This window comes from Pteronotus mesoamericanus, unplaced genomic scaffold (assembly GCF_021234165.1).
Source record: "Pteronotus mesoamericanus isolate MK-2021 breed Mesoamerican mustached bat unplaced genomic scaffold, CSHL_Meso_final contig_730, whole genome shotgun sequence".
Lineage (NCBI taxonomy): Eukaryota > Metazoa > Chordata > Mammalia > Chiroptera > Mormoopidae > Pteronotus > Pteronotus mesoamericanus.
In genome coordinates, this window is record NW_026555246.1 from 504,214 (window position 1) to 564,258 (window position 60,045).

General features: G+C 51.5%; 1 protein-coding gene across 2 annotated transcripts; it reads left to right on the forward strand.

Moving 5' to 3' along the window:
* Window positions 1-3,171: 3,171 nt before the first annotated feature.
* On the forward strand, window positions 3,172-40,401 carry ELAVL1 (ELAV like RNA binding protein 1). Of its 2 annotated transcripts, none has more exons than XM_054583333.1 (6): window positions 3,172-3,349; window positions 15,826-16,013; window positions 26,454-26,557; window positions 28,150-28,303; window positions 33,444-33,669; window positions 36,484-40,401. In XM_054583333.1, exons 2-6 carry the CDS (start codon window positions 15,842-15,844, stop codon window positions 36,806-36,808), a joined length of 981 nt encoding a protein of 326 aa, XP_054439308.1. In that variant the 5' UTR covers window positions 3,172-3,349; window positions 15,826-15,841; the 3' UTR covers window positions 36,809-40,401. The 2 variants fall into 2 exon arrangements, with proteins under 2 accessions (XP_054439308.1, XP_054439310.1); XM_054583335.1 differs by lacking the exon at window positions 3,172-3,349 and adding an exon at window positions 6,002-6,120.
* Window positions 40,402-60,045: the final 19,644 nt, after the last annotated feature.

A 60,045-nucleotide genomic window follows, 5' to 3' on the forward strand; every position in this document is an offset into this window, starting at 1 on the left:
GCTGCCTCGGTGCTGAAGCCCAGAGGGAGTAAATCTGCGTAAATCCTAAATTCGTTGCAGGCCCTTTAAGACAGGGGTCCCCAGTCCCCGGGCCATGGCATGGTACTGGTCAGTGCCTGTTGGAACCAGCCTCACAGCAGGTGGTAAGCTTGAATGTAATGTGCTTGAGTCATTCCAAAACAATTCCCCCCAACCCCACTTTGTGGGAAAATTGTCTTCCACAAAACTGGCCCCTGGTTCCAAAAAGGTTGGGGACTGCTGCTTTTAAGAGGAAACTCCTGAGAATCCTGCAGTTTCTTCCACTGTCCCAACCCTCATTGTTTTACAACCAGAAGTCATGGGGACTTATCTTCCTGGCACTGGAACCCTGGGCTGGGTGGTCTGGTGGGGGCTGCGATCCCTTCCTCCTGCGGTATCCCTCCCAATTTTTAAAAAAAGATTTTATTTATTTTTAGAGAACAGGGAAGGAGAGAGAAGTGAGGGAGAGAAACATCAATGTGTGGTTGCCTCTCATGTGTCCTCTATGGGGAACCTGGCCCGCAACCCAAGCATGTGCCCTGACCAGGAATCGAACCAGCAACTCTGGTTCGCAGGCCAGCATTCAATCCACTGAGCCACACCAGCCAGGGCTCCCTCCCAATTTTTATCCACCATATGTGGTTGTGGGACCTTCCGTTCTACATCTCCGCTCCTCATACCTGTCTAGATGAATGTGGCTTCTTTAATTTCTTGGTTGTCGGACTTCCATACAGCTCGATTTTCTGATGATTCTGGGTGGTATTTATGGTCTTGTAATTTTTGCTGTGGTTGTGCAAGGAAGTGAGCCATGTTTACCTATCCCTCCATCTTGACTAAAAGTCTCTCTCCTTCTCTTTCTCCCTCCCTTTCCCTCGCTCTAAAAATGAATAATTAAAATCTTAAAAAAATAACTCACCAAGGTCATCAAAAACATAGCAAGTCAGAATCTGCCACAGCCAAGAAGAGCCTAAAGAGACAGGACAAATAAGAGAATAGACCTTAAAAGTTCTCATTACAAGAACAAAAAAATTTGTAACTAGGTGTGGTGATTGATGTTAATGAAACTTGTTGTGGTGATTATTTTGCAATATATACATGTATCAAATCATTATGTTGCACACCTAAAACTAATACAATGTTATATGTCAATTATATTTTTTTAAGAAGAGAAAAACAGGGAGCGGGGGTGGAAAACCAAATGTAATACGGTATCTTGGATGGGAATTCTGGAAGAGAAAAAGGATATTAGGGAAATTAAATTAAGTATGAACTTTGGTTAATAATAACATATCAATCTGGTTCATTAATTAAAACAAATGTATCATACTAATAAAAGATGTAATAATAATAGGGGAAACTGGTGTGGGGAAATGATAACTCTGTACCTTCTTTGCAATATTTCTGTAAATCTAAAACTGCTCTAAAAAATAGTCTACTTTAAAAAAAGATTTTATTTATTTATTTTTAGAAAGGGGGAAGGGAAACATCAATTTGTGGTTGCCTCTCACATGCCCCCACTGGGGACTCAGCCTGCAACCCAGGCCTGTGCCCTGGATGGAAATCGAACCTGCAACCGTTTGGTTGGCAGGCCAGCACTCAATCCACTGAACCTCACCAGCCAGGAATCTAAAAAAGTCTATTAATGACAACAATAAAGTATAGATCAATAAATGAAGGACTTCATTCTTCATGGTGACAATGATTATTGCTGCCTTCTCACAGTGATATTTCAAAAATTACACAGGGGAACCTACATAAAGCATTAAGCACATAGTACATGCTCAATTCAGAGCACTTGCCCCCATTCTCCTAAATTTATATCGTCTGTTATGGAAGCCCCGGGCCCTATTGTGACTATTTAAATTTCAATTAAGTAAAATTAAATATATTAAAAATTCAGTTCTTTAGTGGCAACAGTCACATGTCAAGTGCCCAAAAGCTACATGGAGCTAGTAGCTACTAAATTAGTGCTGATAAAACACATGCCCATCATCACAGAAAGTTCTCCTGAACCCACACTGCACTAAATAATGCCTGGCGTAATCCTTCAGTCTTCTCAGCTCCTTCCAGTCCTTCTGCAAATGCCATCTTCTCATTGCTGACCACTGTCTTTCAATTTACTACTCCCACATTCCCCGTGCCCTTTCCTCAGTTAACTTTTCTTTTTACCACTTTTCACCACCTGATGTGGAATCCCCTTGATTTCTTTTCTGCCTCCCCGTCTAGCACTGCACGATCCAATGCAGTAGCCAGTCCAACTTCAGACGGGCTATGTTCAAAGATGGGTGAAGCAAAAAAAAAAAAAAAAAAAAGAATAATAATAATGTGAAGGCTCTAATAACTTTTTATATTGATTACACGTTAAAATAACGTTTTGGACATAAATTGTGTTAAATAGAACACAGTATGAAAATTAACATCATCTGTTTCTTTTTTCCTTTAACATGCCTACTAGAAATTTTAAATTATGCATGTGGTCAACATTTGTGGCTTGCTTACACTTATTTTTACTGGAGAGCAGTGATCTAGAATGTGAGCCCAATAAGGGCAGGTATTTTTGTCTGTTCACTGCCCATGCAGTGACAGGCAGATAGTAGATGCTTCACAACATTTTAATGGATGAATGTTAGGCTGTGCTTCTAGGAACCCCAGAGCTCTAACAGTCAAGACTGTTGGAACGCTGACCACGTCCCATACCCCGCCTCCGCACCACATCAGGTAAGGTTACTGAGGCCCAAACGATGTGACATCGGCCCCGGTCAAACCGCCCGTGGTGCAGAAAAGTTGGGGCCGGGATTCGAACATGGGTTCTTATCCCATAGCCCAGACGCGCTGACCCGTTCCTACCTTGTAGGGCGGTGACAGAGGCAGCAGGATAGGCATGAGCGGGAACATAGCATGCACTTGACAACGTGCATGGCTCTTCCATCACCGAGGTCAGTCGGCTTCCGTCAGTCAGACCCAATTTGGACCCTTCCGCGGCCATCGCCGGCCGCCCGGGTCTCGCCGGCCATAGAGCCCTTCGCAGGCAGCGCCGGGCGGAAGTCCCGCCTCCCCACACGCCCGAGGCGCCGCGACGGCCACATCGGCCAATGGGAAGCGTATCGTGGCAAACGCTGACCAATGAGTGCACGCGCCGGGGGGGGCGTGTCCGGGCCGCGGGCCGGAGCGGGTCGTGCGCGCCGAGGAGGAGCTGCCGCCGCCGCCACCGCCTCCGTCGCTGTAGCTGTTGCCGCCGCCACCGCTACCGAGGCCGAGCGGAGCCGTTAGCACCGCACCGCCGCCGCTCGCCCGCCTCGGAGCAGCCCCGGGCCCGTCCGCCCGCGTCCAGGTGAGGTGGAGGCCTTCGGTAGTGCTGAACTGGGTAGGCCGCGGGCAGGCCAGAGCTCGCCTGCCCGGGCCGCGGACGGCCGCGGGCCTGCACCGGCCGAGGCCCAGGCCGCACTGGCCTGGAGGAGATGCGCGCGGCCGCGGCGGGCGGGCGGGAGCTGACTGGTAAGGGCGCCGGCGACAGGCCCCGGGTCGGATTCCTCGGCCGCCGCGAGGAGCGAGCGAGGGGGACACGGCGTGGGCACGCGCCTGATGACCGGGCTCCACGATCGGAGCCTGGGTAGCCTTGGAAGCCGGGAATCCGGGGGCGGGAGACCAAAGCTAGAGACGAGGTAGTGGGGTGAGCGCCTTAAGCTCAGAGGTCACGGCCCAGGGCCTCGGTCCCCTGGAAATTCTGCAGATTCTTTTGTGGTCGTTGTCAGAAGATCGCGGCTGATGTGAGGTCCTTTTAAGAAGTGTGCAAACCTTTCAGTACGTATCGGAGTTCTAGAAAAACATAATTTTTGAACGCCATCTCTAACAAAGCTGTTTTGGGGGCGGGGGACATTTGGATTTGTAAAATTGTGTGTGTGTGTGTGTGTGTGTGTGTGTGTGTTCAAAAGACAAACTGCAGGCAGTTGAACAATGGGGGATGGACACTCTTCCTTCCCTTTCTGGAGTCCTTTGCTGCTAGGCTTGTTAAAATGGGTTTAAAACCTACTGGATACCCAGCAGGTGCGGAAGAACTTTGCTTGCTCTGTCGCTAGAGGAATAGAGCCCCCTTACCCAAAGTGGTCATGTGGGATCCAGATGGCCAGTGCTCCAGAAGCGGGAAGATGGGGAGGATGATTACTCTGGAGAAGAGTTTCTCAGCCTTGGCACTACTGATATTTCGGGTCCGATCGCTTTTGGTTTCGGCTGCCCTGCACATCGTCCGAGTGTTGAATAGCATTCCTGGCCTCTACCCACTAGATGCCAGCAGTATCCCTGCCTCCCCCACCCCTTGTGAAGATCAGAAATGTCTTCACATTGACAAAAGTCTTTCTGTCTCTGTCTCTCTCACTGACACACACACACTCACACACACACACACACGCTCATGTGTGAGAACCACCACTGGACTAAATAATCTTCCACTAAAGATTCCTCCAGCCCCTACTCTGACTCCTTAAGATATAAGGCTCCCAAGACCTTGAACAAACTCAACTGTGGGGGCCTTAGCTTTCTTATCTTATAAAATAGGATTGACGAGAATATTGCTGTGGAGATTTAAGAGTATGGGAAGCCCCTAGCATTGTGCATGACCTGTGAGTGGCAGTCACTGAATAAATAATGTTATGAAGTGTTGGCAGTATTTAGTAAGGATTTATTTTATGATTGACACTTCACAGACACTTATCTCCAGTCCTTGAGGTAGGTGCTGTTATAGTGATAGATCATTTGATACGACTGGCCTCATATCATAAGGTGGCCGAGGCAGGATGTGAACTCAGGCCCTCTGGCTCAGAGTCCTTATTGCTCTTAACCACCGAGTTTTACTGATTTTATAATCACAGGGGTCCAGGGGACCCTCAGGAATTCCATTCAGTTGTCATTGAGCATCTCTGTGTGCAGAGCCCTGTGCTGGGATCTGTTATAAAACTCTGCAGCTTCAAGACCCACCAAGAGACCAAAATATATGAACATCTGAAAATGTGGACATAAATAATGTTTACATTAAAACACTGGTTTTGATGGGGCAGAATTTCAGTTTGGATGTGTCTGAAGTCCTGGGGCAGCAAGAGGAGAAATATGAAAATAGCATCTTCCCGATGCCTACTTTGTTGCTTTCTCTCGCTCCTGCCTCCCATTTTTATCCTTTCTGCACACTCCAACAAGAGTTGTCAGAAACACAAATCCGATCGTGTCACTTCTGATTAAAAGTCTTTGGGCAGCACAAAACAATTTTTAAAATCTCTTCAGGTGGCTTAAAAGCTAAAGTTTGAGATTCTAGATCTTGCACATTCTTTTTTTCTTTTCTTTCCCCATTGCCTTTTAGAGAGAGAGGAAGAGAGAGAGGGAAACAGCAATGCAAGTGAGAAGCATTGATTGGTTGCTTCCCATACTTGCCCAGACCAGATACTGTTTGCACCCAGACCAGGGACCAAAGCTGCAACCCAGGCATGTGCCCCCGCCGGCAGCCTTTCTCTTATGGGATGACGCTCCAACCAGCTGAGCCACACCGGCCAGGGCCCTGCACCTTCCAAACCCTTTCTGATTTTACCTGCGCAAACTCCCACCCTCTTTCTACCTGTTGCCCCCACTAACTGGAATGCTGTTCTCCTCCACCTGGAAATTTGTTTCTCTTGCTCTGTGGCCCCTACCAGAGCTCATTCACCATTTGAAGCCTGACTGTCACACCAGAATAAACTGTTCCTCATTCGTGTCCTCCCCATCCATTCAATTTGTTGAATCAAATTAAATGCTGAACGGTGAGAAAAGTGCAGTTGCTCTCTTCGCCCATAGGTGGCAGTGGTGATGCAGCCTGGCAGACCTGAGGCTTTGGGTCAGAGACAGAGGTTGGGGGGACAGCCTAGGAAGGGAATTCAGTCTTGCTTCCTTCCTTTAAGCAACTGTCCCTGTTTCACTGCTGTGTCCTAGGTCCTGAGCGAGGCTCTGAGTAAGCAGCGGTGGTTACATCGTGTGCGTAAATTGTTTTGACCCACTCTGTTGAGTACATTGATGGTTAAGTGGCTAATGTGAAAGCACTGAAAATCAGGACACTAACAAATCACGGAGTGCTTCCTGAAGGAGGTGAGCATGGGTGCTGGGGAAGAGTTATTCGGGTAAAGACCCAGGGGAAGGTCTTTGCAGGATGCAGGAACAGCACTGGCAAAGGTATAGAGGTGGAAACATTTAGGTTTGTTCGTGGAACCACATGGGGTCTGGTACTTGAGGGGCAAGAAAGGTGAAGTGAGTAGTGGCTAAAGAACTCATGCAGCTGGTGCGCAGAGGGCTTGGCTGTCGTCCAGCAGGCCACGCCGGGGGGACAATTAAGGCAGTTTCAGTCCGCAAAGTAAAGCGGCCAGATCTATACACAGGAGGAAGAGTTGGAGGGGATAATGCTGAGGGATTAGCAAACCAGTTATGAGGTGATTCCTTTCCTTTAAATAAGAAAAATCAGGAATATGGCCCTGGGCTGTGGTGACAGGGAACTAAAGGGGGTGGGTTTGACATGCAGTTAGGAGCTAAAAGATACAGGACTCAGGGGGTATTTAGGCATGGGACATGAGCAAGAGACACACGATTCTGGGTCTCTGCCTGAGTGGCCAGTAGGCGGACATTGGTTGGTCACTAGGGAAAACAGAAGGTGAGAGAAGGAGCAGTTTAGAATGTGGACATAAGCTGGAAAGCAGATCACTCAAGTAGAGTGTGCATGTGCATATACAGACAGTGAGCGGGGAGGTGGCAGAAAGCGGTGCCTGCATCTCTATGTGTTGGGGGAACTCACTTACATAATCCTCATCCATCCCCACTCAACCTAGAGCCTCCATGTATATAGGCCAAGTCCATGATCACACTTTCATAGTCTGAAAATACAAAACGTAACTGCTTATCCATTGTCACAGGGAATGGGGAGAAGTGGAAGAAATTGTCCCCTCAAGGAACTTACAACCTGAGTTGGGGAGGAAAGACATAGGTGTGTGAGATTCAACAACTTCACATCGTGGCAGCACTGAGAGTGTGGAAAGAAATGGTTGGTCATTTTTTGGTTTTGGTGAAAGCACCAGTGTCCAAACTGGTCATCGCGATCAGAGAGGTGTTGGCAGGAGTTTCCAGGTGCAGCCAGTGGCCCAAGTGAAAAGAGAGGAGGGCACAAGGAGGACCAGAAGCCTGAGTGGACCAGTTCGGGCAGGTAGAGGGCCTGAAGGTGGATTTGGAGATAAATCTAGAAAAGCATGCCAGGGTCTGGTGATAGAGGGTTTCTAGGCACAGTCAGGAGGTGATCTTGGAAAATTGTTTTCCTAGGGAACACACAAGGGTGGATGGACTGGTCAAGAGGCTTTTGCAGTACTGAGGTAGCCGGGTAATGGCCTGAACTTGAGGGTCAAGACAGAGACTGCCTCTTTATCTTCTATGACCAGCGCCTTACTCTGTGCCTGGCACATGGTCGGCGCTCCATCTATGCTGGATGGAGGAAGGTTTAGAAGGGACCTCAGAGGTGAGTGGATCTAGCCTCCCATCAGAGACATTTATGCCAGAGGAAAGGGTCACAGGAGAGAGAACAGTCCAGAACAACCCAATGCAAAACTGATGTCACCATGAACAGAAACAGGGAAACGGAAGGAAGAGGAATGATTTGGAGGGAAAAGGCCAAGTTGGGCTTGGAGAGGCTGAGCTTTCTTAGGTACAAGAGATGGAAAGAAGTGGCTTAGAGGTCATGTGTATGTGCCACCAAATGAAGTAATTCAGGGGAGGAGGAGGTTTGAAGAGGGGGACGAGGACTGGAAGAGAGGAGACAAGGGTGCTTGCAGCTGCAGACAGGGAGGTAGGTCAGGGGCGCACACATTCACCTCAGTTTTGTTACTAAATTAGGAATGAGGGGACGGGACTTGAACAACTGTGAACAGCTTTAAGAGGCCAGCTGACTTGTGCAAGGTTGTATGTGTGACTGAGCAGGGAACTCTGAATGGGATCTTTCACTTCCACGGGGTGCTGTGATGGTGAGCCCTGGCTGGTAGAACCACACTGGCTTCCCTGGAACCCAGGCCCATTAGAAATGGCATCAAAGGTTGGATTGTTTCTAGGGTCCCAAAGGCAGAGGGTTGAAGTATTCCTTAGTGGACCTGGAGGCAGGTAGTGAAGTGGGTACTTACCCAGAACTGTCCTGGGTGCTGCAAAGCAGCTGGTAACATCTTCATTTTGCAGGTAAGGAAACTGAGTTTTGGGAAAGGAAATGATGGACCCACAGTAGTTCCGCTGATTAGTATTATGGTTAATATCGGAGCTCAGATCTGCCAGGCTCCAAAGCCCATGGGATTTTCCTGCTTTGCTATGTTGCTTTGTAGTTCGGTTGAAAAGCCCTGGAGTGGGCTTGACCAGCCAAAAAGAAGCCGGAACTCTAAGCAGGGCTCTGGAGCTGATCAGGTCTTTTTGGGCTCATGGGGCACTTTGGGCCAGAAGTTGAACTTGGAGCTAAATCTAGACAATCATGCTGGGCTGGTGATAAAGGGTTTCTAGGCACAATCAAGAGGCGACCTTAGAAGATTGCTTTTCTAGGGAAGAGACAAGGATGGAAGGTGTAGTCAAGAGGCTTTTGCAGCACTGAAGTGGCCTGGTAGTGGCCTAAACTTGAGGGTTGGAGCTGCACTTGATCTGTTTCTGCCCCAGGTGTCTCAGCCTGGCAGAGGTGGAATTGCTGTGACTTAGCTGGAGCCACCCCAGGCAGACGGCTTTCCTTTCTGTGGGCTATGGGAAGGGGTGAGTAAGAAAGCATGTACTGTGTCCACTTGCGCCCTTGCCTCTCATAGCAGTTATAATTGGGTCAGTTAATATATTCGGGGTTTTTTCTGGCACCAGAGTATTTCCTGGGGGACTTTATATTCCTAAGGCTTTTACCCTGAAGAACTCAGAATTTTACATCTAGAATGACTGATCGAGGCCCACCACATGATATATGAAGTGTCAAGGTTGAGCCTAGAGATACATTTGATTGTTCTAGTTTTGTTCTTGTTCAAGTAGTTTAAAAAAGTCTGCTCTGTGACTATAAAACGAGACAGATTCTTCGGGGTACCCAATGGAAACCAGTCTTGCAGTTTTACGTATGCACCGCCTTTGTATATTTTTATGTTATTTCTATACATATCTCCCTTATATATGCAGTACTGTACGATACTACTCTTGTGAACAACATTACTGACTTCACACGGACATCCTGGATTGTTTAATATGGTACGATGGGGCTGAAAACCCTCAGATCATCCAAACAGGACTTCTCCATGATGCATCCAGTTACTAGAAATATTTTTTAGTTACCTTTTTTTAAAGGTTTTTTTATTTACTTCTAGAGGGGGGAAGGGTGGGGAGAAAGAGGGAGAGAAGCATCAGGGTGTGGTTGCCTCTCACATGCCCCCTACTGGGAACCTGGGGCAATGCAGGCCTGTGCCCCTCACTCAGAGTTGAACTAGCAACCTTTGGGTTCGTAGGCCAATGCTCAGTCCACTGAGCCACACCAGCCAGGGCGACATGTGATTCTTGAATGAGTTTGAGACCCAGCGTCTGTCCTCCCGCTGCTGCTGTGTGTATCTTCCTGAGGGACGCAGAGTTTGCTAGCTACTCTGGGTTTGCTCGGCAATCCTTAGGTGACAGTGATGTAGCCCTGGACCTCAAGGCTCTCACCATGGACGTGGGAGAAAACTAGAGTCCGAGTGATTCATACAGTGATAAAGGTTTACACCAGTGGTGTATGGGCACTGGGAACAAGAGCAACCTTTTGTCCTGGGGGCCTTTTTAAAGATAAATGAGGAGGTGATGGAGAGGCAGACGACGCTGCAAAGGGAGCAGCTGTGCCAGAGGCCTGGGCGCAGGAAGGCCTGCGGCATGCTGGGGGGCGGGGCTAGGGAGGGGCAGAGGGCTGGAGGGCAGGCTGGCCCCAAGGTGAGGGCCCTTGTGTTTCATCCCTGCTGCGTAGTGACAGCTTGAGGCCTGGCCCTGCCACGTATTAACAGTGTGGTACCTGACCACAAATAAAGCATTGTAACCTCTGAGCCTTGGTTGATGGTGACACCATGGAGAGGGGAGCTGGCTGGACGTGGCCGAATGTGTTGACTTGTTGGGGTCTCCGGGACATGCACATGGAGAGACACACCGAGGGAGAGGAGACAGGGCCAGGCAGGCTGAGGCAGCGGAAGGTGGCCATGACTGGGAAGTCACTGATTGTCAGGAGGGAATGAAGGCCCGGTTGTGGTTGGAGATTGTGGGGACAGGAGCTGGTTTGGAACAGGTCAGGGGAAGAGACACAGAGAACAGGGTGGAGTGGCCGCAAAGTGCCATGAAACTGTGCCCTTGGAGAGTTGGTTTCTCCCTTGTCACCAGTTGACCAAGAGCTGGGCCCAGAGGCGGCTGTTCAGCGCCAGTGGGCATCAGGGGGAGCCAGCATTCTGGGAAGCAGAGCTGCCAAGCAGAAGGTGCACTTTTTAAACCTTTGAAAATTTATTTTTTAATTCACTCTCTTTGGTGTAGAGTTTTTTGATTTTTGACAAATGTAGAGTCAAGTGACTACCACCATGATCAAGATATCAGAAAGTTCCATCATCCAAGAAACAAAAATACAGTTGACTCTTGAACAGTGAAGGGGTCAGAGGTGCCGAGCACTCACAGTCAAATCTCATGCAACTAAAGTGGGTCCTCCACATACATGGATTCCCAGCCATGGATTGGAAATACTTCCGTATTTTGCCGCATGTAATGTGCACTTTTTTGCCCAAATGTTTGAGGGAAAATTAGGATGCACGTATACATGGGTAGTACTAATTCCCTGTCTATATAAATGTTTTGAATTCCTTTATCTATGCTTATGCGTTAAAAAGTGTTACTCTAGAAAGCAATAATGATATCCATATGCAAAATAATACCTTGGAATATCATAATCGGTTTTGTTGAACTTTTTAAATTGAATTAAAAAATTAATCTGAAAGATTTTTTCCCCTGAAAGTTTGGGACAAAGACATGGGTGTGCATGATACACAGCAGAATACAGTGTTTCCTCAGAGCTCCTCCTGCTTCCCGCCCCTGGCAGCCACTGTCCTGGCCCTCTGGTGTTGCCTTTTCCAGAATGGAATCATGCAAGGTCTAGTTTCTTCCAGCAAAATGCTTTTGAGATGCATACAAGTTGTGTGAATCAGTAGTACCTCCTTATTGCTGAGTAGTATTCCATTGTGTGGTGTGCCGTAGCTTACCCACTAACAGCTTGAAGGACATTTGGGTTCCAGCTTTTGGCTGTTATGAATAAAGTTGCTGTAAACATTTGCGTATAGGTTTTTATGTGAACATGGCTTTCATTTCTCTTGTATGAAGACTAGGAGTAGGGTTGGGTCATATGGTAAGTGTATGTTTAACTATAAGAAACTGCCAGTCTGTTTTCCAAAGTGACTGTAACATTTTTGCATTTCCACTGGCAATATATGAACGTTCTGGTGTCTCCACATCCTCCCCAGAGCTTGATATTGTCTGTTTTGTTGCTGGTTGTTTGCTTGCTTGCTTGCTTTCTTGTGCGCCCGTGTCTTATCATAGTGGTATCTTGATTCTCATTCTAGATGGGGAGTGGTCTCTTCTATCTCGGTGTGGTTTTGATGTGCATTTCCCTAATAAGTAAAAATGTTGAGCATCTTTTCATGCGTTTATTTGCCATCCATATATCTTCTTTGGTGCAGTGTCTGGTCACACCTTTTGCCATTTTAAAAATTGGGTTGCTTTCTTATTGTTAAGTTTGGAAAGATTTAAAAAAAAAATTATGTTCTGGCCCTGGCTGGTGTGGCTCAGTGGATTGCGTGCCAACCTGCGAACCAAAGGGTTGCTCGTTTGATTCCCAGTCAGGGCACATGCCTGGGTTGCAGGCCAGGTCCCCAGTAGGGGGCGTGCGAGAGGCAACCACACATTGATGTTTCCCTCTCTTTCTCCCTCCCTTCCTCGCTCTCTAAAAATAAATAAATAAAAACTTTAAAAAATTATATTCTGGATTCAAGTACTTTTGTAGATACGTGATTTGCAAATATTTTCTTCCAGCCTGTGGATTGTAATTTTCCTAGCATTGTCTTTCTACAGAGCAAGTTTTAAATTTTGGTGGTATCCAGTTTATCAATTTCTTTTAAATGGATTGAGTTTTTGATGTCGTATCTAAGAAATCTTTGCCTTACCCAAGGTCACAAAGATTTTCCCCTAGAAATTTTCTATCTTTACATATGAGAATAGAGATCGACACATTTTTTTTTCCCTATAAAGAGCCAGATGGTAAATATTTTCAGCTTTGTGAGCCATGTGGTCCACAATTACTTGACTCTGTAGCTGTGGGGCTTTTGTAGCTATAGGAGCCACAGACAGTACATAAACAAATGAGAGTAGTGTGTGCCAATAAAACTTTATTTATAAAAACAGGAAGTGAGTCACATTTGGCCCCCAGGCCATGGTAGTCCAGCCACTGCTTAAGAAAGGTAACTACCAGGCATAGGAGACACACCACCCTTCTCTGGATAGTAATAATGGAATAATTACTGTGCATCCATGAAGGCAGAGTGAGGGAGAAGGCAGAAGAGCAGGTTTCTAACTGAACAAGGGTGAAAGAGAGTGAGGGATAAAGAAAAACAGAGGAAGGAAGAAAAATGTTAGAATCACATTCGGAGCAAAGTGCATTTTAATTTCTCAGAGTTTACCCTTGCACTTTGATTCAGGCTTCAGCAGATGTTTTTGTTTGCTTTTGAGCTAATGATCTCAAAGTCTCCTAACTATAGACAGTGTAACAGGTTTGTGGAGTTTTTCATGATTGAACCTGTTAATGCCGGTGGTCCTATGCTTTCTACTGAAAATTGGTATTTATCTCGCCATTCCCCATTAATGCATATTTAACTTACAGTCAGTGTTTTACTTTTACCAGCCACGGGGGTCATATGTTTCCCTCCACATGTGTCTTTATTCCTGTAGAACAGATTCCCAGAGTTCTGAGTCCAAAGGTAGCATTCACATAAAAAATCTTGGTAGGCACTACCAAGTTATCCTTTAAAAAGATGGTACCATTGCACGCTTGTGTCAACGGTGTCTAAGAGTACTTCCCCCTTATCTTTATGCTGGATGCATTCCACCTGCCAGGCAGAAAGTAGCATCTCTTTTCATTCACATTTCCTTCGTTATTCATGAACTTGAGCTTCTTTCCATGGTTTCCTAGCCGTTTGAATTGCTGGAATCTAGTCATTGCAGCTCATTCTTTTGCCCACTTCTCTGTTAGTGATACATCCTTTTTTTTCTTACTAATTTGTAGATGCTCTGAATGGAGTTTTCTCAGCCTCGGCAGTACTGACATTTTGGGGTTGGATAGTTCCTGGTGGTAGGGGCCGTCCTCTGCCTTGTGGAATGTTTAAAAGCATCCCTGGGCTCTACCCACCATATCCCAGTGGCAGGCACATGCACACCCCCTCACCCCCAACACTGACCCTCCCCCTCCAGTCGTGATGACCAGAAATGTCTCCAGGCATTCGTTGCCCAGTGTCCCCTGGGGACGAAATCACCCAGGGCGAGAACCACCAATCTGAGCACTGTGACAGAGCGGTTTGGCCCTTGAACAGCACGGGGATTAGGAGTGCTGACCTCCTGTGCAGGCGGAAAGCCGCCTGTGAAAATACAGTGGGCCTATGAGCCGTACGGGTTTGAGCCGCAGGGGCCCGCTACGGCATGCCAAAGCCTGCGGGCTTTCAGTCCTGCGCTGGGGGGACTGTATTTCCTCCCGGTCTGCAGCTTGTCTGCCTCCGATGCCTTTTGCCATACAGAAGTCTTTAACCTTATGAAGTCTAACGTCCCAATTTTTTTGATGCAACCTACTTTATCAAGAGCAGGGAACAGAACATTTTCAAATAAGTAAAAGAAATGTTGGGACATTGGACTAACACTGCACGTTGTATATGGCCTAAAGCAAGTTTGAGACAGGAAACCATACCCAATTCCTCTCTCAGTGTTGATTCAGAGGGTAGGGGGAAAACCCCTGAGCAGATGCATTTGCGTTTTTATGTAACTGCTGGCAGGGCTATTTTTAAAGAAGGCTGAATGCTCCTGAAAGCATAGAAAGCCATGCTGGACAGTAGGGATCTGGAGAAGGGGATGGGCTGCCTCCGAGGCTACCAGGCTAGTGGGCAGCAAGGTCTCTTCTCAGTGCTGAGTTGTTTTAGGCCAGGAGTTGGGGGTGGGTGTTGAGTGCATGTATATTTGAGGCAGGAACGTGGGACAGCTGAGCTTAGGCAGCTCGTAGCAGTGCTTGTGAGCGAGCCCAGTGCGCACGCCCTGTGCTCTCAGAGGGGTCTTGGTGCCCTCAGCTGCACAGAGGGCGACTCTGCTCCAAAGCTATCCCTGGGATCTGATGTTTGTCACTGAGAGTAGAGACTTCTGCAGGCGACTGAAAGCTTCCAAAACCTGCAAGCTCTCAACGTCAGCTTTCTCTAACCGCTAGAGCAATCCTAACCTCCTTCCCGGCTTGATTGGGATTTTGGAAGAAAGGGATGCAGAGGGCCGTTGCCTGCCTGCTGCAGGACAGGTGAGGTGTGCAGGTTGGATATGCAGACTGTTCCGTACCCAGCCTCACCAATCGGTAGTGTATGTGGAGAGGAGGAAAGGCAATCAGAAATCTTTGGACTGCTCTGGAGAGACAGCCCAAATGCTTTTCATGGGAGCTTGAGTGACGGTGTAGAAATTCTTTGTATATTTCTTTGAAGCCCTCTTAGTAAATGGAAGTGGTTGAACTTGGAGTTGTTTTAATAAACTCTATTTTTTTTTTTTAAGATTTTATTTTATTTTAGAGAGGGGAAGGGGAGAGAAAGAGAGGGAGAGAAACATCGATGGGAGAGAAACATCAGTCGGTTGCCTCTCACATGTGCCCCAACTGGGTACCGGGCCCACAACACAAACATGTGCCTTGACCGAGAATTGAACCTGCAACCTTTTGCTTTGCGGGATGACACCCAACCAACTCAGCCGCGCTGGCCAGGGTGATAGAATTTATTTTTTTAGAGCAGTTCTAGGTAGGTTTACAGAAAGATTGCAAAGAAAGTACAGAATGGGTATCCATATACCTCTCTTCCAACACAAAGTTTCCCCTATTATTAACGTCTCACACAAATGTGGTATTTTGTTACAATTGATGAACCAATACTGATACATATTAACTGAAAGCCATAGTGGCTTTAGGGTTCATGCTTGGTATCGTCCATTCCATGGGTTTGGACAGATGTAGGAAGACATGTATCCACCGTTATAGTATTACACGCAGTAGCTTCACTGCCCCCAAAATCCTCTGTGCTTCGCCTGTGCGTTCTTTCCTCCCCCTCCTCAACTCCCAGCAACCACTCGTCCTTTTATTATTTCCACAGTTTTGTCTTTTCCACGGCATCATGTAGTTGGGATCATATAGTATAGAGCCTTTCAAGCTGGGGTGTTTTTTTGTTTGTTTGTTTTCATTTAGCAATATGCATTTAAGGTTTCTCCATGTCTCTGTGGCTTCATAGCTCATTTCTTTTTATCCCTGAATAACACTCCCTTGCGTGGGTGGTGGTTTCTCAAACTGGCCTCCCAAAGGACACCGTGGCTGCTCTTAGTTTGGGGCAGTCGTACACAAAGCTGCTGCGAACACCCGTGCGCAGGTTTCTGTGTGGACTTAAGCTGAAGTAGTGCTAAGGAGAAAACTAGGTGCTGATGCCTCATTTGCTTGGTCCCCCGCGCGGCAACATGAACAGTAGGAATTTACTTGGTTTCCCTCTCCTGCAGATTTTTAAACAATACAATGTCTAATGGTTATGAAGACCACATGGCCGAAGACTGCAGGGATGACATCGGGAGAACGAACTTAATCGTCAACTACCTCCCTCAGAACATGACCCAGGATGAGCTGCGAAGTCTCTTCAGCAGTATCGGTGAGGTGGAATCTGCAAAACTCATTCGGGATAAAGTCGCAGGTAAAGAAGCCAAGGCGTTTTCGTAAAGGGGGTGCTTGTAGCTGCTAAGCACTGTCTTCCTGACCTGGGACTCTACTGCGTAAAAGAGCCACAGCCTTGCAGTGAGGCTTGTGAGGTTTCATTTTTATCTCAAACTCTACTTCGCCACTGCCATAGTGCAAGGTTAGACGTAGGTTCCCGAAAGAGGAAAAAGTCGACCTCGGACAGAGAGCATGTCCAAAATAAGATGGTGGGAGGGAAGGAGAACGAGGAGACACCAGAAACCGCGTCTGCTCCGAGAGCCGGAAGGGACCGAGGGAGGATGGACTGGCCTGGAGTGGGCCCGCCTGTGGGCGGGCCAGGAGGGCCCATCCTGCCTTCCCGGGCTCCCGCACCTGGTCGGGCCTGCAGCCAGAGGGCTGAGTTCCCTCATGGGTGGCCTCTTATTTGGTTCCGGCCACCTGCACTGTTTGCTGTCCTTCCGTCAACTTTTAACTTCTGAAACACACTGACCTTGAACCCTCTGTGGAGGTGGGAGCAGGGCAGCCACTCAGCAGGCTGGCACCGAGCCTGTGTGGGGTGGGTAGGCAGACTCAAAGCCCCTCTTTCCACTGCCTCACAGTGTGACCGCTAAGCCTCAGTGTCCCCATCCATAGTGTGGGGGTGGTGGCGCCTACCTTCTGCAGGCCCAGTACCTGGTAAGGCCCTCATTCTGAGAGCCCAGTTTCAAGGACTCTTGAGAAGAACATGGAAAAAGCAGGTATTGTGATTCTTTTCTCCCCGGGGAGGAATATTGTTTGAGGGAGCCCTACCCCTCCCTCTCCTCTACCTCCTCTCCTTCCCCTCCTCCTCACTGTCTTCCCCGTCCTCCTCTTCCCTCTCCTCCCTCTCCTCATTGTCCCCCTCTTCCTCTCTTCTTCCTCCTTCACCCTCCTCCCCTCTCCTCCCACCTCCTTTCCCCCTTCCCCTCTTCCTCTTTTCTGCTCTGGGAGCTGAGGAATGGACAGTCCTCCCAGGAGGGGCCTGGCTGCCACCTGGGTTGTGGGACTATGCGTCCCTACACTGAAACTAATTTAAAAGTAAAACAGTATTTTTATTATGGAAATATAATACTATCTTATTCAAATTTACATGTAGAGTAAGATAATGAACTCCCTCTACTCCTTGTTAACTCCCAGCATTTGCCAGAAGTGGGACAAGGCCCACCCCTGGGACAACTGCTGGAGAGGCTGGCTGACGCCATGTAGGGGATTGTTTCACCAGAGGGGACTTGGAACTCAAGAGTCTTTTAAGGACCCTTCCAGTTCTGAGACTCTGATTTAATCAATGTCTTCTAAATAGGAACTTTAAATAATACACAAAATTCTATAGTGTTAGACGTGTTCTAGAAGCCACTATCTCTCTCCTGTTCCAGGAAACCATCCTGAATGAGTCTTTGTTCGCAGGGGTTTTGAAATTCTCCTGTGCTGCTAGCAAGTCTTGCCTTTCTCCATTTACCTTCTGGGGGAGGGGTTCTCAGCCCCGTTGGTGTTCCTCTGTGTGGCAGCCTGATTTTGCAAGCATTCTCACGGTTCCTGATTTCTTTGTCTCTTCATTTGCTGCGATTTTCAAAGGAACGTGCACTACGGTAATAGGAACACCTAGATTTGGTGGGATCTGGTGGGATCGGCTGAAGAAGCAGAGAACTGGTTTTGAGAGAGCAGTAAAATTGTAGTTTGAAAATTTTCAGTTCAGAGATAAACTTTTTCTTACTTTTGGGCAAGATCAGTGTAGTACTAGGAGTCTTGGAGTAAGTGGGCCTGGGCTTGCATTTCAGCTCAGCACCTTGCTAGCAGCTCTTAAACGGGGTGAGTGTAACTTTATGAAAAACCTCTTGCATTCTCACTCCTCCCCTGCCACCAGTGTGAGACTCCCTCACTGGCTGGTCCTGGGGCAGCGGCCTTCCACCTCACTGCCCGTTCTTTGATTGCACTGCTCTGGGGGAACCCGGCCCATGGAGGCCTTCCTTCAGCTGCTTTATCCTGGCCAGGCTCAGGCTGCCCGCACCAGAGGGAGACTGGGGCCCTGTCCAGCCAAGTCCCCAGCTGAGCTCAGCTTGCCACGAGGGCTGTCCCCATCCTCCGGAGCAACCTTGTCATCGTGGTTCCCCTTGTGACTCCTTCACCTCACCTGACGACTGCCTTCTGCTCCGCAGCCATCTCCATCTCTGTCCTGGACCCTGGCCCTTCTCTGCCCCCAGGAACCTCAGGCTGTTCACGTGCCCACTCCTCTGGACCTTTGCGAGATTGTCCCATCCACATTCAACGTGCTCCAGTCTTGGCTCTCTTTTAAAAAATCTTTTTTTTTTTAAGGGGTTTATTTATTTATTTACTTAGAGGGGAAGGGAAGGAGAAAGAGGGAGAGAAGCATCAATGTGTGGTTGCCTCTCTCACACGCCCCCAGCTGGGGTCCTGGCCTGCATCTCAGGCATGTGCCCTGACCGGGAATCGAACCAGCGACCTTTTTGTATGTAAGACGATGCCCAACCCACTGAGCCATACCAGTCAGGGCTCTTTTGAAAAATCTTGCTGAGATTCTCCAAATTCCTGTAACTCAGGTTTTCTCCATTTCAGCGCTGTTGATATTTGGGACTGGATAATTCCTGTGGGGGGCCATCCTGTGCCTTGTAGGGTGTTGAGCAGCATCACTGATCCTCACCCACTAGATGCCAGTGGCACTTTCTGAGTTGTGACAGACAAAAACTGTGCCCAGACATTACCAGGTATTCCCTAGGGGGCAGAATCACTCACGGTTGAAAACTACTGCTCGAGCTGTTGTCCTCCTCCTCCTGGTCACAGCGCCAGCAAATTGACTGTCTCCTCTTTCTTGGAAGCCCCTTCCCTTGGCTTCTGTGAGCCGCTCACCTGGATCTCGCCTGCCCCGGAGGCCTCGCTGTGCCGCTCTCGCAGCCCCTTCCCAGCCGTGCACGTCAGCGGTCCTCGGGGTTACTCCCAGGCCTCTTCCCCTGAAGCCTAGGCTGTGATGAGCGGGTGTGCTCCAAAGCTGAGCCTCCCCTTTGGTTTGCCACCTGCCTTTCAGCCACAAAGCTTTTCCGAGTGTCAGACCCCTCAACCCCTCAAATTCACTGTTTTCCAAACTGACCTTGACTTTCATACAAGCCAACTGCTTGTTTCCCAGTGTCCCCATCTTAACAGATGGCGCCGCTGTCCACTCAGTGGCTCTGGTCAGTAATCTAAGCGTCACCTTTTACATGTATCCCTGGTATTTGTCCTTCTGGATGTTTCTGTCTCTTTTTCTCCATGTCCCCTGCTTTCATCCTAGGCCAGACCACATTGTCCTCTGCCTGCATTACTGCTCTTGCCTCTTGATTGGCCACCTGAGTTCGCTCCAGGCCACCCCCACTGCAGAGGAGCAGTCTCCTCAGCAGTCCACATGTTGCTCTCACTCACCTGCTTTAACACCTCTCGGTTTAGGGCCCCATGTCCGTTAGGATGCCTTCCCTTGCTCAACCCAGTCAGCTTCAGATGCTTCTCCTCTAGGTTCCCATAGCAACTGGGCAGACCTGCAGCATGGGTTTGCACACTGCACTGAAGTTGGGACTTCCTTGTCCTTTAGGTTCATATAATTCTCGGGATCAGGAGCCTTATTCATCTCTGTATCCCTGGAGGTAGCCATAGTCTGTTGAAGGAATGAACAGTGAAAGGGTCTAGGGATTGGGGGAGAATGCGTATCAGCATGGGCATTCATTCACCCAGCAAATATTTGTTCAGTGCCAACCTCGGGCCAAGCCCTGGTGACAGGAGGGATGAGGGACAGGGTGATGGCTGGGCTGCTGAAAATGTTTCATGTGGTGGCCTCAAGATTCAGAATATTTCTGGTCAGCCAGGCCTCCGCCCCCGCACTGGGGACATGCATTCGTTGCCTCTTCCATCCACAGTCACTATGTAGCCCGGCCCTGCTCTCTGTCCTGATGTTTGGTCCCTCTGCAGATGCCATATCGCCCACAGGGATCAGGAGTTGGCCTTCACCCTCCTGGACTGTCTGTCCTGCTGGCCACTCAGTCCTCAGTGGCCAGCTTAGCTTTTTGCTTGCTCCTTCCTCATTGCTGTGCATCCCTGGTCAGAATAAAGCCATTACCCCTGCCTGCGGTCAGCTCTGAAGTTTCTTGGGGCCTGTCCCCCGCCCCAGCCACTGCTCCCCACCCGCGCACCCTCCCCTTGGGCTGGCCTGAGCTGCTTGTCCTTCCCAGGCATGCCCTGCGGCCGCTCTTGTGTGAGCATTTCATGGAGGCTGTTCCCTCGGCAGGAATGTCCTTCCACACCCAGACAGCCTGATCATTCTTTTTCTTAATGCAAATCACCTTTGTTCCTTATAGAAAACATTTTATGTGAGACAAGAAGGAAGAAAAGTTTAAATTACCCATAATCCCACCCTTGTGGTTCATGCCCTTCCCAACTGACTTCTGTACATACTCCTGGCTGTAAGCAGTTGTACTCTTTTACAAAAATGGGCTTGCGCCGTCCAGGCTGTGTGAAACACTCTTCTTCCTGTACCTGTGAGCATTTTTCTCTGTCATTGAACATAGCTATTTCCTCATCATAATGGTCATATGGTGTTCTGCTGTATGAAGGCTTGGAGTTTACAACAGTTTACTGTAACTCTTTCTCTAAGCCTCACTGAGATAAATATCTGGCACAAATCTTTGTTCACTGGTTATTTCCATAGAAAGACTTCCTAGAAGTGAACCAACAGATGAGAGAATGTGTATAGTCATCTCGTATCCGTGGTTTTGCTTTCTGTGGTTTTAGTTAGTTACCCCTGGGCAACCACTGTTCAAGGATATTTAATGGAAAATTCTGGAAACAATTCATCAGTTTCAAATTGTGCATTGTTCTGAGTAGCATGGTGAAGTCTCACCGACCTGCTGTCCTGCCTGAGACCTGTGACTCGTCCCCATGATCTGCATGCTCCCCGCCCACCAGTCTCCCAGCGGCGTCTCGTTGTCAGGGCGACTGCTGTGGTCGCAGTGCTTGTGCTCCAGGGGTCCCGATGTCACTGCGCGGTGGCCCTGAGGCGCAAGGGCAGCGGGGCCAGCCGCTCGGCCAAGCCCCAGAGGCGCCCTGGGTGAACGCTGTGTGTGTAAGAGAGACATAGCACGTGTAGGGGTCCGTGCTGCATTGGGGTTCTGGCACCCGCCGGGGGTCTTGGAGTGTACACCCCAAGGGGAAGAGGGGACCGCGGTGCTTTCCAGAAGCCCCGTGGCCCATACTGCCAACCTGCCCTCTGGGGGGTGCCCAGTTCACACTCCCTTCCCCCACCAGCCCGTCCCGCCCCTGGGCAGGCTGGGTTTCTCATCTTTGCCAGCCTAACTGAGAAATGGCATCTGATCCTAGTGGTAATTTGCATTTTTTAGGAAAAACTGCATTTTCACATATTTACTGGCTTCCTTTATAAAATACCCTTCTGATCCTTTACCCATTTTCTTTCTTTTGTGGGTATTTGTTTCTCATTTATTGCCTGATTAGTTCACACATTCCCCCCCTCCCCCCAAGACCCAGCCTCTCTCCCTCAGTCAAGCCTCCCCTTGTGCCCCTCGGACCTCTAGAGAAGGAGCCTGACTGCGCCCACCCGCCCGTGCGGCAGGGCGGGCGCCTGCCTCGGCCGTGCACCCTGGGCCAGCCCGAGGAGCACTAAGGGGTTAGAACAGTCCATCTGGCTACTCTGGTCTGCAGATGGGAGCTGAAGGGCTGTGGAATCACCTGTCGGTTTTAACTCCTGCCCTAAGAGAGGAAGTCTGTTTGGGTGTGGAGAAGCGTCGCCCGACAGGGTGGGTGCGCAGACAGGGTGGGTGCCCAGCGCAGGGACCCACAAGGAGGCGGGGCAGGCTCGCTTTTCTCCAGGCAGCGGCTCTCAGAGTGCCGGATCCGGACCAGCGGTAGCGCCCAGCAGCCATACCCTGGGAATTGGCTGTCCGGTGTGTTTGAACAACTGACATTTAACTCTTCTGAAGGGAGGGCAGTTCTGGGGCCAGGGCTGATCAGAGAATCAGAACTGAGGAGCCCTGGGCCTGTGGCCAGAATGGCAATGGTGGCGCTTTCCCTACTTTTCCAATGTGAGAAAAGTGAGAGCTGGGGGTAGGGCCAGCCTCTAGGACGTCCCTTGACCTTAGACTCAGGGCTTGCTTATGCTCTGTCCCTGTCCCTTGTCCCTCTTCTGTTTCTTTCCCTCCTCTTACCCCCCACCCCAGTATCTCCCCTGCAGAATGCTGGCCCTGCCCCAGCTGGGCCAGGGAGCACCCACGCTCCCCAGCCAGACCGCAGGCTTCTGTCATTTGGGGCCGGTCTTCCATCGCCCTAAACGGGGAATGGGCAGCCCCTGACCTGCCTTCATGGCACTGAGTCTAGCCGGCTCACTGCCTCTAGAGGGCACGAGAACCATCTGTAAGGAGCGCAGGGGTGTCGACTGCCCTGCCTGCCTGGCTCCGCGCCCCCAGGCGCTGGAGGATTCTGGGGAACTGCATCATTACCTGCATGGCTGTGGACCCTATTAGAGAAAGAGTAACTCGGGGGCACCTGGGACTCCTCTGGATAACCGTGGGGACCTCTGCTCTCTGGGGCCCCCCACCTGCACTTTCAGCGTCAGCTGCCCCCTGGGCATGTTGGGATCCGAGGGAGCTTTCAGAACCACAGAAGCCGCCCGCGCTCCTGCTCCACTCCACCCCTGCTTCAGTTTCACTGGTCTGGGGTGTTGCCTGGGTGGTGGTCACTTTTAGAAGCTTCCCTGGTGATTATAATGGGCAGCCAAAGACGAAAGTACTTGGATTATGGTGAAGGAAAGGGTGGAAGTGGGTGCTCAGCACCATATTAAGTGCTCTGGTCTACGGCCTCATCAAGTGGGTGAAAACCAGGGGCCCCCCTTTGTTCCTCCCCCACCTTTCTTCCTGCTGCACTCAGCTGCCCACCACAAGGGGAGAACAGATTGGGAGGACAGAGCCAGCCCTGGGGATGGGAGTACGCAGACGTCTGTCCCCAGCCGGCCCCAGAAGGCTCAGCCCCGTCTGGGAGAGCTGGCAGGGGAGCTGCTGTCTGGCATGCTAGGCCCCCAGAGCTCCCTCCTGCATCAGCCCGCCTGCAGGTCTTCTCCCTCCTGCCGCTGCCCTTCCCTGGAGCTCACTGCCCTTGTCTCGGACCCGCTCAGGCTCAGACTTCCCACGGGGCTCCGCCTGCTTTGACCCACTCTGCTCTCTACCCAGCGGCCACCTCTGGCCCTTTCCCCTGTTTCCTGGGACACACCCACCGTCATCACCTCAGAGACTTGGCACTTGCTCTTGGGCCTGGAATGCTTGCCACCCCGAGGTGTTGCTTTAGATACCACCTCCTCCAAGGGTGCTCCTGGCCACCCTGTCTACTGAGGACCCATCCTGCCGGCCTCTCACCACAAGAGTCTCCCCGTAGCACCTGTGTGGTCGTTTTGTTCCTTCCTGCCTTGCTGGTTTGTTGTCTGCCTTGCCCGCTGGGTTGTGAGTTTCACTAAGGTAAAAACTCTTCTGTGATCGTCTTCAAACCGCCCAGCCAGGCTGGCCTGGGATATGACACCCACTAGATGGACAGTTAGTACGGGTGGACTCGTTGAGAACTGGAGTCGGGGGCAGGACCGGGGAAGGTAGGCAGCGGCCGTCTGAGGGTGTGTGACTTCCCAGGTAACATTGGCACATGCGGGCACACAGGTAGTCAGGTCACCCAGGACGACTCTGATGGAGAAAAGGACCAAAGGCAGAACCTCGGGGACCATCTCAATGAAACGGGAAGGGAACGGATTTAAAGGACAGCTGGAGAGAAAGAAAACCTGGCGTTGTTGTCAGACCCTGGGGGAGGTGAGAGCTCAGGAAGCGATGTCCTGAAACTTTCAGTGGGGCAGCACCCAAGTGTCATGGGTGGCCTTGCTGAAGGTGCTGGCAGTCAGCATTGACCACTCTGGGGAGCCACGCTAGGCCACTGGGCACTGGGGTGGGGCTGGGCCCGTGTTTCTATGCCAAGAGGAGCCACCCGCAGCTAAAGACACAGGAACAGAGTCTGGGTGAGTCTTCATCAGGGCCTGGTTTCCCCAGCAGTGCTTAGGCCACCTGAGGCAGCAGTAAGGAAGAAGGCAGGCGCTCCAGGGTGGGGTTGACCTTGTGGGTGGAGCAGAAAGACAAGGAGACCCACGGGCAGGTGGTGCTGATCAGAGAGACAGATGAGCCTGTCCCAGGCTGGTCCAGAGAGGACGGGCTTCTCGGCTTGGCCGCAGTGACAGATGGTCAGAATGGGGTTGAAGAGCAGCTGTTTGGGGGTAAAAATCCCAGTCAGGCTGAAGCTTGGCTGGGAGCTCATACCGCAGGCCTTCTCCGCATTCTCAGCTCTCACACTTGTGGTCTGGACTGTTTGCAAGGACCCTAAGTCCCTGACCTGGAGCCAACAGAAGTTTTCTGAGCTGCCAGTATGACTCTCCTGCTGGATAGGCCAGAGCCCCACAGACCTGCTCTCCAGGGCCCTTGCTGTCCAGGCTCAGGAGCTGAGTCTTTGAGACCCATGAGGTTTAGAAAAATATGGGTCTGGAGGGTCAGGTTTTGTTCTTGTTTCTTTAAACAAAAGAAAGTGGCCATACAAATAATTTAAATAGCTACCCTTCGCTGAAGGAGGGAGCATGGAATTCCACAGAGCACTCCCTGAGCGTGAGCCGCGCAGTGACTCCCTCCCGAAGCTTACCTAGGAGGGCAGGGGCGGCCGTGCGATGGAGAGGAGACCTGCCGGACCGCCTGCCTCGGCCAGGGGACCAAGGCCAACGGCATCTTCAGTCGCGCGGAAAGCCTGCACCCTGATGTGAGGTCATGGGACGGGCACTGCGCTCTGGCTCCCCTCAAACCCATCGCCCCACCTCAGTAAGAGGAACAACGCCTGCCGGACCCAGGAGCGGGGGCTCCGCAGCCTCCCTGAGCCGCCCTCCCGAGAGCCCTCCCGGGCGTCACAGGCAGAAGGGTCTGAGAGACAGTCCAGCCCAGGGGGAGCCTGAGGAGACGCGATGGCCAAATGTTAGCGGGATCCGGGGTGGCATCCGGGACAGAAAAGCTAAGGCAATGGAAACCAGGTGTGGGCTGCAGTCAGTAACAGCGTGCCTCTGCTGGTTCATCACTTGTGACAAGCATTCCGTCCATTCTAGTATGACTTGTCACTCATGGGAAACTGAGCATGGGATATATGGGAACTCTCATTATTATATCTGTAATTTTTCTTTAAATCTAAAAAAATAAATTTTTATTTTAAGTGGCAAAACTGAGTGAGGCTGTCTGCTGGGTTCCCCCAGCACCGTGGGCGGAGCCGGCACAGCTGCCATGAGGAGCTCAGCCTCGCTGTGGCTTGGCCTGGCTGTAGTTTTTACTTGCTCATTGTAACCTTCTGCCAATGGGGGGAAGTGAGCAAAGCTCGGCGGCAGGGCGTGGGTCTTGGTCTTCCACACAGCTCTGTTTCTGCCCAGGGCAGTGCCCTGTTTGTGGTCAGTGCCCCTTGCGTGGCGTGTGCTTGGGTCCGTTGTGGTCGTGTTGGTGGCTCTCTGCGCCTCCTCCTGGCTCCTCCCCTGCAGAGAAAGTGCAGGGCTCCTTCCCCCTCTGACCCTCAGCCTTTGCTCCTCTCTGACCTACTATGCTCAGTCCCCTGTGGGTATCCAGTGGGTCGCTCCCAGTTCTGAAAGTTTCACAAAGAAGGGGTGGGGACATGATGCTTGTAACCTGGGATTTGTTTGGTGAGAACTCGGGTTTTTGCAGCCCGTGACTTCCCCAGACTTCAGCTGATGATGCATCACAGTGGGGCCGCTGCCGAGGGGAGCCTGCCGGCGTGGCGGGGCTGTGGAGGCGGTGCCGGGGCTGCCGCCCCTCTTGGTGCCGTCCTCTCCTTGGGCCCCCCACCCGGCGCAGGATGGGGAAGGTGAGAGGAGCTGATGCAGGGTGGCCGGGCCCCGCAGGCTCCCCCGCACTGGGGAGGGAGGTGGTGGGAAATGCTGCTCTGCTCTTCCACTGGTGACCGCCCTCCTCCCCTGCGCAGACCCAGGCGCCCTCAGAGCCCCACTGAATGGCCGTCTCCAGTGGGCGTCATTGTTGTTGCTTTGGTGATTGGTTCCCCAGGATGCAGTCAGTAGCACAATGTTTCTTTTTAAATAACTTTTTATTACAAAAGTAACGTTTATTTTTTGCCAAAAATGTACAAGTTTGTCCCAGAAGTGTAACAAATAAACCATTAATACAGACTGTAGCCACTGATCTGTAGCTCCACTCCCTGCAGGCCCTGGCTCTGGCTGCCCGTGTGTTTTCTCGCGTCTTGCTCGTCTCTGACGGTGCTCCCCTGAGCCCGGCCGGAGGCAGGAGGGCATGGCCCTGCTCGTGCTCCCGCTCGCGCCCCCGTTGGTTTACCATTGCGTCCGTGTTCCCCGCAGGACACAGCCTGGGCTACGGCTTCGTGAACTACGTGACCGCAAAGGACGCGGAGAGAGCAGTGAACACGCTGAACGGCCTGCGGCTCCAGTCCAAAACCATTAAGGTAAAGCGCAGCCCGCCCCGCCTCACTTCTCCCTGCCCTGGGCTGGTGCCCGGGCCGAGCCCTTCTCGCCTCACCCTCACTGTCAAGGGCCCCAGCCGCACCTCCGCAGCCTGGTGCTTCCGGGGCACCTGGGGAGCCTCCTGTCTCGGGGTTGAGGCCTTGCCTGTCAGGTGTGTGTTGAGCGGAGACTGTCCCAGGCCTCATGCTGTGGCTTATGGCTTCCTCAGCCCCGCCAGTACAGGGAGGGTCCCCTTGAAGGACATATACACAGGGGCAGCCCCCTTGCCCCGCCTGTCCCACGTCCGGCTGCGACGCCCCCACCCTCGTGCAGCCCCAGGCCCTGGCCCTGCCGCTCCGGCTCACTGCAGTGGCTCCGCTGCCTCGCCCCTCTCGCCCCTCGCGGCCCCTGTAGGCAGCGGTCACTTAGCACACGCTTACTGAGCACACGCTTACTGAGCACCCGCTGCGTTCCAGACACTGAACAAAGCAGACAGATTCCGTGCCCTCGCAGGGCCATGTGCGTTTTCTCGGCGCACCCCTGCCCTGCCTGGCAGGCCTGCGCATTGTGGCAGGCACCTGTGGTTGTGCCCTCGTTCTGCCCAGTGACACCAAGAGGCCATGTTTGCCCCTACGTTAGGGTCTCAGGCCACTCATCACATTGGTTTTGTGACCGTCAGAGAGAAAGTTCCGCACAGTCCCCACCTTCTGGAGCACACGGTTCCATTTCCTCCCCTTCCATCTCCCAGCCTCCTCACTTGGTTCTGACCCCACTGGATGTGACCGAGTCCCACTTCCCCAGATTGTCCTTTTATGGGCAGAAGGGCTTCTTCCCAGCTGCCCTTCCCCAGCAGGAGTGGGACCTTGGACCTATCCCTCCTGGCGTGCAGGGTCTACACTGCTTTTGCTTTTTCTTCAAAGGCCTTTTCTTTGAAGAAAGCACCAAAATCATTTTCTTCCCATCAGCCCCTGCAGCCACCCCTCGTCACCTCTAGTGCACACACATACCATCTCATCTAAGCCACTACAGAAGTTCCTTTTAGGCTCTTTTCAGGTTTGCAAAACACAAAGGCCTGGAGTCATTTAATATTGAAGAGTTCAGTGTGGCACTCAGGGCTCCCCTAACACCCATGGGCCCCACCTGGGCTCCCGCGGCGAGCTTGCCTGTTGGCAAATGGGTGTCCCGCTGCCAGCAGCACCCAGCTCTCTTGCCCACCACCCCGGGGCTCCTTACAGGCAGGTCTTGTTGCCAGCCCAGCCCATCATCCAGAGAAGCATAAGACCTCGGTAGGAGGACAGGTAGCAGAGTTGGGTCCCTGCCCTGCCGCCAACCAGCTGTGGGCCCTCAGTCACTTGCTTCGTAAGATAGGAACACTGTTCTTGTGGAGACACAAGGGCCAGGTGAGAAAACACTGCCGGCTCTCACCTCGTTGCCTGGCCCACGGGCACCTGCCAGCAAATGCTGCCACAGGTGACGCATGTTTGTGTGTTCTCCCACCATAGGTTGGCTTTTTCTCACCCCCAGATTTAATACCCTCCCTCAATGCCTTGGCCACATACCTGCCCTAACCCCAGAAAGCGGTTTTGTTTTCAAGGTGTCATATGCTCGCCCGAGCTCAGAGGTCATCAAAGATGCCAACTTGTACATCAGCGGGCTCCCCAGGAACATGACCCAGAAGGATGTGGAGGACATGTTCTCTCGGTTCGGGCGGATCATCAACTCCCGGGTCCTTGTGGACCAGACGACAGGTACAGCTGTGGCCGGGGATGCGCGGTGAGGTGTTCCTCCAGGCCTAGGGCCGAGTTTTCTAGGGAAGACCAATCATGTTTGAATTTAAATGTTGTTAGTTGTTCTACCAGCGAAGACAGAATTGAAGTGAGATGACATTGGCCTTTGTTTGATGAGAAAGAGGCCTGAAAGAGTCCCCGCATCAGGCTGGCATTTTATGGTGAAAACGCCAAGGCGTCCTGGCACCGAGACACACGTTCCCTCAGACACCCGATGGCCTGGCCTGGTCTGCGAAGGGGGTTCAGGGTTTGGGCCTCTTCTTACTGCAGGACGTGGTGTGCCATGTGCCAGTCTTACCTCCCGGTCCAGTTCTTTTTATTCCCCCGAAGCTACCAGGATGACCGTTTCTCACTTAGATGCCCCACCCAGAGCTCAAAGGTGGTGACTTCCTCTTGCCGATCATCCCGGCCCCTCTCAGGTCAGGAAGTCAGCCGCCTGGGCTCTGGGCTGTGCATGAAGCAGTCGGGCACAACCGAGCTGAGGCTCCGCACACCCCCTGGGGAGCAGCCCTGGGCGGGGGGCGGGGGGCCGGGTAGGCAGGAATCCAGTTCCGGGCCTCCGTGCGGGGAGCGGGGAGCAGGGAGCAGGACTCTGCTAACAAACCCGAAAGGAAGCTTCTTGTTCACAGAGCTCAGAGAAGCTGGTAGAATTGTCTGCATTTGATTTTTATCTTCCTCCAACACAGAGTACTCACCACCCCCTTGTCTGTGGTATTAAAATTAATGTTGGGCCCTGGCTGGGTGCCTCAGGTAGCTGGAGCATTGTCCTGTGCCCCAGAAGGTTGAGGGTTCCATCCCTAGTTGGGGCGTGCACGGGAGGCAACTGATCGATGTTTTTCTCTCACATGGATATTTCTCTCATCTCTTTCCCCTCTTCCCCCTGCCTCTCGCTCTAAAAAATTAATAAACACATCCTCAGGTGAGGCTTTAAAAATAATAATAATAATAATAATAATAATATTGGATAGTTAGGTTACAGGAAGTCATACCTCTGAGGTGAGCCCCCCTTTGCAGAGTAGACCCTGGAGAGGCAGTGGGTGGGGGCACACACAGTTTTCCACATTCCCGCCCCCCCGCCCCCCTCCCGTGCGCCCCCGCCCTCGGCCCCCCCCGGTGCTCTGTGCTTCGGGACAGGCAGCCTTGCCCCTGTTCTCCCTTTTCCAGCCCTGGCTGTGGGAGCTGAGATTGGTGCCTGTTGAGGCCTGGCCTTGAGAGGAGTGGACAGTTGGAGTCCCCCAGGGGCCTGAGGAGGAGTGGCTTGTGGTGTATGGTCCACAGGCTCAGGTCACTGGCGTTTCATGGGAGCCCTGGGCACCCCGGACGTGTGGCGGACGCCTGTGCGAGCAGCAGGGTGTGCTGGCGGGATAGGGGCCCTGCCCCGCCCTGGCTGCCTGCTTTCTTCTTCCCCTCCTCTCTAGTGTAGGGGGTGGGCTGGAGGCGGGACACAGTTCACTGGGGATGCCCGCCCCCGCCGGCCGGCCGGCCCCAGACGAGTTTCCTTTGGTTCCTAAAGCCCCCCTTGAGAGAGAGCAGTCCCATCGGCGGGTCGGTGCACGGGTTGGTCCCCAGCCCCACCTGTGTAGGAGTAGGAGCGGGCCGTCCAGTGCTGCTGAGAGTGGCCTTGCTCTCTGGGGCTGGGGCCCGGCCACCTCGAGGAGACGCCCCTGGCCACCAGTTTTTGTGTCACTTCTGTAGACAGCTCCCTCAGCCATTTGTGAGGCTTTTGCTTCCTTTCTCTCTGCAAGACTTCTCTCCTAGAGCGTTAGGAGCACCCCAGGGCTGCCCCCAGCTCAGCTGTGACCCCGGGGGTGTCCTGGACCCTCCCTCTCCCTCAGGCCTCCCTGCCAGCCTCTGCCTTCAGTAAAGGGACGGGAGTCCGCACCCCACACCTTTCTCCATCCTGGAACCCTCGAAAAGGACGGGAAGGGAGGGAAGAGAGGCTCCCTCCCCCATTCCTGCTTCCTGGCCTGGGGCTAGAATTAGAAAGGAGAAAGGTGAGCCCCCTAGAGCTGTAGGCTCCTCGTCTTCCCCCTGCTCTGGAGAGGCCGCCCCCTGGGGCCGCTCTGCCGGTGCCCCTGGAGCCCGGGGAGGCCTGGGCGAGAGCGGCCGGCAGCCCCGCCTTCACAGGCATGCTCTTCAGGGGCGAGGGCGGGGGGCACTCAGGGGCCTGCACAGCCTGAGCTGGCAGAACTTGGTTTTTTTAATTTCTTTGCTGCTTCATTCACTTTAACTGTGAACTTTATAGTTTACTCCTCTGGAGACTGTGCCATTTATTGGTCTCTGCTCTTAATTCTGAAAAGCACTAGTGGGCTCTGACCCACGAGGCTCAGTTGGTCGGGCGTCGTCCCGCAGAGCAGTTCCCAGTCCGGGCGCGTGCCCGGGCTTGTGGGTTCGGTCCCAGTCAGAGGCTCTTCAGAGCGGCAGCCTATAAATGTGTGTCTGACGTCAACGTTTCCCTCTCTTTCTCCCTCCTTTCCCCTCTGTCTCAAAATAAATAAATAAAGTTTTTAAAAAACCCACGAAAAGGGAAGAAGCCACAGAGCTATCTTGAAAAGTATACGTACATTCACCCAATATGTGAATTAATGCTCCCTTGTGTTAACTAACATTTTTTTGTTTTTATTTTTATTTTCTTTAAATAACATTTTCTTTCTCTCTCTTTGTTAAAAAAAATAATAGTTTTGTCCATTGCACTCCCTAAGTTTTCATTTGAAAGTCACTTTGCAAAACCGAACAGGAACACCCCACTTGCACACACACTCTCTCCGCCTGATCAGGAGTCTGTATAAATAGAATGAGCTGTCTCCCCACAGGAGCCAGCCAGCTCCAGCCTTCAGCATCGTTTGCCTACAGTGAGATTTTGTTCAGGTTTCCATCTGTCTAAGCTGTTTTTCATGCCCTTTAAGAACACATATAAACAGCATTTCTAGGTGTTTTTTTGAATTAAAATTGAAAACTAAGCTCAAGTTCTAGAATTTCCTGGGGCACGCATGTGAGTTGCCTGACTTGACCTCACTAATCCACTGGGTGGGTATGTCTGTGTTAAATTTCCGTTTAAAGAGCTATGGAGCCACTGCCGGGGCGGCCGGAGCTGCTGGGTGACCTTGGCGCGTGAAGTGCTGGGGGCGGGGACGCTTCCCCGTTACGGCGCTAGCGTGTGCTCTGGGCCTCCACACGGGACGTCCACCACAGGTTGCAGTTGTCAGCAAAGAAACTCGGCACAGGGCCCCTGACTGTCCACTGCCCGTTTCATGGGCGCCCACGGCGCCTCATCCAGGTCAGGCCCGAACGTGGGATTCCAGGCCCGGAGGGGTCCGCCGTGTCTTGCAGTGACACTTGTCATCTCAGCACCCCACCCGATCGCTGTCCCTGAGCCTCTCTGTGCCCCTGCATGGTCTCCAGACCAGTCGGGGAGACCCATGCCCCATGCGTAGTGCCCATTCTGGGGGCAGTTGGTGGGACCCCAGGAGGAATGGTAAGGACAGGTGCTGGAATGTGGGAGCAGAATGGGTTTTTTTTTGTTTTATTTATTTTCTTACTGATTCTAGAGAGAGGGGAAGGGAGGGAGAATGAGAGGAAAAGAAGCACTGGTGCGCGAGCGAGACATCCATCAGCTGCCTCTCGTGCCACCCCAGCCAGGACCCGGCTCCCAGTCCAGGCACGTGCCCTGACTGGGAGTCAGACCTGCGGCATTTCGGTGTGCAGGACAGTGCCTGAGCGAGTGAGCCGCGCCCGCCAGGGCTGTCCTGCTTTCCTCAGTGTCATCCTCCATGTGCAGAAGGCCTTTGTCTACAGAAGAAAGCATGACTTAGGACAGCCGGTGAAGCAGGCAAGATGAGTGTCTAGGATAGGGCTGTCAACCGCAGCCACCCACCAGTGACACCCAGGACTCCAGCCCAGTGACGTCACCCTCAGACTGGCCCTCGCTGTCACCTCTCCACTACACTTGGACCTTCACGTTTGGCCCCCATTTCTTCTCCTCAGGAGAAGGAGCCAGGCTCTTCTGTGGCTCAGAAGTCCCTCACCCCAGCTCCACCCCGCTCCTTGAGTTCTTCAAGGGCCAGGGTCTGCTCATCGCCCCCCCAGACCCAGAATGGGGATGGACCAGGAGGCGTGGGCAGCGGGGCCCTCCCCGCTGGTTTGCTCGGGTCTCACGCCCACGCCAGCTGACCAGACGCCTTTCGCAGCTGGGCCTTGGGTCTCAGGCAGCCTGGTCCTGGGCGCGCGTTCCTGCTTGGCCAGCGGAAGCGAGGGCAGGCACCCTCCCGAGGCAGGTGGGAGTCCCAGCGGGGGTCCCTGGCCCTCCCCATGCGGGAGCAGGACCGGCCGTGAAGTGGGCCTAAGGCAGTAACTCCCAACCTGCCAGGGGGCCTGCGGGGCTGCCAGCACTGCTGCGTGTACCTGGTCAGTTTAAGGAGAGAGAGGGTGTGGCCTCCCTTAATTCTGAGGGCAGTTTGGAGCCCAGGAGGTGACAGGGCCTTACAGGGGTGAGGGAGGTGGTGGCAGCAGGAATGGGCTGTCCGGGTGAGGGCTGGTTCCTGGCCCTCCACGCCTCTCGAGGGCGATGGTGAAGGACGAGCTGGGCACCACACAACCAGGGACTCTGCCAGCTGCTGGAAGGGCAGTGAGGCCAGGTTGCCCCTTGTTCGCGACTTCACAGCCGGCCCCCAGAGGCACGGCAGCGGCTTGGGCGCGTGGGCAGGGCAGTGTGGCAGGGCAGCAGGGCCCTGGGCCCGAGCCCAGGCAGCGCTCCTCACCCCGGCGCTTCTGGGCTCCCCACTGCAGTGGGCACTGGTTCTGAGTAGTGGCGGGGCCGGGGGCGCGAGTCCTCCTTTGTAGCTGTCTCTCTGGGGTGTCTGTCCTCAAAGTATCTTTTGGCACCAAGAAACTCAGAAGAAAGTTTGAAACCTTAATCTTTTATTAGTCCTTTTTTTTGATTTGTTCATTTGTTTCCATATTTAGGTTTAATTTTTGTTAATCTCATTAACCAGACATCCATTTTGAACCACAGTAGACTGACTGACTTGACTTTTGCTTTTCAGTTTTAAAAATATCCTTGCATTTTTCGCCCTAACTCCATTTTTGTTGGTTTGTTAAAAAGGTTTGTCCAGAGGGGTTGCGTTTATCCGGTTTGACAAACGTTCGGAAGCAGAAGAGGCAATTACCAGTTTCAATGGTCATAAACCCCCAGGTTCCTCCGAGCCCATTACAGTGAAGTTCGCGGCCAACCCCAACCAGAACAAAAATATGGCCCTGCTCTCCCAGCTGTACCACTCGCCAGCTAGACGGTTCGGAGGCCCTGTGCACCACCAGGCACAGAGATTCAGGTGGGTCAGGAGGGCCGTGCTGTCAGCTCCCTGCCAGCCTCTTCCCACCGCGGCCCAGTGCTCGGAAAGCTCTTAGGGCCGCACTGGCTGGGTAGCCGCATGCAGGGGGAAGCACTGGGCCCGTCCGACTAATCGCATCGGAAGGCTGCGCTCAGAATCACTTCATGTCTCCATCATAAAGGTATCTGTATGAAAGCCTTGTCTTTCCAACCGAGTGTTGTCTGTAATTGGAATCAACCAGGTGGTGCCCGCTCCCAGCAGCTACTGGGAGAGCAGGCGATAGCGCTAGCGGCACGAGGGTGGAGCCATGAGTGTGAAAGATCATTCCTCCTCTGTGAGCAAGAGAGGCGGCCTTCGGGTTGCTGAGCGAGAGCTGTTTTCCTTCCAGAGTTTCTAAACGGGCTTTAGACACTTGATCATCAGCCCTAAGACAGCCCTTTCTCACCCACCTGCCTCGTGAAGAAATTTTGGCGCCTAAACACTATACGCCCTCTGTTTAGAAGCCCTGTCATAGAAGTGAACAGTTTTCCTACGTCCCACAGTCTTTCCATATCGAAAATGATTCCAGTTGCCAGGACCTAGTGAGACAGGGGTGGTTTGAGCAAGTAACCTGGCCTCCAAAATCGGGTGTATTGCCCCTCACCAGTCACGGCATCTCCACTTAGGGGCCATTTTGTTCCATTTTTGTCAAAACCTCGAGAAATGGCATCAAGGCTTACTCAGGTATGTTAAGAGTTTTTCTCTGCAGCTTGGCAGGTTCCCCATCTTTGTTTCAAGCAGTGAAGTTAGGTGCAGCCCTGCCCGTTTCCACAGATGCTGTTTAGTGAGGTTTTGTTTTCACCGCCCGTTAAGCCAGAGCTCTTGGCTCTGTCGGGGTCTAGAGCCCGTTAGGGGACAAAGGCAGGGGATGCCCATAGGCAGAAGGCAGCCTGGAGGTGGATCCGTGTGGATGTCAGAGAGCATAACCCACCTCGCTGCCTGTTGGGCGAGGTTGGTCGCTCTGGAAAATCAGGGGCGGCTGGAGGAGGGGGGGGTGCCTTGGTCTCAGCAACAAGGAGCAGGAAAGAATGGGGAGGCCAGAGGAGCCGGAGTGTTGGCCAGGCAGGCAAGGGTCACGATGGCCAGAGGAGCAGGACAGAGAGGCAGAGGATGTGGCGGCGGGGGGAGGGGGGCGGGGGAGGCGGGAGGGAAGCCTCCCCGCCGAAGGCAGACTGAGGTAAGAGGAAGAGAGAGAGACCCAGAAGAGGAGAGAGTGCCTCCATTCCTCTCACACTGGGGGAGCCCCAGACAAGGAAGGTCAGTCATCCTTCTGTGCCATCAGAGAAAATAGTCTCAGGATGAAAGAAATCAGCTCCAGTTACTGGAGAAAAACCAATTAACAGTGGTTCTTAAGAATGAGAATCATGTCACTTAAAGGCAATAAAATAGTACCTCAAATCATTGTCAGTATAATAGCTACATAAAGAGGTTAGCTGTAGGAAGTCGGGCCCACATTGGTACCCTACAAAACTCAGAGGAAATGAGGTCCTTTTAAGGGGTCCTTTTGGAAGTGGGAACCCCATTTCAGCGCTGTTGGGGTCTGACTGTCACCCAGACAGACGCGAGGTCACTGGCCAGCCCCCAGAGCCATTTAACCAGCCCAGGCGTCCCGGTGCGGCTGTGTAAGATCACTCGCCAGGCCAAACAGTGGCAGCCGGTGTGTCTGGGTTCCCCCATACCTGTGTCGAATGCCACCCTTGGTTTGGTTGTACTGCGGGGTTCTGGTCGCCCTGTCTGGGGTCACGTCTGGTCAGAGCAGGAATCTGTTTAACGGCCCTGGGAGGTGCCCGCTTACCGCTAGGCGAGCCCTGCGGCGTGGAGCCCTGCTGTAGGTTTGAGCAGACGGTGCTGCCCCGTTCGTGCCGTGTGGCCTTGCGATGCTGCGCCCTCACATTTTTTTGAATTGACCGGAGACCATGACTTTAATTTGTGAGCCACCTAGAGGGCCAGCCTGGCTTCAGTTACAATTTTATCACCTGCTTTAATCTTTACTGCCATGGCCACACGTGGGTAGAAGGCTTAGTTTGATGTAACCGAATGTGTCACTTTAGAAAGGGCCCCACGCATTCTTGGTACAGCTTAATGAGCCTGCAGTTCAGCCCCGGCCCTTCCGGGCTGTTAGGAACCAGCCGTGCACAGTTGCCAAGAGCTGTGGCGAGGAGTTCCCCTGCCCCGGCAGTGGCCCCCACAGTGGCGTGTGTAACCAACCCCTGCGCTGTGAGCCCTTGGAGATAGCGGGTCATGACCCAAGGAAGGTGCAAAATTTGGAAAAAGAAGAAAAAGATGCAGGCCTCCCCAGCACACACACAGTGTGAGGAAAGCATTTCCACCAAGGTAGCCTGAGGGTGCAAGAGCACCTCAGAGGGCGGGGAGAATCTTCCAACATTTAGAATTTGGGGAGCGTGGAAATGACCAACAGCCCCCTGCCACACACACCCCCACCCTGCGGGAGGGGTGAAGGGAGCTGCAGGCCCGCCACCAACAGGCCATCGCTGAGTGAAGTCGGCTGAGGCTCCGACCCTCCGGACGCCACACGTGTCTCCTCAGAGTCCACCGCCTCCCTCAGCCACCATGCTGAATTCCTCGCAGTGACAAAGAAGAAACCTTGTTGCTGCGTGGGGGGTGTGCCAGCCTTGGGACTCCAGTCCTGGCTGAGGAGAGAGGGAAGGGCCTGGGCCGGGCCTGCTGCTCCCGGCCCGCTCCCCCGGTGATGTTGGCGTGCCGGCCCCCACTGACCGTGACCTTGACCTGAATGCTGTGCTCTCTGTTTGCTAGGTTCTCCCCTATGGGTGTAGATCACATGAGTGGGCTTTCTGGTGTCAATGTCCCAGGCAACGCGTCTTCGGGCTGGTGCATCTTCATCTACAACCTTGGTCAAGATGCTGATGAGGGAATCCTCTGGCAGATGTTTGGCCCCTTTGGCGCAGTCACCAATGTGAAAGTGATTCGCGACTTCAACACCAACAAGTGCAAAGGCTTTGGTTTTGTGACCATGACAAACTATGAAGAAGCCGCGATGGCCATAGCAAGCCTGAACGGCTACCGCCTGGGGGACAAAATATTACAGGTTTCCTTCAAAACCAACAAGTCCCACAAATAACTCACTCATGCTTTTTTTGTACGGAATAGATAATTCAGAGTGAAGAAGTTGAAACTTTTTTGTTAGTGTACAACTCATTTTGCGCCAATTTTCACAAGTGTTTGTCTTAGTCTAAATGAGAAGTGAAAAGGTTTTTATACTCTGAGATGCAACCAACATGTTCAAATGTTTGAAATCCCACAATGGTAGACCAACTTTAAGTTTCTTAAGTTATTTCCTTTAAAATATATATTAAACAGACATCTGAGTCGCCTGCGTTGACCCCCCAGTCCCTCGGGATGCGGTGAAACTGAAGCATGCTTTAACTCCTGAGACTGTCTGACACCCCTTTCACTCGGTGTCTCCGCAAACTGGATAAAACAAAGTAACGGCCTTTGAGTTTTCATTTTTAATCTAAAAATGTTAGACAGATGCTGAGTGTGCGTTTTCTCAACTGCTTCAACATTTTAAGCGATTCCTGCTTTGGTTGACACGAAATTGCTTCCCCAAGCAGGTCCCATTGCCACCTCCTCTTCACTCAGCCCCGGGCTCTGCCGAGTGGTCCTGGCATTGGCCTTGGGCCCATCTGTCGCGGGCTGCCACCGGGGAGGGGGCCGCTCGCCAGGCCAGACCCTCCAGGGGAGGACACGGTGTTTCCTAAGGCCAGGCATCAGTGGGAACGGACCAAAGAGTTTCAGGGAAACTCCATATATTCCCGAGTCAGACCTAAGCCCAGGCACGCGGAAGAGGTGTTGCTGCTCGGACACCCTGAGCCCCTGCCCACACGCTGCATGCACGGTGCCCCACACGTCGGATGTTGTCGTTCGCAGCCATCTCTCCAGGTTCCAAGAGCATTTACCATAGCTCGAATGCATAAGATAGCTCTATTTTTAATAACACAAACATTTGAGCATTGTATTTCTCGCATCCCTTCTCGTGAGTGCTAGACTTCTCTGTTTTAGTCGGATTTTGTTTTGAAACTTTGCTTTCATATGAACACTCAGCAGAAAAGTACTTACTTCTTGCCAATTATCTATTAACAGAAAAAACCCCTTTGATTTGTAGTTTAAAAGATTAACCCTCAAAGTTCTCTTCATAATTGCTTTGACATTTTGGGTTGTTCTGTTCTGTTAATTTTCTTTTGCTTTTTTGTGTTTTTTGTTTTTACTTTTGCATTTAAGACCATTAAATTTGATTTTGTTTTGCTCAAATTTTGTTTTGTTTTTTATTTTACCTTTTCTTTCTTTTTGGCTAGGTGAGGCACAGACAGCCTAGCATTCAGGGAGGACGTATAAGATCTTAAGAAACAAATACTTGCCTCAAGACAAAGCATTTACAGCTCTGTGATGTCGGGATGTGCGGTCACAGATGGTGTTTTTCACAACGGGGAGCCAGCCGGGAGAGTGTGAGAGGGCCTGAGAAGTGGCCGGGGCCAGGGCTCCAGGCAACTCCTAAGGAGCATGATCCGATTTTTATAAATAACTAGTGTACAGAGAGAATAAAAAGCAAGATAACTTAGTACCAGCAGTTTTTAACTTGACATGAGACTAAAACATAATGATCGGCTGTTTTTTAGTTATCAAGATCATGGAATTGCAGCAGCATTTATTTGTCTGTCTGTCTGTCTGTTTATTTATTTATTTATTTATTTATTTATTTAAGTGGGTGGGGCAGGTCGGTGTTCTGAGAAGCCCTTGATAAGTTGAAGGCTGTCTGTCCCCGCCCTGTCACCCCCATGCCCTGTGGAGGGCTGCTAGCCACCTGCATCATCCTTCCCACATGTGAGAAGGTGCCGTGTTCTTTTCCCACTAAAGGCCAAGTTCATGCCTTGGGGCCTTGTCTTACAAGTTGGCCTGTGCCACAGAGGGCCGCCTCCCTCCAGCACAATCTAGGTCCTAAGTCAGAGGCAGCTGGCATGCCTCCTCCTAGAGCCCAGAACACAAGGAGGGTCCCCGCTCTGTTGCCCCAGAGTGCTCCTCACCCTAGGACTGGGATGTTTTTCTGGAAAGTATGCCTTTCCGGCTGTGTGACCGTGGGCCAGCAGCCTCTCAGAGGTGAGAGTCCCAGTTCTGAAACTGACCCTCCAACCTCCTTGTGGACCCATGTCCCTGGCGGCCTCGCAGCTGGCGCCCCAGCCTCCCCCAACCCCTTCCCACCATTTGGACCCGATTGATGGTTCTGATGCTGGCCCAGGTGAGAAGGAGATGTGAAGTGCTGTGAGCCTTTGAAAGCTGCCTGAAGTTGCTCAGGTCAGTAGAATTCTCACATTACGTAGTCACCCCGCCTTCTGGCCAAAACCCCAGTGGGTTTCTTGGGAGTTTGGATGTGCAGGTATGTGGCAGGATTCTGCTTTTGACATGTTTCTCCTAAAAAGCAGTTGACACTCCTGCCTGGGTGCCGGGTCCTTGCTCTGTGTCCATGAAGTTCATTTCATCTCCTCCAAGCTTGTTTGCAAAAGGAGAATCCTTTTTTTAAAGTCACAGTCTAAAAGAAATCTTTTAAAAAGCTTTGCATGGATCGATCATATTTGTATTTCACAAAATGAGTGCTCTTATTTGGGAATTCAGTGAAAAGGAATTAAGAGTAGGTAAAGTTAATTTATCAGAAGTTTAGTTTGGTACATAAATACCAGGGCTTTGATTGAATTCTCTTGGCCTGTGTAACTCACCCTAACAGTTGTAGGCTAAGCAGCTCTGAACTTGTGAACCTGGTTCCAGTTCAGTTACCTGTTTTTCACCCTTGGCTCTGTCCCTTAGTGTTCACTGTAATGTGCTAGGCTGTGATTTTCTGCACTGGCTGTGCCTCTCATCAGCAGATGGTGCTGGGTGAGCTCCGCCTTCCTTGATCAGAGGGTTAGCCTTTCCCTTGTCCAAGAGCTGCCTTAACCTTTGAGAGCGTGCCCTAGGTGTCAGTGCGGGGCACCGGGTCCCAGTGCTGCGCCAGGCTGCCGTGGAAGCGGCCCCTCGAAGCGGGCAGCTGAGAGGGCCCCGCTGGCTCAGACAAGCAGAGGAATCTCCTGAGACCGTGACAGGCACCACCTTATTCCAGGGTCCTCCACACGGGGGCCGTTGCCGGGCCTGAGTCCGCTGTCGGTCTTGAAAATCAAAGTTAGCGTTACCCGGCTGTCCTATTTCATATCCAATTCAGCCTCATTGTATTTTCCTCTGCTTCTTGCAGCCTTCCTGGGTTGGGTGAAAGAGTGAGAATAAGCTGCCCCGCTCCCGCCCCAGCCCTGCACCTGCACTTCTCCCACCGTCCCAGGGCTAGGGCCCCGCTCTCCCTCCCATTCATCAGACCCCCCAGGCCGGCCACACCTGAGGCCACCAGTGCTTTCTGCTGCGTGGCCTTGGTGACGGACCCCTGGTGACGACGGCGGCAGCGCCCGGGCCCCAGATCTTCCGCAGGGTTGAAGGTTCTAAACCTTTTGATGCGCCTCTGACTTCTGATGATTGTAGTGTCTACTTTTCCACAACCTTTTGGTGACATAGTCCAGTTTTCTGCTTAGTCATTTTTAAAAAAGAAAACACTTGTAAGTCACTGCCAGGCCCTGTCTTAGGCAAGCCGATGGCCTGAGCCGTGATGCTGAGAGGGCTGCGTCGCACCTCCCCCTCTCCCCCCGCCAAGAGAAGGCTTGTCCCGGGGTCAGGACCACCTCTTCTCGTGCAATGTTCTGTTTACAGTGGCTCGCTGGGGGGGGGCGGGGGGCGGGGGGAGCTTTCCTGGCCGATCCCCACGTTGTACAGTAGGCGGGTAGACATTTTGTATATTAGTGTTTTAAGTTACTGATTTGTTTTATATAAGATACTTTATTTTTCAGATACCATTTTTCATTTTAACTTTGTTTTTACATGGGTTTGTTTTCAATAAAGTGTGACACTGCTGTCCAAAAGTCAACAATAAAACGAAGCCCATTGTGTTATTTTGAGGATGCTTATGTAACTAGCTTTTTTTTTTTTTTTAAGTTTTCGGGGGGGAGCCCTTCTCAGTTTTCCATCTCCCCATTTGCCTTTTTATCCTTGTGAATAAATGTTCTTTAGTGTTTTAAGAGGAAAAAGCAAACCTAGATTTTGATAATTCAGAAGATTTCAGATTAATAAAGAAGCTTTGAAAGAAGACCATTTTTCAAAATTTTAGTGAAGTGTGAATATTTTTTGTCAATGGCTTTCTCAAAGAGAATGAAACTTTTGCACCATTTTCAGAGTTTTTATAGAGATGCCAAATTGATATATTTACATGTAATGGAAACATGAAAAAGTTTTATTAAACAATTGTTCATAGCTGTGTAGACATTTTAATTCAGTTTCCAAAGCTCTCAAAGCTTATTTTTGGAGTACAGAGTGATAATGGTTTGGGGTGTTGACGAGTCCCGACATTCGATTGCTCAAACACTCAGCCCTCCCCGCAGGTGCGAGGTCTGTGTTAAGCCCTGCGTGTGACTGCAACTGGAGCTCTGTGCTGTTTTGGTAATAAGTGAAGCGGGGTCGCTGAGACGCGGTGCTGTAGGGGGATGGTGCACACCGTGTCGGCAGCCGGCGCTGGCGGAGCGCCCGGTGAGCTCGGGCTGCTGTCCACCGAGCTTTCCCGTGTGCCACGCATGGCCTGCATGCATGCAAGGAGGGAGGGGTCCTCGGGCAGCCCCGCTGGGGGGCCGCGGAAGGCGCGGGACTTGCTTTCTGACAGCTCGCCCACAGACCTCCGCCTCTCCCTGGGCTTTGCTCCCTCCCCTGGACACACACACACAAGCCATCCCCTCCTCCAAGACTCGCTGCCCCTCTTCTCCAGGTTCAGATGTGCTCGGGCCTCCTGCATTGTCTCTGGGAGTTTCCTGCCCTCCTGCTCCTCACACCTGGGCCCTGTGGCCCACAGGAGTTGTCATCTGACACTAGCTTCCTTTGGTGAGGGGGAAGCAAATTCTTACCCAGAGGCAGGATGTAGCACAAGGGTCTTGGGTTGGAATCCTGGCTCTGCCCTCTCCCCGTTGTGCACTGGGGACAAGACACTGTCGACTGTCCAGACCTCAAGTGTCCCCGTCTGTGAAGCGGGATCCGTGATGCCCACCTGTAGGATTCTTTGAAAAGGAAACTAGATCAAGTAGGTACGACACTTACCACAGCCGCTCTGCATCCAAGAAGCGTCCAGAAGCGTGGTTGGGGTCAGCAGAGAGCAGCAAGCCCCCACGCTGCTCCACAGCCTGTGGGCACCACCGAAACCTGTAGATCGGCCTCTTCTAAAGTCATGGTTTTCTTTTGTGTCTGTGTGTGTCCTGTAGTTGTGTGTTCATCTCCCTTTTCCCAGATCAGGTTCAACAGGCCGTGACTTCTGGGGAAGCGTCAGAATAGTCAGTCCATGTCTGTCACGGGGCATGTGCGTCCCGCCTGGGGAGGAGGGTGCACCTTCCAGCAAGAGGCGCATCAGGGCATCCCTAGCGTGCCCAGACCCAGGGGCCATCTCCGGGGCTCCTGGGGTTTCTGGGTAGCTGCTTGGGTGTAGAGAGTCCCGCGTGTTGTCTCACCTGTGCACTGAGAAGGGACCTGGGTGTCAGCCCTTCCCAGTGCGTCAGAGCAGGGCTTCTTGGTCCTCGGTACGTCCTCCTTCCCCTGGTGGCAGGCGGGGGGAGGCCCCGTGTAAGAGCAGTTCGTCTTCGGCATGTTCGGGGTGGGCCTGAGACTCTGCATTCCCAGCCCACCCCAGGCACTGCCCACACACCAGGGACTCACTTTGAGAAGCAGGAGGTGTAAGAAGGTGCCTCAGTTGGGCGAGCATTTTAACAAAGCCTTGCTGCCCATCTCCCCTGCGATGCCAGGGACGGCCTCTGAGCCCTGGGAGGCCGAGCCATGCGCTGGCTGACCAGCTCTGGCTGCCAGACCGACAGCCTAGCACAGGCGGTTTTCATGTTGGAGGCTCTGAGGGCCTAACCCCTGCATTCCTATGTCTTTGGGGTTTTTTGGTTTAATTTCAATAATTTCCTAGCACAATCTGAAAGGATTTCAGTAAGAGAAGGGAAAATCATGGTTTGTGTTTAACAATGAGCAGGACCCAGTTGAGATGTGAGGGTTTGCTGGGCGGGGAGGGGCCCAGTGAATCTGCCCTGTCCTCCTACCCCTGGCCGGCCACCCCCGCTGAGCAGGACCGGGGTGGCATGGATCGCCAGCCTGACAAGGGGCATCCGGGCTTCCCGCCCACCCCTGCCACAGCCTCGGGGTGCCCCACGGGAGTCCTGCGGTGGAAGCCAAGCCGGCCAGGGAGTCTGGATCCCAGGGGAAGGACTGCTTTGCCCACCTGTATCCGCCTGTCAGCGGTGAACACATTTTATCCCACCCAGGGGTCCAAAAGAACAGACCAAAGACCCTTCTCCCCCGTGTGTGGGTGTGCTGAGTGCCGGGGCTGCCGGGCAGCAGTGGCCCCGGCGTGGCACTGACAGAAGCGACCAGGAAGCAGCTGAAGGAGCCGCAGGCAGTGGCGGCTGCAGTGGGCACTGTCAGGCGTGAGTTGCACTTCGCACTCCAAGGAGCACAGTGTGCGTGACAGGCGCACCGGCACCACGAGGGGGTGTCACTGTGGCTGCGCAGGTGCCCGCCCTGCAGATGACACCCCGAAGCCTCGCCAGCTGGGGACGGCCCACAGGGCACTGGTGATGGTCTCCCCACCGCGGGGCGGAGAGCGTTCTGGGCTTGGGCCACCCTCTAGTTTTGTGCCTCTGAAGCTGTCCATTTTGGGGTTCAGTTTGGGATGGAAAGTTGGGGTGAAGAGGTGTAGTGTTTCCTGCAGGCGTGACCACACAGGTGGGAAGGGGAGCCCACGGGCACATGCCAGGGGGCTCGGACCTGACCCCAAGTTTTCCCAAGGGCCTTCAGGCCCCCCCAGAGCAGTTGCGGGCACCTCTTGAGCCCCTGCGGCGTGAGCAGCCAGCCAGCTCCTTCCCGATGCGGCCTCCTGGGACAGTGTCCTCGGAGGGGCCCTCACAACCTGCCACCAGGACTGGCACAGACACGCAGGGCCTCCCTTCCAGAGAGCACTCGGAGGTCGGAGACGGAGGCCGCAAGGCACTAAGCTGCGTGCAGGCCCGAGTGCGGGTCCTGCGTGACTGCTCGGGTCGCATGCCCACGACGCCAGGCGCGCCAGCCACCCACCTCTGATCAGAAGTTTTCAAGTTGTCTTTGGGTTTCTTGGAGACTCTGGCATTTTAAAATCCACCTTTCACCTTTATTCCAAGGAGTACATTCCGCCCTGTTGGTTTTCTCAAGTTGAAGGAATTGATGCAGGGCCCGAAAAGTCCGTGTGGCAGTATCTGGGACCCGGGGTACAATGGCCTGGGTCCTGAAGGAAACTGCAGCTTAGAGAGCCACACGGAGCGGGGCTGGCAGTGTGGCCAGGGCTGGGGCAGGTCCCTGAGGGGTCCTTTCCAAGTTGGAGGGACCCAGGATGAGGTGCAGGCAGAAACTGGGCCGGGGAGTTGTCAGGGAGCCCGGCTGGTGGCTCAGCTGTGAAGGCCCTTTTCTCTCTGTCAGGTGAGGCCTTGTGGAGAGGCCTTGCGGGCAACTGTGTAAAACACCCACCCCGACCCACGCCAGAGGGATGGCTGCTGGGGAGTGCAGGGGGCACAGGGAGAGCAAGGCTCCAGGACGGTCTGTGCAGGGACTAGAGCCCCAGCACCACCCGGTTCCTCAGGGAAGGCTCTGGAGTCTGGGCAGCCCCAGCCAAAGCCAGTTTTTACCTACAGATGGTTGTCAGCTTTCTCCTGCATTCACATAAGTAAAATTGTTGCATTCCAGGAAGACAGGAAAATGGAGTGATGGGGATGGTCTGACTTGACACGGAATGTGTGGCAGCCAAAAAATTCCTGCGGGGCCCTCGGAGAGCCAGTGCCTGAGCCCCAGCCGCGAGCTCCCAGCAGAGCATGGGCGCTGCACAGAGACCTGGGCACACGCTCCAAAGGCAGGGGCACGTGTGCAGACCTTTCCCTGGGGGGCGGGGGCCGCGGCTGGGATGTCTCTCAAAGGTTCACAAGTCCCCAATGGCCAGAGCTGAGGAACAGGGAGGGCAAGGTGGAAGGGCCTTGAATGCCAAGGTCATGGCAAGGGTGAAGGGGAACTGGTGCTCCTTTCCTTGGGGGCTGTTGCCCCTGCCGGGGAGTGGCCTTGTCCCTTTGCTCATTCTTTCTGCTTAAATTCTGCCTGCTGAGCCGGGGCCGTCGCGGGGCCCAACACATTTTACAGGGCTTTTACAGGGCGTCTGGCAATGGTGTATGCCCTCATGGAGAAGGCACGGGTGAGGGGCACGAGCAAACTGACCACAGTACAGCTGTTTCAAGGTGAAGATGAGAAGCGAAGAAATAAGGGAATCTTTGAAAAGGATGCATCAGAGATGGAGGTAGCATGGCCTGCACAGTGCGCAGAGAGCGAAGATAAAGTCAGGAGGAAGAAGACTGGCTGTGGAGGCATCTGGGGCCCGGACCCATGGAAGGATAAGCACAGACCTTGACTGTGCTTGTAAATAGGCTTCCCGATTCTTTTTTTTTTTTGGGGGGGGGTATTTTTTTTTGACCCTAAAACATTCCACTCACCTGCTTCTGGGATGGAAGAGAAAAATAAAATTGCAGTGTTTCGCAAGTTACTTTTATTTTTTAATCCTTACCCGAGGATATCTTTTTTTTATTGATTTTAGGGCAAGAAGAAGGGGGGTAAAAGAGAGAGAGAAGCATCGATGTGAAAGAGAAACATCAATTGGTTGCCTCCCATACGCCCCCGACCCCAGACTGGGGATCAAACCTGCAAGCTTTTGGGGTATGGATGACACTCCAACTAATTGAGCCACCCAGCCAGGGCTGCAAGTTATTTTTAAACCTTTCAGTTTGAAATTGCACATGAAGATGCAGTCTTAAACATTTTGAATTTAAAAAGACAACGTGTATAAAGTACCACCCTCCCTCTCCTACCCCCTTCTCAGGCCCTTTGAGCCCCGCCCTTGCCCCCCTGCTCCCCGTCCTCTTTGTCATGCAAGTTATATCCTTAAAAATCTGACTGGAAGGGATAGGCCACATGTCAAGGACACCAGTGGAGATGGGACAGGGGAAGGAGGCCACCACTGTCCAAAGTCACTCCTGGACGTCCCCCAGGCAGGCAGGCAGGGCATACACACCCTGCTTGATTCAGTGTGACAGAGACCAGCAGGTTGGGCTACATAATTTGTGGGGCCCTTTGTTCAAAATTAAGAATTTTAGATAAAACGTGGTCGATTCATACAATGGACTATTATCCAGCCTTTAAGAGGAAGGAAATTCTGACCCATACTACATACAATATGGATGAATCTTGAGGACATTATGCTCAGTGAAATAAGCAGTTACAAAAAAATAAATACTATATGATTCTACTTATAAGAGATCTCTACAGGAGTCAGACCCATAGGGACAGAGAGCAGATGATGGGAGTCGGGCTAGGGGAGGGGGAGCCAGTGTTTAATGGGGACAGAGCGTCAGTTGGGGAAGATGGAGAAGTTCTGGAGACGGGCGGTGGGGATGGCTGCACAGCAGTGTGTGTGCTTAATGCCGCTGAGCTGTATGGTTAAAGATGGTTCCAGCGGCAGATTGTATGTTATATGTATTTTACACAATTAAGAATAAAGTTTAGAACTGCTGGTCAAGATGGAGGCGTAGGTAGATAGGCTTTGCTTCCTCGCACAACCAAAGGGAGGACAACAATAAATGTAAAAAACAAAAAACAAGCAGAACTGCCAGGAAATCGAGCTGTATGGAAGTTTAACAACCAAGGAGTTAAAGAAGAAATATTCATTCAGACAGGTAGAAGGGGCGGAGATGGGCAGCCAGAACAAAGAGGACACAAGACCAGGCAACAGATCGGGCGGGCAAGGCGGCAGCTGGCAGACCAAGCAGGCCCACATTCGTGAGCAGGTAAGCCAGGAGGAGCAACTGGGGAGCGAGACAGACTGCACAACTGAGGGTTCCAGCACAGGACACTAAAGACTCAATTCTTCTAGCTGTAAAAAGTTGGGGTTGTGGTGGCAAACTCCTAACCTCACAGGAGAGTTCACTGGGGAGACCCATGGGGTCCTACAACTTGTGCAAACCCACCCACCCAGGAATCAGCACCAGAAGAGCCCAATTCACTTGTGGGTAAGAGGCATCAACTGAAAGTAGACAAGAGCTGAGCAAGCTATATTGTTCCCTCTCTGACCTCGCCCCCACAGCGCCACAACATAACCAAGTGGGTTGCCCCGCCCTGGGGAATACATAAGGCTCCACCCCTTACACATAATGTGTGCTCCAAGAAAAAAAAAAAATGGTCCAAATGAAAGAACAGGTCAAAATTCCAGTAAAACAACAAAGCAATGACAAGATAGCCAACCTATCAGATGCAATGTTCAAAACACTGGTAATCAGGATGCTCACAGAAATGATTGTGTACAGACACAAAATAGAAGAAGTGAAAACGATGCAAAATGAAATAAAAATATACAGGGAACCAACAGTGTAGGGAAGGGAACTGGGACTCAAATCAATGATTTGGAACAGAAAGAAATAAACATTCAACCAGAACAGAACAAAGAAACAAGAATTCAAAAAAACCAGGAAAGTCTTAGGAACCTTAGGGACAACTTTAAACGTTCCAATGTCTGGATCATAGGGGTACCAGAAAGAGAAGAGGAAGAGCAAGAAATTGAAAACTTATTTGAAAAAATGAAGGAAAACCTCCCCAATCTGGCAAAGGAAATAGACATGCAAGCCCAGGAAGCTCAGAGAGTCCCAAAGAAATTGGACCCAAGGAGGAACACATCAAGACACATCATAATTAAATTACCCAAGATCAAAGATAAAAAGAACCAAGAGAAAATGAGAAAATTACCTACAAAGGAATTCCCATAGGACTATCAGCTGATTTCTCAAAAGAAACTGCAGGTTAGAAGGGACTGGCAAGAAGTGTTAAAAGTAATGAAAACTAAGGACCTACAACCTAGATTACCCTATCCAGCAAAGCTCTGATTTAGAATAGAAGGGCAGATAAAGTGCTTCCCAGGTACGGTAAAGTTAAAGGAGTTTTCACCACCAAGCCCTTACATGAAATGTTAAAGGGACTTATCTAAGGAAAAGAAGATCAAAACTATGAACAGTAAAATGATGACAAATTCACAACAATCAACAAATGAACCTAAAAAAAACAAAAACAGAAACCCCTACAATAACAAACTAAACGAACAACCAGAACAGGAGCAGAATCACAGAAATGGAGATCACGTGGATGAGTATCATCAGGGAGGGGCAGGGGGGAAAAGGTACAGGGAATAGGAAGCATGATTGGTAGACAAAATAGACAGGAGGAGGCTAAGAATAGTATAGGAAATGGAGAAGCCAAAGAACTTACGTGTACAACCCATGGACATGAACTAAGGGCGGGAATGAGGGGTACAGGGCAGAGGGGGATAAGGGGGAAGGGAAATGGGAGAACTGTAATAGCATAATCAATAAAATATACTTAAAAAAAGAATAAAGTTTTTAAAAATTATTAAGAATTTCAAGACAGCAATGGTAGAGCATAAAAGCACGCCGGGACATTGTGTGTCTGCATGGGTCCCTTTCTTGGGCGGCCACCCCAGAGGCCAACATTGCCCCAATTAGCTGTTTCTTATAGTAGCTGCTGTGTACAGCCAGAACCTTCCCAGTGCAGCCAAGACTCGCTGCCCTTGGTTCTCATGTGGAGAAAAACCTGCTCCTCACAGCTGGTGTTTACAGCACTGGGCAGGTCTGGCCCAGGTCTGTGTATGTGAAAATCTAATACGTGTTTGCTGGTCACCTGTACCTGGAACAAAGAGAAGCAAGATGGCTGGTGATCATGGTCCGAGGGCAGACTCCAGCCTTCCATCCTGTCATGGTGTGGGTGTTGCCCTTCCAAACCTGCAGGGGGAGCTCTACCTCACTTGGCCTGGGGAGGGGAGCAGGTCAGCCCTGGTCCTAAGCCCCTGAAGGTTCCACCTACTCAGGAAGGAGCCAGGTCCCTTTGGGCAGTACATCCAGGACTGCTCCCAGCTTCCTAGATCTACCATTTCACTACCTAGAACCCTTTCTGTCCCGTGGTGGCTGGCTGGCTGGCTGTCAGCTACCTGCGTATCCCCTGCCAGCAGTCCCCACTTCTCTCATGTTCTCATTCTTGGACAGAGCTAGCTTTCCTCTCCCATCACCCCTCATATCATCCATCCCATGTCCCTCCCTCCCCACATGCCTGTGACTAACTTCAGACTCCCCACCAGACTCCTGGCCCTGCCGGAGGGTGGCAGGGCCTGGGCCACTTGTGCGCTGTCCCCACAGTTCACTCATCTTCTGTCTCTATCCTTCCAACCATTCCCTTATTCAATCCATGCATATTCACTGTGTAAAATATTTTAGGCCAGTCAGTCCATCAGCACTGGAATATTATTCAGCCATGAAAAGGAGTGAAGCTCTCACACACTCTACAATGTGCATAAACATAGAGAACATGATGCTCAGTGAGAGAAGTCAGACTCAAAAAACCATACTGTGTGAATCCACTCACATGAAAGTGGACTAGACATTGCCGGAGGCTTGGGGAGGTGGGAGGGAACAGGGAGCAACTGCTTAATGGATATAGGGATTCCTTTTAGAGGGATGAAGACAGATAGAGGTGGTAGTTGCACAACATTGTGAATGTATGAAAGGCCACTGAATTGTACACTTTAAAATGATTAGTTTTCTGTTATGTGAATTTCACCTCAATTAAAAAAACAAAAATCTGCCCTAGCTGGTGCGACTCAGTGGATTGAGCTCTGGCCTGCAAACCAAAGGGTTGCCGGTTCGATTCCCAGTGTAGAGCACATGCCTGGGTTGCAGGCCAGGTCCCCAGCAGGGGGCGCATGAAATTGATGTTTCTCTCCTTCGCTTTCTCCCTCTCTTCCCCTCTCTAAAAATAAATAAATGAAATCTTTATTTTAAAAAAATCTTCTTAGGGGCTTACTGCCAACCGTTTGACATGCACAGTAGACCAGTCGTCCTGCTCATGGATGCTGAGCCCCTGTGGCATCTTCAGTGGTCTGGCCTGCTGAGTGGGTCGTGGACTCTTTCAACAGACACCACCTGAAGGTCTGTGTCTTGTTTGCTAGGGCGGGAGTATGGCACCTCACAGTTCTGGTAGCCTCACTCAGACTTCTGCCTTCATCGTTAGGTGGCACCTTCCCTCTGTCTATGTCCCAATTTCCCCTTTTTATCAGAACACCAGTCAGATTGGATTTGGGGCTCTTCCCACTCCAGTGTGACTTTATCTTAACTAAGTACATCCACAACAAACCTGTCCCTCAAGCAGCTCTCGTTCTGAGGCTCTGGGGGCTAGGACAGTAACATACAAATTTGCGAGGACACAATTCTGCCCTTTACAGTCTCCTGTGTGCCAGCTCTGAGAGTAGAAAGACCGGCCAAAACGACACCATCCCTGCCCTCACAGTGCTCCCCTGCTCATGGTTGTCCACACTGAGAGAGGCACGGGCTTCAGGCAGAAGTGTTCAGAAGGGTGTAAGGCAATCTGACACTGTCTTTACATTCCCAGTTGACACATCTCCTTGCCTGGGGTCTAAACCAGTTAGGATGTCGTTGACGTCACTGGGTGTTCAGTGAACCACATACTGCTTCTTAACAGATTAGAAATTTTTAAAGAGGCAAAACCCAAGACTTGCTGCTTCGCTAAAGACCATTAGAGAAGCACAGGTCTTGTGGGAAAGACACATGTCCATCAGTAACTGAGTGTGCCAGGCACAGGCCAGGAGGGACAGAGGTGGAGCCCAGGCCGGGATCTGGTGGTCCCCTGAGCCCCTCCCTTCCAGACGTTGCTCAAAGGCTGAAGGCATGGGAGGGGTGGGGGCTCCCAACCCCCCACCTCATCGTATCTTAGGATCTGCCATCTCCAGTGGGGATGGTGCCTCCCAGCCCCCAGACCTGCTCCAGCCTTCCTGTCGGACCTTTAGCCGGGCTGTTCCTTCTCTGCATGTTAACCAGGTCTTTTATTTTCCGTATTCTGAGGCTTTGATGTCTTGGGGTCTTGCTGGCCTGGAAGGACGGCCCTTCCTGGGGTGTCCAGTACCTAGAGACTTGCCAAGGAGCAGGCCTTCTATGTGCAGGCTGACCAGTCCCGAGTTGCTCCTCCCACTCACCTCTGCCACCAGGCCGTCACACTGGAGGTCCCCACCCCTCTGTCCCATCACCCTGGGGCCAGGTGCCGGACAGCCAGGGACAGCACCTGTGCCCCAGAGCCTGTGGTATTATTCTCATGAGCCAGACTTCCCCTCTCGGGTTTTCTAGCCACCCAGCTCTCCTCCCTCACTGCCTGTGCGTGACTCTCCAGAAATAGTCTGCCATTCAAGCAAGCCTACTAGTCTACAGCATAAGATATTTTAAGCAGGGGGAGGGGCCATCAGGTCCATCTTTTAAGCCCACCCGAATGCCGAGAGGAGAATGGCTCCCTGAACATAGAACTCTGTGCACTTCAGAAGTTGTTGGCTAAGCTCTGGCCAGGTTGCTCAGTTGGTTAGAGCATTGTCCCCATACACCAAGGTTGCTGGTTCAATCCCCGGTCAGGGCACATACAGTAATCAACCAATAAATGCTTAAATAAGTGGAACAACAAATCGGTATTTCTCTGTCCCTTCCTCTCTCTCTAAAACCAATCTTTTTAAAATAGGGAAAAGGTGATATTGTTGGTTTATTTCACTTAGAAAATGTTTTCAGGTTTATGTTGTAGCACGTATCACAGCTTCCTTCCTTTTTGTAGCCGAATCCCATTGTAAGGACGGACCACATTTTGCTTATCCCTCATCCGTTGATGGACTCGTGCTGCTCCCACCATTTGGCCCTTGCGAATAATGCTGCTGTGAGCCAGGGTGTGTGAGTATCTTTTGGTCCCAATGCTTTTTTTCTTTTTTTCCAACCCCAGCTTCCCTTCCCAGGACATGGTAACAGAATAGAAGTTGATAATGGCACCCAAGGCTGAGGAGACAGACCCTGGTATGAAAAGGCCCAAGACGCATGCTACAAGCGTGCCCCATGGTGACTTCCCTGGGCCGCAGGCACTTCTACCTTCATGGGTGCCCTCCTCCATTAAAAAAAATTAAAAATTATGTTTTACAACGGAGTCGGCCTAGAGATGAATATAATTTAGGCTAAATGATGTTTTTCTTTCTAATTTTAAAAGAAGTTGAAACATTTGCAAGGGCTCTCAAAGTATTGTGGGCCAAGAAACTTAACAGAGAATTCGGCCCTGCTAAAACATCAGGTCTTGTCACAGGCCTGGGGTCTGTCTGCCTGAAGCTTCAATAGCAAGATCAATAGGCAATAGAACAAAGTTTGGGACAAAGGAAGGCTTATTGATCAAGAAGGCCTAGCTCAAGAAGATGGGAGGACTAGTCAAGGGGTGGGTGCTGGCCGCAGGTAGATAGGCCTCGAAAGGGATCCAAGGGGGAGTGCGAAGTTCCTCAATCCCTTTGTTCCCGGTTGGTCTCTTGATAGGCGCCCCCGTCCCCCCCCCCCCCCCCCCCCAGCTAATCTGAGTCCAGTTACAGAGACTCCCGTGAATCTCTTGAGAAACAAGTCATTACTCTGCATGTATTTCCCCACCTCTTGGCTGCAGAGGGGGCTGCTGAGCCTCAGGCAGAATTCCTCTAGTTAATTGGCATGTCTGCCAGGAGCACTCCCCAAGGGCCAGGCCATCAGAGAGAGGAAGCATTTCCTTCCGTCACAGCCTGGTTCCTTGAAAGGTCAGATTGTCCAAAGAGCCTGGTGAGCAGCTTGGCCCTGGAACTCCCCCCACCCCCTGCCCCCCAGGCCCTGCTTGAGCCCTCCCTTCCTGCACAAACACTTGCAGAGTCTAGCAGCCCTCACAGGTCCCCGGAAACCTTTGATTTCCCCCATTGTAGCACTTGAGTGGCTTAGCCCCTGGAAGCCCTCACCCTCTTGCCTAGAGAATGGAGAATAATGCTGCTGACTTTGCAGATTTAAGCAGGAGTCGGTGGCTGCCCTGTGCATGGCCTCGGCTTCCACACCACCCTGCCTGCACAGCCTGCAGCTGGAGTCTGCTGAGACCCGGCCAACGCTCTGCGCCAGCCGGAGCCAGCCAGGCTCTCTGACACTAGCTGTGTGGCCGTGAGCAACTCCCCTCCCCTCTGCCAGCTTTGGGTGTTTGTCTGCACGAGAAGGCTAATAATAGCATCCACCTCGAAGGGCTGTGGGATGGCGCTAAATGAGACACTGCTTCCGGAACAGTGGAGGTGCAGCACTATTATTATACCTCCAGAGGGAGAACAGGGGATGGAGGAGAGACAGCCTGGAGCAGAGGGAGCAGAGTGGGAAGGAAGCCACACAGAAGGCAGACAGATGGCGAGGCCTGTGGGCAACAAAAGCTGGGAGTGAGCCGGGCCTCCGAACCTGAGGGGCACCGCGGACGGCCTGTTCTACGAGTTTGCAGGGGCTGCCCTAACAAAATCCCATAGATGGGCAGCTTACACAACGGACGTGGATTCTTTCACAGCTCTGGAGGCTGAAAGTCCAAGATCAAGGTGTTGGCAGGGTTGGTTTCTCCTGAGGCCTCTCTCCTTGTCCTGTGGACGGCAGTCTTCTCCCCGTGTCCTCACATGGCTTTCTCTCTGTGCGTGTCTGTGTCCTCAACTCCTCTTCTTTAAAGACATTAGTCATATTGGATTAGGGCCTGCTCTAATGACTTCATTTTAACTTTTATCTCTTTAAACACCCTGTCTCCAAATACGGTCACATTCTGAGGTGCTGGGGGTTGGGGCTTCCACAGGTGACTTTGGAGAGAAGAGGAACAGGAAGAGCTTTAGAGTGGAGGCGACAGAATTCTCCTGCTAAGGATGTAGCTCTGTCCTGGTCCAGTCTCCATGAGGCTAGAGGACGATCCAGTTCTGCCCACAAGGCCTAGCTACATGGTTAGATACCTGTCCCCCTCATTCAGGTTCCTTTTAGCCACAAGGGGCCTAACTAAACAGGCACTTGGCACACTACCTGGCCTCGTAAAAGCTCCATAAGTTGTAGCTATTATTGTAACTGAACAAAAATGGAGGTTCAGCTGCCTGCCATCACAAAAGCCAAACTCGTGAGGCAGATGCTGGTGCCAAAGGAAAGGAGAGTGGGGGGCTCCCCTCTCAGAGACCGCCTCCTCTTTCTGCCCTGGAAAAAGCCCAGCATCCTTCACAAGACCAGGACAAATGCCGGTGTTCAGAGCTCTTGCCCCATCTTAAAGGGCAGTCCTTTAGAGGCCGCAAGAGGCTGCCAAGCGGTCTTAGTCCCCATCCAGGTGGCTCAGCATGTTCCGGCTGCTGTCCGTTTCAGGCTCCCTCCTGGGTCCCGCGTGTGGCGCCCGCACAGCCACGGGCCGAGCGACTGCTGGAGCCATGTGGTTGTGTGCTCCCGGGCAAGAGAGCGCAGAAGCATGGGCGGGAGCATCACCAGGCGGGTGGGGGCGGGGCGGGGGAGGCTCCCTCCTGGAGGCCACAGGCCACGCGGATACTGAGGCCACACGGCCATGGGCAGAACAGACAAGTGCACCAGGCGAGTCCAGGTCACAAGCCAGGGAGTGAGCTTCTTTGTTCCCCTGGGACTATATTAGCTTGGGTGTAGGACATACCAGGTGCTTTCTCAAAATGACCACTCAACTACTCAGCCTTTCCCATGCTTCGGGTGGGTCTACCTCCCAACTAGACTGACAGGCCTCTTGGGTCCAGCACCTCCCCTGCGCCATCTTGGCTTCTATGGCGCCTGTGCCTGCCGTCCTCTGGTCCCATCCCCGGCCTGGTACTGAGAGTGGGGGAAAGGCATTTTCCTATCCAATTATCTCAGTAGCTTTTGGCACACTCAGTGTGAGAACCTCCCTTTGACACCATCTTGGCCAATGGGGGAAATTCCCTGGTGCTCTGACTGTTTTAGGATAACATTATTATTATTAAGATTATTTGGTTGGAAATATTAATACTAGAAAAAGTATCATTTTGGTTGAAAGGAAGAATCTGCTTATATAATGATAAACATTACAATAGAATTAGAGACCTGGCCTTATTGAACCCATATACTTCATAAAATTTAATAACCAAATGAGAAAAATGTTAGTAGATGGAGTTGACAGAAACATAATTATAGTGAGAATTGAATATTATCCTACGGCACACTGAGTGTATAAAGAAAGAAATAACTGATCCAGCAACTGCACTCCTTGGTATTTATCCAAACGAAGTAAAAACTTACACAAAAACCTACTCGTGGATGTTTATAACAACTTTACTCATAATTACCAAAACATGGAAGCAACCAAGATGTCCTCCAGCAGGTGAATGGATAAACTTTGGAGCATCCAGACAATGGAATACTATTCAGCACAAAAAAGGAATGAGCTATCGGCCATGAAAAAACATAGAAGAAACCTAGATGCATGTTACCAAGTGAAAGAAGCCAATCTGAAAAGGCTGCGTACTGTATGGTTCCAACTCTGCGACCTTCTGGAAAGGGCAGAACTGGGGACAGCGAGAAGACCCGTGGCTGCCAGGGGCTGAGTAGTGGGGAGGGATGAGCGGGCGGAACACAGAGGAGTTTCAGGGCAGTGACATCACTCTCTGTGATGGCTGTCATTAAACGGGAGTTGGGCCCCACAGGACAGTGCAGCACCAAGGGCGACCCTAATGTAAACTCTGGACTTGGGTGATAATGATGTGTCAGTGTAGGTTCACCCACTGGAACAAATGTGCCGCTCTGCCGCCGTGTTGAGAGCGGGGCAGGCTGTTGAAGGAGCAGGGGACGTATTGGAAATCTCTGTGTGTTATGTTCAATTTTGCTGTGAACCTAAAACTGTCCTAAAAATAAAGCTTTATATTAAAAAAGGAATGGTCACTAGTTGTTTTTTACATTAATGCCTATATCGAGACTCCAGTACTGTTTAGTAAGATGAGTACATTAAACTTACGCATCTATTCATAAAAAATCATGACAGAGGATGTGAATGTTATAATTAATAAAATAATTAACTTGTGTACCAAACTTTATACCTTACAAATAATAAGTAGGCCTTTTTAAAAATAAGCATTTTACTTTCTGTTAGATTTACAGAAAAATTCCAAAGGCAGTACGGAGTTCACATATACCCCACGCCATTTCCCCTAATTGTAACATCTTGGATTAGTACAGGATTTTGTTACAATCAACAAACCAATACAGATACATTATCATGAACTGAAGTTCATACTTTATTCAGATTTTCTAAGACTTTCCCTAGTATCCTTTCTGTGCCCCAGAACCTCCCATGACACATTAACGTCATGTCTCCTTTGGCTCCTCTCCGCTGAGACAATCTCTCAGGCTTTGTTTTTGATGACCTTGACACCCAGGAGGAGGACTGGTCAGGACTTTTTACAGAATCCCTGGCAGCCTGAGGCGTTCCTCACTCTTGGACGGCGTGATGGGTTTGGGAAGGAAGACGCTGCAGGTGAAGGGCCCTCCTCATCACATCACACCTTATCGGGAGCACATGCTGTCGACATGCCTCATCACGGGCGACGTGAGGCTCTTCCTCAAGTTTTCAAGGAGCAGTAACAAAAAATGATAACACACATAGGCCAAGAAAGAAACTTCTAGCACAAAAAGAAACTGCCCGCGTCCCAGGTTCTTCATGGCACAAGTGCGACCAACAAAGCTCGCAAGCCCCGACCATCAGAAGGGCGCAGCCCTCCTACACTCCTGTTCTTGTCGGACCCTGTCCCCTTGAGACTAGGCAGCACCCCGTCAGCGAGTCCATTTTAACTAACAAAATATGACAGTTGTGATGGGTTGTCACATCCTGTCACATCCAAGACTAGGTTACAGAAGACTGATTCTATCTTGCTCGCCCCCTCTTGCACCCTTGACGGAAGCCAGCTGCTCTGGTGAAGGCTGCTGTGTGCCCACGGGGCAAAGAATTGAGGAGGGCCACGGTGGGCGGTGAGAAAGCGAAGCCCTTCCTCAAACAGCTGGCAAGGAACCGGACCCTACCAGGAGCCACGTGACTGACCTTGGAGCAGGGCTTGCCCCCCCGCCCCCCCCCCCACCGTGGGCCTTAGGAAGACTACAGCCCCACCCGACACCTGGACTGCGAACTTGTCAGGCACCCTGAACCAGATGACCAGCTGCATGGCACCCAGATTCCTGACACACAGGAAGTATGAGAACACACATACTCCTTTTAATTACATTTTCTGGATGCTTCTTATTAAAATGTCCCAAAGCCCTGACTGGTGTGGCTCAGTGGGTTGGGTGTCCTCCCGCAAACCAAAAGATCGCCAGTTTGATTCCCAGCCAGGGCACATGCCTGGGTTGGGGGCCAGGTCCCCAGTTGGGGGCACAGGGGAGGCAACTGATAGATGTTTCCCTTGCATGTCGATGTTTCTTTTCTTTCTCCCTCCCTTCCCCTCTCTAAAGGTAAATAAATAAAATCTTAAAAAAGTGCCCCACCGAGATCCCTTGCCTCTTCAACTATGTGAGGTTTACTGAGATATAATTTATGTACAAAACCTGCATTTAGTACATATGTATGCATATTTAATATATTCAATGTATAATTTTAATGTATACAATTTGATGAGTTTGGACATATGCCATAATCAAGGTAATAAACATACCTATCACCTCTGAAGTTTCCTCCTATCCCTTTGTTTCTTGGGGTTTGGGGAGGGGTTGGGGAGGAGGGTAAAGAACACCTAGCACAAGATCTACCCTCTTAACAAAATTTTAAGTGTACAATACAGTGTTGTTAACTACAGGCACAATGTTGCACAACAGAGTTCTAGAACTGATTCATCTTGCATGTCTGAAACTTTGTATCTGTAGAATATCACTCATGGAACATTTCTGGCAAAATTTGAAATTAATCATGCTGTACAAATCAGTCAGCTTCAGAATGTGGGACATTTTTACAAGACAACAGGATTTCAAAATCAGTCATGCAATACTCCCCATCCTCTGAACAAAATTGAGATTTTTCTAGATTAAAGGAAACTGAAAGAGATGTGTCAACCAAATGTATGTAAGTGAAATTTGAACTCTAGACTTAGGTTTACAAAGCTGCAAAGAGAAAGTTGGGGAAAGGATAATACAGAGTTTTATCTGATTGAGTTTGAATTATTTACTCCAGGATAATAACTGTCTTGGGATGGGGCTGGCATTGTGTCTTGCAGAGGATGTCTTAGGTGATACGCGCTTAAATATTGAAGGGGAAGCATTGTGATGTCTGCATCTCTTCCAAATGGTTTCGCAAACAAACAAACGCTTTTTGTATAGGTATTCCTCGGTTTACAGTAGGTTTATGTCCTGATAAATCCATCATAAATTAAAAATGTTTTAAGCTGAAGCTGCGTTTAACACACCTAACCTGCCTAACCTCACAGCTCAGCCCAGCCCACCGTGGCCGTGCTCGACACACCTCCCGCTGGGCAAGACCCTCTTGCTGCTGCCACCTACCTGGCTGCGTGTCTCTAGCCCACGACAAGAGCCAAATTTAAAGTCTGAAATACACGTATCGCATTTGCACCATTGTAAAGTCAAAAAATCCTAAGTTGAACCATCAAAATTGGAAATTGTGTATATTTGTATAAATATGTTTGTGTATATATATAGATATATAATAGAGAGTGCTAAAAACAAGTGTGGCTAGGTGAAGGGTCTATGAATGTTTATTATACTATTCTTAGAACTTTGTAGCTTTGAAATCTTTCAAAATAAAGAGGTGGGAAAAACGAACCGCTCTCACTCCTCCACATGTTTCTCAAGCTGTTACCACCATTTCACATGCTACTAACAGCAAAGGTCCCTTGAAGGAGTCTCTGCACACTCCATGTGCTGATTAAATGTTTAATAATTGGCCCTCAAAGCAAACCCAAAAGCTCGGTCAGTTTCTTCGGTGTAAACGCTCCCGCCATGGCCGACTTCACAGTGCTAACGCGGCAGCCCTGGACACAGCTGGTCAGCAGTGCGCGCAGCAGCGCACTTCGCCCTAGTGTTTCCAGCTACAGATGTGATACATGTAAATGACCTCAGCGGTGTATCTAGTGACATGCAGAAAAATAATTAGGAAGCATTGATTTTGAGGATTTATTATCTTTGTCTTAATATAATTTATTTGAGCGTAAGTTTATACAATCCATTTTTAAATAATGGCTGTGTTTAGCAACTGCCTCCGAAATTTATAAAAAATTGACAGCTGTCTCTCACCAGCCAGTACACGCTGGCCCCAGCACATCCCTGTAAAAAATAAAATCTCAACCCACTGAAACCCGGCTTCCACAGCACCTTTCAACCGAAACCCTCCCGCTCGCCCCACCAAGGACCTCCATAGCGAAAAAGTCAAAGGATGTCTGATGCAGCTCTGGCCTGGCCTGCCCTCCCCGAGTTCTCTGCAGCACTCGGCACTACTTAACCGCACTGCCTTCTCCCCGGCCTCCGGGTTCCCTCCCGGTCTGTCGACCAGCCCCGCCCTGTCTCCTTTAAGGGCTCTTCTTCCTCCGTCTTATCTCTGACCCTTTGGTATGCCAGTTTGACACGTTCTCCCTGGGTGTCCTTGTCCAGCTCCATGGTCCCAACCACGACTCAAGCCCAGACCTTCTCAGCTAGTTCGCTCCTCCTGGAGTGAAGACATCCCAAAGGCAGGGTGGAGCCCGCATCTCTTGCTCTCACCACGAGGTGGCGCTCCGGAGGGACAGCGAACGCAGAGGACCTACCTTCAAGTGCCAATAGACCTCGACACAATGTAACAATGCAAAAAGCCTCAGCAGGGCAAACGCAGCATACCTGAACTCCCCCAAGAAGCAGCTGGGTGCTGACAGGACAGAGGCCTAAGCTGCTTTAGGGCAAGGCGCGTCGCTTCACACTGAACCGAGGGAGGGAGGGGTCCCACACCAGCTTGGTCTCAGCTTCCCCTTCCTGTTTGGACTAAAACCATCAGCTTTCCCAAAGTGCTGTGTACAAAACTGAGCTCACTCGTCCTTGCTCTTGGAGCAACTTAATTACTCGTCTGGCAGTCACTGTCAGTCAACCAGTCCTTGGAGTCGATCGCTGTCGGGCTGGTTCACTGGCCGGTCGGCCAGTCGGTCACAATCCGACCAAATCCGTTCTTGCGGTGGGTTGCCCCTGTCTTCCGGTCCTTCCGGTCCTTCCGGTCCTTCCGGCCCCGGGAAAGCAGCGTACTTTACGGGGAAATCACCGCTAGGAGGGAATCCGA

What these genes read in the sequence shown, in the direction of transcription:
- ELAVL1 (XM_054583333.1), top strand. Translation starts at nt 15,842, where the DNA reads ATGTCTAATGGTTATGAAGACCACATGGCCGAAGACTGCAGGGATGAC. An exon ending in CCTTGTGGACCAGACGACAG is followed by an intron (nt 28,304 to 33,443) that starts GTACAGCTGTGG and finishes TTTGTTAAAAAG; the next exon opens with GTTTGTCCAGAGGGGTTGCG. An exon ending in CACCAGGCACAGAGATTCAG is followed by an intron (nt 33,670 to 36,483) that starts GTGGGTCAGGAG and finishes TCTGTTTGCTAG; the next exon opens with GTTCTCCCCTATGGGTGTAG.